General features: G+C 40.4%; 3 protein-coding genes across 5 annotated transcripts; 1 reads left to right on the forward strand and 2 right to left on the reverse strand.

The window, feature by feature from the left end:
- Nucleotides 1–38262: 38262 nt before the first annotated feature.
- hmx2 (H6 family homeobox 2) lies at nt 38263–40511 on the reverse strand. Its single transcript, XM_035607050.2, has 2 exons — nt 40028–40511; nt 38263–39291 (listed from the first exon to the last, which is right to left on the reverse strand). Exons 1-2 carry the CDS (start codon nt 40305–40307, stop codon nt 38744–38746), a joined length of 828 nt encoding a protein of 275 aa, XP_035462943.1. The 5' UTR covers nt 40308–40511; the 3' UTR covers nt 38263–38743.
- Nucleotides 40512–45667: 5156 nt separating this feature from the next.
- On the reverse strand, nt 45668–48885 carry hmx3a (H6 family homeobox 3a). Its single transcript, XM_035607003.2, has 2 exons — nt 48175–48885; nt 45668–47224 (listed from the first exon to the last, which is right to left on the reverse strand). The coding sequence occupies exons 1-2, from the start codon at nt 48461–48463 to the stop codon at nt 46602–46604; spliced, it is 912 nt and encodes a 303-aa protein (XP_035462896.1). The 5' UTR covers nt 48464–48885; the 3' UTR covers nt 45668–46601.
- A 16970-nt stretch (nt 48886–65855) lies between these two features.
- On the forward strand, nt 65856–70394 carry ikzf5 (IKAROS family zinc finger 5). 3 transcript variants are annotated; one of them, XM_047335183.1, is made up of 4 exons: nt 65856–66302; nt 66466–66650; nt 67180–67353; nt 67432–70394. In XM_047335183.1, exons 2-4 carry the CDS (start codon nt 66518–66520, stop codon nt 68394–68396), a joined length of 1272 nt encoding a protein of 423 aa, XP_047191139.1. In that variant the 5' UTR covers nt 65856–66302; nt 66466–66517; the 3' UTR covers nt 68397–70394. The 3 variants fall into 3 exon arrangements, with proteins under 3 accessions (XP_047191139.1, XP_035462371.2, XP_047191138.1); XM_035606478.2 differs by having other exon boundaries at nt 66490–66650; XM_047335182.1 differs by having other exon boundaries at nt 65856–66650.
- Nucleotides 70395–72089: the final 1695 nt, after the last annotated feature.

Genomic DNA, 72089 nt, shown 5'->3' on the forward strand with positions numbered 1-72089 from the left:
AGTAGTGTAAGTGTAAGGGGCCAACTGTTGAGTTCTGTATGTTACATGAATTGTACAGTAATCTTATTATTGCCCACTAACAACACAGAAATGTAATGTAACCCCACCGGTAATAACTAGGACTGTAGTAGTAGAGTTTAAAGAGATTAATGTTGCGGTTAATTAATACGAAAGAAGTAGGCTAACTTCAGTTAATTAATATTGATTAACATAATTAATATTAATTAGTGAATTAACTTTATTCAAGATACCTCTTTAGTAAATTATAGCAGCTACACTTACCACAAGAACAAAAATGTGTTTTTGTTCTCCGGTTGCTATGGTTGCTGTGCTTGCTGGTTACTGTGTTTAAAATTAGATTTTAAAGACATTTGACATTTGTACTCTTGAACTCATTCATAATGATCATTGTGTTTGAAACAAAACACCTTCTAAGGTATTTGCAAAAAATGGATTTACAACTAGAATGGAAAAAGCTGGCATCAGCACAGTGATCCTTTATAAGCACAAGTTACGTGGCTCTCGTTCTCCGTTAGAGCAAAGGCTGTAAAATACTGTATTATCAGCCCATATGCATTTTTGATATGACACTATTTCAATTCAATCAACAAACAAGGTTTTTGTCCAAATTACGACCAACCACAGCTTAAATATGAACTGTGTCGTGTGACTTATACTGTTCTTATGTACAATGCACAGTTAAAGCTATCTGTTCTGTGTGTGTGTGTGTGTGTGTGTATGTGTGTTTGTGCACCTGTGTGCTTGTTGCAGTCTTAACAGACTGCTTATCACATTAATGCCATGCCACCGATTGTTTATCTAAACAGATGAGTCATGACAATTGGCTGTAATGAGCTCAGTTGTTTTTAATAAACTGTTCCCGGAAAAGTGAACTAGTGGAGTGGTGGGAGGTAAAGGCTGAAGTCCAAAAAATGTGGTTAATGTTTTAATTAAAATGCTAGCACATGGAAGAGCAGCAATGCGTTTTCTCTCTTTGAATTTGCCACGATAAGATTTTACATCTTTATACATGAATTTGACAGTCTGCCATATTAATCCAGACAGAAATGTCAAAGCTACCCAGTGAAACTGGTCTGTGATGACCTTTACCGGTGTCCCTGCTGCTCTGGGCTGAGAGTGAGAGGAGCGGTGATGAGTCAGGAAGGAGGATGGAGGGATGGTGAGTGTTGCTCCTCCTCCAGACAGTCTGCCTCCACTCTGTGAACATGAAGCGGTGCGGTCGGCTAATGTGGCCGGGGAGAGAGCAGCAGAACTAAGATGTCATATCTGTCTGTTGCCTAACAATTAAATGTGGCACCTCAAGCAAATGAATTTAAGGCTTTGGGTTTTAACTCACTCTCTCACTCGCATTATTTTCGCTCTCACTCTCTGGTGCTCTTAAACGAAAAAAAACTGCTGGAGAGAGGATGACTCTCTCCAGCAGTTTTTTTATTACATTTTTTTAATTCTCCCGTTTGGCACATAAACACCTCTAATTTCCTCTGATGCCCCCCACCCTCTCATTGCTTAACCATCTTTTCCCCGTAGGTTTTCCCTGTCTTCTCATTTTATAATACATTTTATCTCTCTGCTTTTCAAAGATGACAGTCAGCTGATAAGTCAGAACTTATTTAGAATGTTCAGAATAAATTGCTCTAAAAAAGCAATAATTGGTACACGTGCCAGACAGACTCCGACTGCAGAACGAAGACGAGCGACGCTGCGGGGAAACACAACACCAGCACAAACCAGCAATATCAACGCTCCAGCCTTCTAATTAAAGCCAAGACTAATGGGCCCTAATTGCATCGCTAAAATGTACCAGTTCTCTTCTCTTCAGTGTAACTTGACTACACTTCTCCCAGTATGGATTAATGGGGACCGGAGCTGCAAACTAAAAAGCAGTTAATTTATCGGAAGATGTGTTAAGGAGGATGAAAAGAAGGGAGGGAGGAAAAACAGTGGAGGGGGTAAGGTGGGCGTGTTGGGTTCGGAAGAGAAAGAGAAGTACATTATCAGCCTCTTGTTATTGAAGATGCATTTCATATCTGTCTCCAGAGGTTTGCATTTGGATTATGCTTGTAAATGTTACTTATCAGGGACATTCTTCATACTGGCCAGAACCCAAACCAGTTTGATATTGTAAAGACAGAGACAATAACCTTCTTGTGTTTTTTTATGAAAAAAATGACAAGGTTGGTTTCTTTGAAGAGAGAAAGGGGAGAGGAGGGGGTGAATGGGGAGAAATGAATAAGGGGGGAAGAGGGGGCATCACTTTGAGCTTGTTGATTGTGTCTTCTGTAGATATGATGCAGGGCTTTACAATGTTTCCATCCTTTTTTTTCTAGGTAAAAATAAAGGCTGCAGCCATTTTCTGTGGTGAGCGAGACAAAATGGACTCAATAAGAGTACAATGTATCTGTTTAAATAACTCTTTCCCCAAAGTGGAAAACCATTAAGCTTGGTGCACCAATCTGTGTTTTTCTCTCATTCCCTCCACCATCCTCATCTTCCTTTGTTGATGGTTTACTCTTCGTAATAGCTTTTTATGAAATTTTCCTATTAATCCATTAGATGGTGATATTCGTGGGGCAATTTCAATGCACATTTCAGGCATGGTGAAAGCACTGCATGTATCTTCCACTTTCACACTCCTTTACTTATGTCAAAGCAGAGAAAGTAATAAAGAAATTGAGAGTGGTCTTTCGATTTGAAAAGTAATTTACTTGCAGCTTTACTTTCGACGGCTTCAACGAGTCTTTCCGAGGCAATGGGTTGAGCTGTGATTGATCTGGTGGCTTTTTTTGGACTGTCTTCATCAATATGCTAAAATAAACACCATTATACTCTGATCAACACATTCCACAATTCATTTCTTGATCCTGTTGGTAAGACAACATCATTTTGTCAGGGCAATCCATTTTTACCAAGGTCTGGTTATGTTTAGGCACAAACATAACCAATATGACTATTTGAATTTGCGATCAATAAACATGTCTTAAAAATTCCCCAAATCTTGTAAGAACGTTGCATTGCTGTCAACACTGCAAACCCCCGGAGACCGATCAACTCAAAAGGTTAATCATCTTGAGATACCCTCCAAAGTAATAATACCAATCCGCCCATTCATTTTTGAGTTGTGCATATTCTATATTTGTATGCACTTATTCCAAACTTTTGGGAAAAAAATTATGAAACATGGGTTTGTGTGAATAGGTTGCTGTTAACATATTTTCATGCTTTTTCAAACAACACTTCAATACCCCACCAGATTTAAGCAGGCTCTTTAAATAATTCCACACATTCAGTTACATTGCTTAATCTAATTTGGACAACAATGAAAATAAATTCACCAAGAAGTTCATTGTGACTTATTTCACAGATGTCTTGCAAGTCAAGTTAACATAAGTACCTACCTGCTACAGACAAAGCTGTATTTTGATGGAGATGGAGAAAGAAAAAATTACTTTAGACTCTATACTCTGCAGAAAATATACGTTTATTTTGTCATGGTTTGTATTGAAATGTGATTTCAAGCAAAACATAACTGTAAATTATGAAAAATGGCAATGATGTAAAATAATATCAAAAGATGCAGTTTGCATGCATTTAAACACAACAAAGAGAGAATAAGATATATCATTTCACATTATTACTTCTTTGTAAATAAAATTATATCATTTAAATTATATTATTTCAGAGATTAGTTAATCGGGGATAAACAACCTACCTGCTGCAACAAAACATACTCCAACATTGCAAATGAGTCCAGCAAAATATTAATTTGTCAATATGGTGTAACATCCTAAGCTTGACTCAGATTGAAATTCTTTTTATTCTTTTATTCTTTTTAATTTTTTTCATGGGATGTTTAGTTCCACAGTGGCTACAGAGTATCTCCAGCTGTCTAGTCAATTGACAGTTTGACTCTGGCCTTCCGCCTGACCAAACCTTTTATCTTTAATCATGCTCATATTGGACTTCCAATCAGACCAATTTTGCCTACAGCAATAGCTCAATCTGGCTAATTGGTTTGAGCATTTTTTTAAATTGTAAGGTATTGATTACACAAGGTCATCCCTGTTTCACAAATAAGAGAGTCTGCTTCGCTTTTGTTTGGAAACTTGTATAGGTCTCACTCATTCAGACTCAAGAGCGGGAAACAGTGGATCTACTCATTAGCCCACCAGCTGGGTCGTGATTTGCAGCCGCACACATACAAGACCATGAGCAATGCAAACTTACATACGCACATGATACGCTCCCTAATGCTGCATGTGCTTGGAGCAATCGTTTTTTTAATTAAACAGTCCAGTACAATGTACAACCTGGATGGGAAGAGCAGCACTTTTAACTTCCATTTATTTCAGGTCTGTGGATGTTATAGAGAGACCAAGAGAAAATAAAGGGAAAATCAATGGGGCTTCATTAAAAGCAGCAGGCAGTCTTTTGCCTGGACACAGCTTAATTACAGTTTCACTGGCGTTTGCTTTAATTGGGGGAAAGGGGAGTGAAGTGGAGTGAGTGGAGGGCATTAGCATATCTATCACTGGGAGGGGCCACAAGGTCCCATCGAACCTGCGGCTGTGCACCCCTGACCCTTCAGATCTACACACAGAACCAGACAATACGTTGTCAGTTTGTGTCTGTTTTTGTCTCTTTATCTGATATCTTACAGTAAATACATCCAGATCCCACTCACATTTACCTTATTCTGGTCTGGTGCACAAGCTCATTGGTAGGAGGTAGTGTTTCAGGAAACAGAGACAGAAACACTGCTTTTACACATTATTTACAAGCAGCCGGTACTATAAATCATAGAAATAGAAACACTTTCTTTTCCATACTTTTTTGATGTAGCCTTGATCTGTGTGAGTATATTCAGCTTGAAAAATAGAAAAGAAATGGTAGGGATACATTCACGTGACATTTTCTATGGTAAGGTGCTGTATTTCAACAAAACGGGTATATTGTTAAACATTAAAAATAAAAGTTTGAGTTTGATCAATTGCTTTACAGTAAAAACTAATTAGCTCCACTGTCAAAGTATATTGTTGCATTATATGTCATAGTTAAGCCATATCAGATGAGCATTTACCATTAAAGGTTCGCTGGGTGTAAAATGTAGATACATACTTAATTAACTTAGGACTTTTTCCACTTCTGGGGGTCAGGCTTAGGGATCAGCCGTGCCGAAGTGAGTGCTGATGATTATGAAGTCTAAGATTTATTTAACAATTTCATTTAGAGCAAAACCTCATATTATTAGATCATGAGACAGAAATGATGGAAAATGATGGGAGTAAGATGGAGAACACGCAGATGTGCAAACCAATAGAGACTCCAAGAGGTTACTGGTCCTGGCCAAGATATAATGTGCAATGCTCCACATGTACAAATGCTCCTAAAAAGGTGAATTATACATTAACCAGCTAATGAATGATAACATGGCCAGTGCTGTCTGTTTTCCAAAAGTAATACACAGCTAAAAAGTTTTTTCCTTTTTTTTGCTGGTGAACTAGAATAAAAATCAAGGATCCATGTTAATTTTGTCTAGATTTAGTTTGCCTATACTTTAACTACAAAAATGCCAAGCATCCATTTTTGTAGTAATGGATCCCTGTTATACTGTATTATACTGTCATTGATAGTGCTGTGAGGACAAAGTAGAGTGTCTTACACACTGAGGAAAAATATCAATGTGGCACTTAATTGGAGTCCAGTTGAAGCATTTTGATAATGTGTGCATTATTTGTTGATGTGGAGAAGAAAACTGTAAAATATTATTTCACCAACAATGTTCAGTGAAATAATACTTAATCAGAATTTCTTCTGTGTGCAGATGTGATTCGTCTCCATCCTACCTCTGTCTTTGACAGTGACTGATAGCAAACCGGGATCAGACTATCCTCAGCGGTGCTCTGGTGACAGGTGAGCGGAGACAGTTTGAGTCCCATTCTCTCCCTCAGCAGTTTATAACCTTTTAAAAAAGGGTCCAGGGTTAATAACACAATCATTACCTGGATAAGGCTGGGAGACAGCTGTAAGCATGTATGCAGATGGATGGCCGCCATTAATCCTTGTCAAACAAACTGAATAGGTTTGATCTGAGAGAGCACTTCAGGGTTTATTCATGCGTGACTAACAGCTGAGAGAGGTCCAGCATTTAGCTTGTTTTGAAATTAGCGGGTGTTATTTTAGCTTTTTATCTGAACAAGTCAAACCAGGATCTGTTTTTATGACACATTTCCTACCTCATTGAGACTTCAGGTAATAATGCTTTAGTACTAACTGCATGTGTTGTGTTGTGTCATGTAACAATGGACGTGACCGAATGAGCACACTGTGAGGTCCTTCATTATTGAACAGATTGATTTGTAATTTGTAATGTTCCCATCTGTCCTAGTTACACAAAATTATGGTTAAACCAGTTAGTAAACACTTTGGCCCATTGTCTGTTGTTTTGATAATCACCCATAATAGCATCCAGCATCAGTATGGTCTTTAAACCTGATTTAGGAGTTAATGGAATAAGAGGGAGAGGCAGTCAGTATATGCACTGGGCCTAATGTCATTAGAAATGTTTGCGGAGGCTAAATTAAATCAGTCGTAAATTGTGCTCTCAAGTAAGCCAGAAAAACCCTTCCTCGTCGAGAAGAGGAGGGGGCGGCGAGGATTCATATTTTAACCTTGCGTAGAAAATGCACTTAAACAGATTAAAATAAAATAGGGCTGTGTGGATGGATGGGGGTAGTAATTGCTGGTGCTTTAATGGTTTCCTGTTAGCCAAGTCGGGCTGAAGGCAGAGCTATTTTAAAGTTGGAAACGGTGATTGAGGTCATAACTTTGCAAATCTGGTGATTAAGCCAAAGGGTGCATGTCACTAAACAGCACATTGCACATCTAATGGGGACTTTTGGTGAAAACAGATGTTTGTGGAGGGATTTTCAGTGCTTTTCATGCAAGTTGCGTGGCAGAGCAGGTGTGGGTGAGAGTGGATGGCTTCTGAACAAAAAATAGAAAATGTAGAAAAAGTGAGTGTGTGTGTGTTTGTGTGCGCATGCATGTGTACTTGAATTGTATGAGAGTTCATGTACAGCTCACCCGTGTGTGTGTCTCATTCAGTTTGCTTAATGCTGTCAGTGCAGGCATACTGTTTGTCTGGTTGCATCAGGTAGCTCATCACACAAAGCAGCCCAGACAGTAATTATAGCCGTAAATACTCAGGGAATTCCCAAACTAGGATTAAATTAAGATGGTGTCTTTCCCAAAATCCGACAATAGGCTGGAAAGAAACTCAAGGTTCATATCATGCAGTATAATGTGGTTATATATCACACACGATGACATTACAATGATAACGTTCTGTGGATAAATAATGCACATTTCTGGTAACTGCTATGTGATGTCTCTCCCTTTTCTGTAACATTACCTGATAATTTCTGTCCTGATGCACTGATTTTGCGCTTTGATGTCGCACTACGCAACTCAGAAATGATAAAGACGCAGAGTTCACACACATACATGCACACATGAACACACTTCATTCCTTGAACTCTGCTTCTCAGACCTTACTGGTGTGGCTTTTCCTTTCTATCCTGGGTTCACTTGTAACTCAGCACTGTTGGCTCCAGGTGAAACTGCGGCCCCATGCATGCTCATGTTCAGCCATTGTGTAAATTAACAAGAAAAAGTCTGTGCGGATTGAATGGCAAACATGCAGGGGATGACACATGCCCGGCAAAAACAAAGTATGTGCCATTACTCAATGCCAGTTAAGCTGTCAGTCGAACAACTGTCTGTGATATTGGTCTTCAGTCCTTGCATTTCTTTCTTTCTTTTTTTCTTTCTTTCTTTCTTCCACTCACTCATACTTACACTGTAACGCTCTCGTTACATGCATAGAAAAAGAGCTATCAAGAGACACTGAAGCCATTAAAGATGAATTTGTTTTGAAAAAAAATCTTAAAGATTTCTACACCTGAAATTCTATGCACATGGGTTCAGTTTCAGGTCCTGACCTCTTATCACCGTATCTCCAGAGACCATTGTTTCGTGGACTGGTACAATTGAAACTAAATTCAGAGAAGAAGAAAGTGACGCCGCCTTGGAAATCCCCTTGAATTGTGCAACATCATTCTGTCAACTAATGGCCTTCACATTGCATAATTGCAGCAGTAACAGTTCAGGGCAATTGGAAGAATAAAAAAATAGCATCATGAATTGTACTAATCAAAGGCGGTGGAAGAGGGACTCTTTATAGAAAATGTAAAAAGACCTAATGGATGCTCACTGCCACTGTGTAATTTGAAACCTGGACTAGAGTGCCAAAGGTTGATGTCACAGAGAGAGTACAAGTGTGAAAAAAGCAGGGCAGGGGCATGTGTAGAATCACCTGTGTTGTACCCTTTGTGTTTCACGCTGTAGGGCACATAGCACAGTGGGTCAGGAGTGTGTCCGATGTCTGTGCCTTGAGGGTCCTGATCTCCTGGCAGGAGGAGATATCCAAACATACCTTTCTCTTAACATTTAATTTTAGCTCAATGTTTCTTGTGGCCAGGCTGCAATAGACTGGAGAGATTTGTGTGGAACTCTTTATTCTAAGATATTAGTTAAATTATAATTTTGGTGATATTATTTTTTTTTTCTTACTGTCAACAAATCCCATAAAAAGACCAAACCCAACAATGAACTGAATTTACTAACAATTATTCCCTGTGCAGTCAGAGCTGGTGAAGCTTATTCCTATTACTTATTCCTACACCACACAATATTTAGTCCTATTTGATGAATATTTGCTGAAAAATGTAAATTATTTTACTTGGAGAACATACACAACCCATTTGTAAAGGTTTATTTCATTAGTAGAACGAATGCTTTTTGGTCTTTCAAATGGATTTGTTCGCAGTAACAAATATATGGAATATCTCCACCCTTATCTTCTAAGTAGTAGTTAAACACAGTAGTCCATCAAACACTGTCCAGATTATGACTCATTTAGCATTTCTAGTGAGGATCACCACAGCAGAACAAAGAAAACAACAAACTTACTTATTCATCAAAAAAAATCCATTATAGACTGTAAACTGTAACTGATCTGTGGGAAATACTGTATATTCTAACAAGAAAAATGAATGTATAATCCCTAAAAATTGTCTAACCACAATTAATGAACAGAAAAAGTCTTGTAAGCAAACTGTTTTAACAAACTCAAAAAGAAGAAATCTGACTATAGTGTACATACGCCTGTCAATATCTATACTCTTGGTGATGAAGAAGCAGATGTTCCTTTCCATTAGTTGCTATTAGTTGACTGTCGCTATTGAAAGGTATTGTGCTTTCACCTTTTATACATTGTTACACTTGTGTTTATGAGTCAAAAAAAACAAAACTCTCTCAGGTGATTCATACTTCACAAACACCTTATTCAGTAACAACAGCCCGAGCTGTGATTGAAGACATGGGGAAATCCACAGGTAAGAGTAGTCAGCCATCTAGTTCGTGTCCCTTGGAACCAACCCAGACAATGTTTAGGCACACAGTCAACAACTCCTGTCCTTGCTTATCTTAAGAATGTAAACCTCTATAAGCAAGCGCTTCATCTGTAATTCTATTGTGAGTTGGCCAGTTGTCTCAAAGTGTCTGAATAATCTAATGTAATGCAAAACCAGCGTTGTCTCTGACACCGAATACTTGCGTTAACGCAGGCGTCTCAACTGTTGGCCTGCACTGTATGGAATGCGCTGGCAGACAGGATGGCTAGACCACACCAGAACCTGCCAGTTACATTCTTTGCGTGATTCAGACGTATCTCTTTCCTCCACTGGGACAGACTTGAGAGGTCTAATCAAAAGACCCATCATTTTGAGGAGTTGAGATTTGGATGTGAGGTTGGGGAAAGGAGGGACAGCCAACCGTTGGTTGTTGTGTTGTTGTCTGTTATTATTTCCATTTGTTGGGGAAAAGAGAGATGAATGGAGGGATAAATGGATGACGGGTGGGTGGTGGGGTGGAGGAAATTCCCTCGTCTGGATGGAATTGGATGGCGAGCTTGGGGATGGATGGAGGGAGGGATGGGGGCACCTGATGTAGAGGGTGCTGTCAGGCCCAAGACAGCGGGGTCTTTGTCTTCTCAATAATCACTTGCTGTACCTTTTTTTTTCCATTCCTTCTTTCCCCAGTGCCATTCTACTTTTACTTTTCCAATTCTCACTACAACTTTGGGTCATTGGTCAATTGTCTTCCGTTCACAAAAAAAAATAAAATAAATAAAAGTAATCCCAAAAAGTCATCTAAGCTTGTCTATGATACAAGCAATGTGACCTTGTATGTTACAAATTTGCAATAATAACAACATTACAACCATTTTCTCTCTATTGATTGTAGTAAAATGTATTTTTACATTTTCAAATGAGAATAAAAGCACAGCAGTTTAATAACGCATCCATTTCTAGATCTAAATGCAGCCAAACTCTCACTTAAATGTTTTAACAAAACAAAGAAAGTGTAGTAGCAAATTGTAGCTATTTGTTTATTGATATTTAAGTTCAAATTCAAATTTGGTTAATACAAACCACAATTCCCCATCCAATATTCCTTTGCATTTCAGTAGAATCATATTGTGCCATCAATATTTGGACTAATAGCTAAATTTTTGTTCCTTATAATTCGGTTTTAGTTATATTTAAGCCTGTGCTTAATCCAAAGGTATTTGCACCACTACACCGTGTAGACTCCATGTAAAGTCTCCTTTTTCCCTGCAACATTGTTGGTCAAACATGTCAAGACCAGAGTAAATACAGCTCAATGCAAAGTCATCCTATTGATATATCTTCTCCTATTATTTGCACAATATTTATTTAACTGCAAATGCAATGTGAAGTGCAATGCCGTACCTCAGAGACAAACTGCAACCTTAACCTGCTGCGACTCCTTGATACAAGCACAAGTGTTAGGTGCAAAACCCTTATTACACTTGGCCTTAAGAACAGACAATAATTGTCACTATGATATCATACTCTCAATGACAACAGTATGATGCCATTGGTAAGTAGGTTTAATGTTTACCATTTAGCAAGTTTGCACGAATACTGTATATGCTAATCAGCAATAAACACAAAGTACAACTGGGGCTGAAAGGAATGTGATTAGTTTTGCCGGTGTTTGGTTATAAACCAAAGTAGTGTACAACATGAAACTTTGGCATGATGGGGACATTATAGGGAGACATAACTGATGGTGAAAATGATTACAGTTGACTCCTAGGGGGCCTTGATGTGCTTACAGAAGTTATTCACAGTCCATCCAACAATTTTTGACACTTCTCCGACAAGGGCAATTTGCGTTGCTTGTGGCATAGCCAAAAATGCATGTGGGGATATTATCTATATATTTTTTTTATAATGACAGCCAGACCTCGTCATAGCTTCAGCTGTAGGTGTGCATGTTTCCAGGATGGGCCTGCATTTTTCCACAGGCATGTAAACTGCAGTCGGGTTTACTTTCGCGTTTTGCAGTTTGTGCAAGTTCGGTTTCTATGATTACCCTCACAGTATTCCATTTCTCATGGGGCATATTAGTTCGGATATGAAAATGCACCTGCTGGTATCCTGATTATACATTTTTAGACTTTTTTTCTAGCACCACCACAAGGTTCACATTTATAGATTTGAGGGAGAATTCATTGCTGCACTTCAAGTTCAAACTGCAGCTATGAATTCTCCCTCTAAATCTACAAATGTGAGCCTTGTGGTGGCACTAGAAAAAAAATCTGGATCATTGGAGTCAGTAGGATTCATCATCTGGCAGTCATGAATTTCTACACAAGATTTCCTCTTCTGGTTATTTTTGCATTTTATTCTCAACCACAAACTGATGGAATGAAAGATTGACACTTATACCTAGAGCCATGCTACTTGCATGGCTAAAAATGCTGCAAGTCTTAGTCCCCATCTTGGGACAATTTTAAATCAATAATACATAATGTTATTTTGGCCTTTGAAGGCAAAGACAATACATCCTGTATTAGGTCACTTTATCCAGGTGAGTTCAAAGCTGGAAGAGGTTAACTTATCCTTACTGTACTTTCCATCATAGGCACACTGTTCCACCAGACACAATATAAATGTATCTGTTCATCCACACTTGCCACAGACACAACCAAAGGATCAAAGTATTTTCATTGAATGGAGTAGAAACTACTACAGTTACATTTTGTAACAATCTATGAATGTATGTATGTGTGTGGTTGTTTTATACAAGTTAACTTATTCTGCTCATTCTCACCAAGGATTAAAGTATTTGAAAGACCAGTGAATATTCCGTGTGTCATGTAATATCACAGTGGTTTTCAAGCTATCCAGAGAAGTTGTGGTACATCTGTAGACATTTGTGGAATGTGAGTTTATTATTCCCATCATGCGGGATGCTCGGTGGACAGCATTAGTTAAAATAATCACACTGCCATTATCGCACAACCCACAGGAGCCGAGACATAATTCATAGCCCACAAGAGCCAGGGACATGAGAGGTGTGTTCCCTTCATGAATGGCAAGGAATTCTTTGGAGTTTTGCTATCCAAATAATTTAAGGGTCGCAGGGGGGGGGGGGGGGGCTATCCCAGCTGATATTTGGTGAGAGGCGGGGTACACCCTGGACTATCGGCACCTACAGAGACAAACAACCATTCACACCTACGGTTAATTTAGAGTCTCCAATTTACCTAGCCCCATTCTGCATGTCTTTGGACTGTGGGAGGAAGCCGGAGAACCCAGAGAGAACCCAGGCATACAAGGACAACATGCAAACTCAACACAGAAAGGCCCTGGTTGGGTTTAACCAGGATTTGAACCTAGAACCTTCTTGCTGTGAAGAGACAGTGCTAACCACTACACCACCATGCAGCCTATCCAAATAACATGGATTTTATTTCTGAGATTTTCCTTATGGTTAGACTTTCTTGTTAAAGCATTAATATTCATGTTAAGTGGAGGTTTTTGTAGCAGTTTTCACTTCCTAGGAGATACCTGGGACATTAAAATGCATTTTTTATTTGCTCATTGTGTCCTAGTGCTGCTTTTGACAAAGTGGCTTTTCATATATTGTCATGTAATATATTCAAAGTTTAATCTCATATGCTTATGTATATCCCATTTCTTTCTAAAAGCAACTCTTGAGATACCTCCATACCACACGACGAATGCCTCTTTCTTAAATTCACCTGACCCAATCAATTCACCTCAAACTTCTTGGAGCCAATCATAAATCATGAAAAAAAATGACTGAAAAAGTGACAACAGCGACAGTAAATAAATGTTTGTTGTTCCTTTCCTTTCCTTGTTTCCCACCCTCTTTCTTTCTCTCCTCTCCGTAATGGATGAGTGTATTGTTGGTGCTGCCTTCTGGGCAGGGAGAGTTGTTTACTTGGGTGTAAAGTCCCCCATTCACTAAGGGTCTCTTTAGGGGATGTTCCTGTAGCAGCCTCACTCCTAACCTCCCTATAGCTCCAAAAATTAATAACATGGAGGAGACGTGATTTATATCAGCTTTGACAACACCACCAACAGACTGACTTCTTTGTGCTTGTGGCCTGCTCTACCAGCTTCGTTCATCAATAAAGATCACATTTAGAATTCACTGCAAACCCAATAGATGGTGATTTAATTTCTGTAAAGTTTTTCTAAATAAAACTCACCCATGTTTAGGATGTACCCTCAGGCAATATGAGTGGATAAGCGTGGATGCCAGGTGGTTAAAATATCGATATGATGAAAACTAATTTGTGTCTTTGGCTTTTCAAAAATCATATGTGAAAGCTTCAGATGATTGAGAGGGATTATATAGATTTGTTTAACAATACAGTGAGGCATCTCAAGTGCCGATTCACACAAAAGGTCATGTTCATGTGAACTTTCACATGATGACTCTTTCACTAATATTTCGGTACAGCATTTTTTTTTTTCCCATACTCAAGTGTGTAATATTAAGTACACGTATTTGCACTTTTTTCACTACTACAACTTATGAGATAAACAAATTAGTGCATCATAAGCAGCATGATGAAGGACCTGTTCATTCATGTTTTTTGGATATCTATTATAACTCCATTGCAATTGTTCTAACATGCCTTTTAACTAGATATCTCCAGTTGAGATTACACAGTGTCTCGTACAGGAATGAAAAATGAGGATGCTTCTTGGCAGTAATAGTTTTGATATAAGGTTTTTAGAAAGAAAGATCTCAGCTCTGACACTAATCCCTGTTCTGTCGGTCTGTGGTTGCCAAATGATAGTATATCATGTCCCTGTGTGAGTGTGTGTGTGTGTTTGCATTCTTATCATTTTGGAGTACATTTTGTCACTGTAACATAAGCTTTACAATAGACACATAGCAGGGCTGCAAGACTTAATTTAACCACAACTGTTTACAGCTGTCAATATAGGGACCAAAACCACAATAAATGCATTAAATTGCATCTGGCCCTCATGTCACGGAAAATAAGGTGAGTGGACAGACTGTGTAGGTGATGCTGGCTCCCATTATTATTACATGGCTGTGTCTTAAGGGTTGTCTGGGCTCCTGTCCATTGGATTTGATCAGCCTCTATTACCTGCTACCCTTTTCACAGTTAAAATAATCACCCACAATTACTGACATAAAGGGGAGAGCTGACATGAGAGTCCGAGGCAGAGAAATCACAGACAAAGTAATCTCTCTCCACCTTGGCTGCTTACTCGGCTTTTGATGTTTTAGGGGTGTGTAATAGAAGGATTGAGGGGTGTCTGGCATGACCCCCCTCTGCTGCTGTGGGAGTAGTAAATATGGAAATGCCCTTTAACACACACTCATACACACACACACACACACACACACACACGAAAATGTACAAGATACAGATAGACAATGCATGGTGTTACATGCATGCTCATACATTCATTCACATGGTTGTGCGCACACCCTCACACACATGTACATGGCCACCATTAACTAAAAGGTGCATACAATTAATTGTATGTTCCAGATGAAAGAAAAAGTGAAAATAATTTAATAAGTGACCACCTCTAAAATCAAGAAAACAGAACCATGTGAAAATAGGCATTGTATCTACTTTAATCCTCTGCATGCTGCTGAAAAATAAGAGACACTATTAAATGTACCTTTGAAATAAATGGGTCCAATTACCGAAATTGCTATGACTCTCTAATGAAGCTTTTGTCGAGACAGACAAACATGGTGGAGGGAAACTCAAAAGGGGGTGAGGAGCAGGAGGCAGATACGGGCAGAATCTTTCAAAAATGATCTTTCATTTGAAAGTTAAATTTTACAGAAATGTTAGTGGTGGTGGAGTTGTGCTGCAGAGTCCAAAGAAAACACTAAAACAGAAATGTTCCTATTATGAAACACAGGGATTGAGTGATAGCAGTCATAGTCACACAAGAGAGGTGAGCAGAGAGTAAAAAATGACCCACACAATTAAAAAAAAAAAGCTAAATGTAGACAACATGAACATGAGCGGCAATCATTACCAAGAGGGTTGCTCATTTACATTAGCTGCAATGTGTTCAGGAAATAAGTCGTGTTAAATGGGTTTAGGAGAGTTGTTTTGATAATGGCATTTTGTTGAATCTCTCCTTTTTAATTATCAGGTCAGAAGGTAGCAGCTCAAACTCCCTCTCTTCAATCCCTCTTCACAACCGTGAGTGCTACTGACCCTTCTCACAGCGATACAGAATGCCGTACAGTGTAAAACATAGCCTCAATTACTTTTGTCGAAGCTATTTTCTGAGAGCAATTCGAACAAAGAAATGCAGTTGGAGCATGAAAAGCAGATACATTTGGTGTTACTAGTTGTGATTGCTAGTTTTGTCTGCAACAACTTGTGTTTTTGAAAACAGGTATTTATTTGAACAGAAAAAAATCTCCAAATAAGAACCAGAATGAAATTGGTTGTCTGATGATCCCTATATTCTGTTGACACAGATCTTCATTGCAAAAGATTGCTCCTTGTGTTTTATCGATCCAGGGAAGGAACAGACCTTAGACAGGGAGCTTGGGTAGTTTTGGACATAACAGCTTGTCAAAGGGTAAAGGTTAAGGCCATGAGTGTCTGCTGTGGCCCAGACAGAGGTCAGAAGGTCTCAGTCAGGGTTAGGACCCCAGGTGACCCTAAGTCTGTGCTCACAGTTGTGTTTTGCATTCATGTGTCTGTGTGCTACGCTGTCCCTGCTACTTCCCTGATGTGTTGCAGAGTAAGAACAAAGTAAGTGAGACGGGCAACTTTTAAGGGTATTGATGTTGTGTTTTTGGTCTTGGAGATCTTTAACAGCTAGAATAACTGTACCCCTTTATTATTTCTATTATTTTTTCTATTATTATATTTTAAGTATTACTTATGAACGCCATTTTTATGGGATGGTATTGACAGTTTTATACAGCAGTACAAAACCCAGAATCAAATATCCAATAAGTCTATTTGCCTTTCTGTTATTGGAGTTTTATAATAGTTTGTTCATTAAGACTTTGAACAGAGAGATCAAACTCTCTGTTATGACTGACTCCAAACATGACATATTACATAAAGAGAAAACAATGAGAATGTAAAGCCAATATGAAGAAAAACATAGAGATTAAGATAATCACATAAAAATCTCTACATTATCTTGAGAAATCACTTAAGAGTATATCTAATAGGTTAACAAATGAAATGCAAGCTGAACGCATCATCTGCAAAGCAGCCATTTCAGTCTCAGCTGGTGCGTTAAACATAACAGAGTATAATGTGTACTGCCACCCTACTGTACTATTCATTCCTTCATTATTATTTTATACATGCGTATGATTAACACTCATTGCATGGCTGAGCTCCCAATCTCTCTGTCGGAGGCCTCCACTAAAGACAGCTCAAGCTTGAGAGACTTTTTTTTTCAGTCATTTAAATTTTTACACTTCCATTTACCCGCCTTTTAATTTAGCGTATAATGATGCCATTAGAACAAAATCCATCTGGAAGTTCTGTTGGGAGCGGTTAATGTTCCATGGCTTTTTTCTGCTAATGCCATTGCGCCTGCATTGGCAACAGATGCTCTGAAAGCAACAGATACATTCTCGCCCCGGCATCATTACAATCATGCCCATGTCCAGGATAAATGTTGCTGCTTGTTCAGGACTATCATACCTGCAATGGGACTGTAAAACACAAAGGATATACAGCAGACTGTATCGCTGCCAATGAATTCCAATTTTTCATGCCATTTATTCACAAGCTCAGGGTGTAAAATGTGTTTCTTGTCCCATACAACGGCAAAGGGCAATAACACTTTATGAAGCAAAGCTGTGGTAAACGAATGGGAAAAGTTCAAGCTTAAATACTGTGTGTATACTGTACAGTGTTTTTGTCACAGCAATATGTGAACTTAGACCGTCTTGTCCCTGCTATTTCAGTAAACTCTTCCACCCACCACCAAACACCCTTGAACAGTTCAATCGGCAAAAAGCCAAAACAATTGTTTTCAGTTGCATTGTAGGTGATTAAGTACAGTGGATAATTAAGTGGAATAACAAACAATTTCCTCCATGGACGATTACTGATTAGTCGTGCTAAACCAACACTGCCATGGCCTTTTTATCCTCTTTGCTTCAATTATGTTAATGCTTACTTTCTCTCACAGAAATTATTGTGATTAATTTTCTCTTGTTTTGAATTACAATTGCACTGGCTGCTTTCACTTTAAAACATTCATTAATTCCCAATTAGATTGGTGGGCTCATTTGCTCCAGTGCTGCTTGGTTCTGTACCACTTTGTGTTTAATGTGCTAATTGGCCGAAATTTAACAACTAACCTCTTGTGAGAAGAGAAAAGTTATTCAACGGTTAAATTAACATAATTTATCCCAGGATACTTAGACTTCCACAATAATCATGACAACTGACTAACAGTTGTTATCAACATTTGGATACTAAAACGAAAGTTCAGTATTCAGTTGTAATGGATGTAGCGCACATTTGCTTTCTTCAGTTGTGAGCACCTTGTTAATGTGTTGTCTATGCTTATCTCCAATCATCCAACATGTCTAAGACAGTATTTTTTTTTCCGATTTCTGTACTTAATGTCTCTCTTGTGCTTTGTTACAGCCACTCGAATAGCATTAACAGCTCACTACTCCATTTATCGAAGACTTGGACTGTCTCTAACTCATTTACCACCATCAGAGGATCGACGCTTCAGGCAAACATGAGTGGGGTTGGATGTAAAGAAAAAAGAATGCTTTCATGTCCCGATGTGATCTTCTCAAATGGAACCTGGAACCTGGGAGTGAAATATTGTTTAGCTGTGTGTACCGCACAAGCTTTTTCATCACAAGATGAGAGATGCTGGTGTGTGTAAGCCTGGGAACTGGTCTAGAGAGGTTTGTCAAAGAACTGGGGATGTCCAGATCAAAGAAATATAAACCTTGATCATTGCATCTACCAGAGCTCCGTACAGGGTTCTCTATTTGGAGCTTTTTTCAGATACAAATGTCCTTTGATGGATACTTCCATCCCTTTCCTTTGAATTGGGAAATTATCCTCATCAAAATTCACTCCAGGGTTTTTAATTATGCAACTCAATTATGCAGGTGACTTTTTCTGTTCAAGCAAAGACCCATTCCAAACATCCAGTCATGTTTAAAATGTGCATTGCAATAACAATTTATTGATTTCTGGAGATGTCTTGGTCCAGAAGTCCTCAAAATTTGATTTCAAAATACGCCCTTTGCCATTAGTGTAGGAAATGTGCTATGTAGGAAAACACTATGTGTTTTCCTACATAGCACATTTCCACAAGTGTTTTCTGACCTGGCGTATCAGCACAATATTGTCTGTCAGTGCCTGCCACAATCAGGAAATGACTTTCAAAAGAAAATCTGTTTTATGATCTGCCATGGTAAAGGTATCGGTTTAGGCACTGAAACAATTTGACTAGAGTTTGGGAAAGATCTCGGTTTGGATTCTAAATACTACTTTGCACAGGTAAGGGGATGTTTATTGTCATGGTGAACATAATCCCGACTCTGTAAATCCCACCACCCTGAATTTCTCAATATGGGGAGTTTGTGGACTGTCCTCCCATAAAAACTGACAACATAGGTTGTTGGTGCAGGCAGCTTATTATATCCCGTAGTTATTTAAGCTACATCTAGTAGTTGTGAGACAACATCAGACTTTTTAGGACAAATCCCAAGATGGCATGTTTCTGTTCAACCCACAAAGCCAGTGGCTATAGTAATCAGGACAGGAGCAAGATGGAAGTCAGGTGAAGGTATATTGCAACACAGTCCATGTAGGAAAGAGCTCGGTGTGAATGGATGAGTTGAAGAAACATTGGACTTTGACACGGGAGACCTCTGTGCATTTCCTGTTTCCAAACAACAATCAATGTTGTTGTTTTATTCATCTAAACTGATTTTGAAGTTTATCTATGGCATATCTAAGTCTGCCATTGGGGGGTAAACCGGACACACACTTCTGTGGATTGTATGAGAGTGTTGGGACTAACAACCCCTATGGTTGTTTAGGTTGAAGGACTTGGTGGAGGGGTTAGCCTCTTCTTCGCAGAAAATTGGGTTTTGCTAATTTTAATAAATGAGAAGTTTATAGCTGCTGCATATGTGTCAGGTCGCATTAAAGGTCGCCACTGGCCACACAAATCAGGTATATAAAGTTCTTACAACGGTGCAACATGTTGAGGCCCAAAAGGAACTGGACATGGTCACTAGTGTGGGTGAGTATAATGACATCTGGTGTGAATAAGATAATCATCTCAGCTCTCATGTTGCTTTAACCTCTTTCATGTTTCAAGGGCTCAGACACTGGCAACATTTATTAGTACCCTTTTAGAATTACAATGCAGTGAATATCCTCCTATCTAGTGTTTTGTTCAGGTAATTTGCCAAGCCTTTCCAACAGTACTGAAGCATCAAGATGAAAACCATTGTGTCTTGTGGACAAATGGACACCTACTTATTTCATTGCACACTTTTCATCTATATGGAAATTAAATGATGTGCTCTAAAGCCTTGTTTGGTTGTTTGTGTCTAGCAGGGACAATGAAAAGGAAAATAAGAATTGCCTGTGTGCTGGAAACTTTTTTGTAGAGGCAGCTCTTGTTGCATTATTTCAGGGCAAGAGGATAGGAGGGCTAGATAAAAGAAATGTCCAGATGTCACAGGCAGGCTAAATTTTCATTTTGGTGAATGGCACAGAGTTTTCTGAGAGCACTGTCTGTGCTTGTATGCACATGCTGCAGTAAAGATGGAATAATTTGCCTGTAATATTTTAATCAAACATATCAGTCACACTAGGGAGACTTTGCGAGATTGAAAGATCAAACATGTCACATAGATTTGAGATGTACAAGAAGTGGCATACTTTTATACACAACATATCACGTGTTATTTTTATCATTACAAGTGGATGTTGTCGAAAGAGGAAGAGAAGCATCTTCAGACCTTTCAGCTACATCTCTTCTACTCCCATCTCCTCCATTTCCTGCCTCAAACAGGCGGGACAAAAGGACCCTTGTGTGTTGGTCATGCCCAGTGCCACTGGGAAGTCAAGGCGGGGAGAATTAGGAAGGGGCAGGAACAGGGCTCCCAACTACAAGGTAACAAGGGAAAACCAATCCCTCCTGGAATTATCCTGATACTGGAGACACCAGGGCTCACCAGACAGAGGATCAATGTGTCTCTCCGGGGAGGAGAAGGAAGGAGGAGGGGACAAGAGCAGGATATTGCACCAAAGAAAGTGTGCCACACTGTGTCCAAATTACCGCCAAAGTTGTGGGGTATCCTGTTACCCGTACAGATGTTTTAGTTTGAATGTTCACTTGCCTGTTTTGGCTGGTTGCCCATGCCACACCTATCAAGGAACCAGCTTTGGAACTAGTCTCATGGATTACTATGACAGAGAATTGTCCAATAAGCGCTGTTCTGGTCTACCTCAGAACATAAAGCACTTCAAGTCAAGCTGAGTCGAATAAAAGAAACTTCTCAGGACTCAAAGTGTTTCCAAACGAAAAAATTGAATGTTGCTATAGTCTAATAGCATTGGTTGAAATTACTGGTGTAATTGACACTTGACCACAGTTTCTTAAACAGATGGTTACATGTCAAAAAAATCACAGATCCTATCATGTGGTTGTAAACATCAGCCATAAATTTGGAAAGTATTCCTGTTTGGAAACATGTACATTGAAATTTCACATGGATGTCAAAGGCACAAAATTGTTTTGTTCATCAAAAGAAACACACCTTGGGTCATGCCCAACCGTCAGTAATATCTTCATGAAAAATCCCAGCCTTCTCATTCATTTCTGTAGACTACACAAAAGGTTGATCCATCAAAAGATTTTAACGTTGCTCAGCTTCTGCCTCAGTTAAATTCACCTCTTTTTTGTGGCTTTCATGGTCTGTGTTTAATGTCTTGCTGTAGCCCAGACAGAGGCATCCTCTGTGGTCCATCCCCGATCACTCATATTAAGTCACCAATATTCTGCTTCTAAACCCAACTCAAACACAAAAAGTTTTCTTCAGAGACTACCTGTTAACCTCCCAGGTCATGCAGATTAAAAAACGAATGAGTATCTCTTGTTTTCTTTTATCCACCGGAACACATTGCTCTTCCCTTCACCTGTTGTCTGCCTTCATGAAAGCATTAGGTATCCTCTTTGAGCCAACACACATTGGAAATGAAAGAGCAAAACACTCTTGGTCCTCGCCATCCCAGCCCCCCTACCACCATCGCATCCTTACAATGCATTCGTCTAGCACCATGTTTTGAGCGAATGTCATCATCTAACATCTATGAATGAGCGGAGCGCACCGCGTCACATATTGATCCACTTCCTTTGTGTGGCCTTCCAAGCTTGTGATAATTAGCATCGTCCATTAGAGACTTTTCTGAGCTAACGTGCCCATTAAGAGTCAAAGCCTCTTCACTTTTCTGTGCACATTAATTTGGCCTGGATTTTCTTCTATAAAGAGCATAACAAGGGAACATTAAAATTATGTTTGTGGACCGATGAAAAGTGGAAAATATAAAGTGGGTGTTTAAATGCATTAAAAAGCATGTATATTTAATTAACACCTTAGATAGCTGGCAGCTTTGTGCATGTGCTGTAAATGATCATCAAGAACAGAGCTTTTATTTTCAGTATGTTTCTGAAAGGTGCTTTGTGGAGGCCTTTTTCTTCTCACAGCCAAAAATCATCTTTCCCGTTGTTCACAATGATGGCAAAAGTAAACTATCAGAGTCCAATGCAGTACTCCAAGTATCTTTTCATCCTCGTGTTATATGTAATTTGCCTTCATATGGTGAAGAATTTGTGTGGACTTGAAGGATCTCATAAAAGTGCACATGTAACCACGAGAAAGGAGCGTTTTCTGTTGACAGTGTAATTCTTTGGCAAGAATTAAGGTGTTTGGAGATCCAGCTATGCAGAGCATGATAAAGTAGCTTCAAACTGAATATGTTGACACTTTATGCAGTTGTTCCTTTGGTGGTACAGACCTGAGTATTGATTGCAACACAAGAGGTTCACATCTACTTGTTTACTTTCTCTGTTTACTGTTTGCATTCCTCTGGCAGGCAAAGATACTATTTCTCAGTTGAGGACCCTAGAAAATCGGCCACACTGCGCTCAGTGTTCGACCCCAGCGCCCGATGAAGCGCTGCTGATATAATGAGAGACTGTGGAGAGAAACTACGGATGCCAGTTAGAAGCTCTTGGTGAGGCAGCCACAGAGCTGCCTCACCAAGAGCCAACAGTGGCTCCCGCTCTCACCCCTGCGGATGGCGTTCTGGGATGCATGCGTGTCGTGTTGACCTTACTGACCATCAGCTGGCTGAGAGGGGAAATGAGCGCAGTGTATGAGAACGAGGGAGCACCACAGTAAAGTGCTCACCCTGAGCCATTATGATTAACCATCAGCAGTTTTTGTGTAATCATTGGCAATGTGCACACAACACAATCCTGTATGGAAAGAACTGCAGAGAAAAATCAATCACATTATATTACTGTAGACATGCTTTATTGACCTCTGTTGGTGTTCACACATTTCATACTTGATTTGTATCTACTGGCGGACGTTTAGAACAATGTGGGCAATTTGGGCAATGAGGAAAAACAGAGAAGCATTTTCAAGCCCGAGGCCTGTGCTTATGGATTGAGTGCTACTTTACGAAAAAGAGCACCCTATTTAGATGCAAGTCCTGCATACATTTCATGAAATATCCAGAAGAATTGCATGGAGCTGTGCCCTCATTCGGGCCTATCAGTGAATATCTGTAGTTTTGACTGACTGTCTCGTGAAATCTGCTGTCTAGGCAGACAAAAGTAAATACGAGTTGGATGTCTCATTATCTGAACACCAAGCTGTGCCAGCTGCATTCATCCAAAATGCATTGTATCTAAAGGTTAAGAGAAGTTATGAGAAATGTAATGTATTATTAAAAAACCTTTCGGAGTGAAATAGCCTGTGATATATTTTCCTTGGTAATGAAAGAAGGATTCGGTGGAAATGTAATAATTTGGAGGCCCGTTTTTCAAGCCTTTATTCCCCCTCTCCCTCTTCAACAATTTATCCGGGGAGAGTGAAGAGCTCACAGCCAGCGAGCAGACAGTAAACAGTTTGTTATGGTCAGAACCATCTCTTATTACTGTTTTTTCATTAAAAAGAAACCCTTTCGAAGCATTCAAAGCATTTCGGCGGATGAAGATGCTTCACAATTTTCTCCCTCTCACCCTCTTTCTCTCCCCACTATACCTGAATCCTTTCTCTTTTTGATGCTGTTAAGGGAGTAATTGAGTGCAGAAAATGGCTTGGCTTATTTGGACTGAGTCTGATCCAGAAATGATTAAAGCTAAAGGGGATTGAGGTATTCAAAGAGAGAGAATAATAGAAAGAATATGGTTAATGTTTTTTTCTTCTTCTTCCATTTTGTGAAATGCAAGAGACAGGCAGGTTGTTCAGGCTGACAGGTTGGTGTTCGAGGAGACTCGGGGGGGTGAGGCGGGAGGCACAGAATAGCCCCTACTCATACCCCTATTAAAAGCATCAGGATTGTCAGAGACGGTAAAGACAGGAAATCACTGTAAGAAATGAAGCTTCTTTTACCAATTACTGAATACCGGGTGCACACCTTGGAGCTCTTTGTGCTCTGTAGCACCAGCTCCCTGTCCCTCTACGCATTTCTCTCTCTTTTTCTTTCTTCCCGCCTCTCTCTCTCTCTCTCTCTCTCTCTCTCTCGCTGGCTTACAGCCTTTGAGTCAGATGCATTAGCACCAAGGCCCAGAGAAGAGGCAACGTTTTCAAAGCCCAGTTGGACTCACTTCTAGCCTGTGGTTGTAGCTCCTTTTCAGGCTTTTATTCACAGACAGTAGGGGCAGGTCTGAAAGAGAAGCCCTCAACCTCTCCACTCAAACATTTATCTATCCCTTTTTCCCTGGCTACAGCTGAAATGATTATCGAAGGGAGCCATTTGCTGATCTGCAGTACCTTTTCATGTAGCGTGTTAAAAAATAAAAAGGGAGCACATTCAGCTCGTTGGATTAACACACACCTACACACTACCTCGTTTGAATGCGAACCCTCCAACACACACGAAGACACAATTTCAAACTGTGTACAGGCTCCGTCTGTGGTTATTGGTGACAGCTGATTTTTTTCTAAATCAAGTCTCTTTTTATCTTTTCAATAATATGAGTGTGAGCCTTTGGAAGATCTGTCAGGTCACTGAGTTTGGATAGATGGGCTCTGCTGTGCCCTCTCACCCCAGTCGTGACTCCTGGGACCTATAAACACCTTGAAGAGGCTCTCCATCCCACCTATTGACCACGTCAGTTAATTACTTCCCAGTTAAAACAATACCAGATAGCTAATGTAGTCAGTAGAGACCATTTAATGCCTGTGGTCGTGTGGGTTTGTAGCTTGTTTGTGAAAGCACAGCTGCACTCCAATATGAGTCCACGGGAGCTATCTCAACACATTTTCACATTAAGCTCTGTGAGGATTGTTGCTGGGGATGCGGTTATGGTGATAGCCACTGGTAATGGTGTCGTTAAAGAAGATATATCTGCCAAATTAGAGGTTCACAGAGCATATTTGCCAGGGCTATAGCTACCTTCAGGATCCATAACGTTGTTAGTGAGTTTTCATAGACCATGGTGACGGATTCTGTCGGCTTGGTCAGGGTTTGCTCTTATCAAGACACATGAGGATATTATTATGTAAGATTACTCATTTTGGAGGGATTTACCTCGGGGTCTGTTCCTTGGTAGCTGTTCCGCATACCCCAATCCCGCCCCGACTCCACACCAATCCCTTCACATTGTCCTCACCTCATCTGTCATCCACATCCACTAGCAGACAGCAGGGGGACAGTTTTAAAATCACCCAGTGTTTTGCCACGAGCCTTGTTGTGATGCTAATAAGATTTTCATTTATTTGGAAATATATTACTTCATTTTAGCTCCATGCTTGAGTACAGGTATTTTTAATGGTTTGATATTTTTAGATTGGTGTTAATATCAACCATCAGGAAGTTGCCAGAGTTGCCAGAGAGGGTGTGTGTGTTTGTGTGTGTGTGTGTGTGTGTGTGTGTGTGCGTGTGTGTGTGTGTGTGTGGCATGAGGCATGGCAGCCATTTGCAAGGTTAATGTTGTAGAAAACAACCTCCATCGGTCTGCTCCCACCTCTCAAAACAGTTTCATTAGTCCTGGCCTCTGACCCCTCTTCTCATAGTGTTTTCAAATGTGACATGCATCATATTATCGGTGAGTGATGCAATCAATAAAATTTCAAAGCCCATGCTGCTGCCAAGTTGCCGCGGCCTGGTGCTCACAGTGTACATATTTTAAAACACAGGGTCAAATTGGCACCGTATACGCTGCCAGGCCATTTCCTATTCATCCCAAGTTGGCTAATAAATAAGACAGGCTGAAGGCACTGACTATCAATAAAAATACTGGAGTGAGTTAAGTTTTGGACCCTGTGATGAACGAAGCCTGCATGATTTTTGTGCAGCTTTGTTTGGTGCTGACCCATCGCTGTTCATTCTGATTCAGGTTTTTACATTAGTTAAACATATTTCCAAATGAATCAAGGCTGTGGTGCTCTCGCTCTTACTCTGTGTCCTGTTTAATATGCTCCTCATACTTAATCTTTGTTGAACTAAAATAATGTATAGCCACGTGATGCTGTATTGTACTCATTCTTTGTATTTAGAAAAAAATATCTTCGCAGTTCCTCATTATAACTGGAAAATAAACTGATAATGTTGTAAAAACATCATTTGAATTAACAACATTTTGACAAAAAAAAATGCATTATAAAAGTAACAGGATAATAACAAGGTAATGAGATTACAATGAGGAAAAGATCCAATCAAGTCTAAAGAAACTGTAGCGTATGATGAAACTGACAATGGCTAAGCAAAGAAATAAACCGACTTTACAGAGGTAATCAGCTAGTGAGAAAAAACAGGCTTCATAGAGACTAGTCTGGGATTTCCTTGTTCCACTGAGGATGGTTTGCTCCCAAAAACACAATTTCGACAATGTCCATCAGATAACTATATCTATTCTTTAGGTTCGCTCTTATATAGTGTAGAATTTTCTTTTACCATCCTGTAATGTCCAAGAGTTATTGTTTTAATGAATGGAAGTTGTTGGAGCAAAAAGTTTTTTTTTTCTCAAGCAAGAAATAGTTGTTGCTGGATAAAAATACACCAGATATAAATTAGGTATCAGAGGCATTGATTAATAAAACCATTGAGAAGATTAAGAAAAATAGATGTGTGTGTACACATAGTGTAACTGGGGCCTTTAAAACAGCATCCATCTCTTGAATATCTAACTTTGGACTGATTCAGTTATGTCAAGCGGACACTGTCAAAATATTGATGCTGCTTCTATCTCTCTATGTGTGTGTGTGTGTGTGTCAAATGTATTTTTGAAATGGACAAAACAATGGAGTGAAGGTCTCATGTTTAAACAAAGTTGGAGTCTGACACATTTATGAAATGACCCGTGGGTAATCAGTAAGTAAAATAAGCTTAAGCCTGAGCCAACAGAAATGGACAAAAAAGCACTGATAAATTGCTGTGCTCATTGTGAATTCCATACTGAACTGTGGCATTTTCCAGGGTAAATTGAATTTGCCATCTGAATATGCCTGACTTTGGGGGAGTGATACATTTTATTTTCCCTCTGTTTCCCACAGATGTGGCCTGTGAAAGCCATAGTATTGCGGTGCTTTCAGTGGAAAGGCCATCTTTAGGACCTCTTGATCAATCTTTGACCTTTAAGTACACAGCCATCTCGTAAATAGGAGGGTGCGCTTACAGAGACTTCAAAAGCAAGGGGACCCGATAATTTCAAAATGGAGCTGTGTGGAGTGGCGCTGGTGGGGAGTCCATAAAAGCCTGCCTTGTTCTCCACACACCTCCTCTTTGCTCCACAACAGCCAGTTAGGGTAATAGCTCAAGGGAGAAAGGGTGAGAGAGAGAGGGAGGAGGAGGGAATGATGGAGGTAGAGAAAAACAGGTAATTACTGGTAATCATTGGTCGAGGAAGAGCTGATGATCACTACAGTATAACCGATTGTACTATTCCCGGTTCAAAAACACTAAGGAGACCGGATGCGGTGCTGTCGGCAGGTAACGACTAAGAAATTAGTTGGTAACCTTAACCCCCCCCCTCGCAATCATAGAGAAACTCTCTATGCCTTTTTCTCTCTGTCTCTGTCATTGAGAGGAGTCACAAAAATCTCAATGTTCCACTCGCTGAGTATTGTATAAGTAGGGACTATGGGTTCTTTATTATAGTACAATCTTTTTTATTTAGATTGGACATCAAGTAGAGGCAAGTAGTTGTGGTTCAACAAGGAGACAGGGTGATATAAACAGAAATATTAGAGTGAGAGGGAGAAGCACTCAGAGTTTGTACCTCAGTTTGTCTTGATTTAAAGTGTAAATATTACTAGTCATAAATGTCTGTTTAGTTAAGATTATTCAGTTTAGCTTTGATTTAAACTCGAGCGCTAGGTCAAATTCAGACTGTGTCCACTAGGCAATCTTTTTATTTTAATCCATATCCTGCAACGAGATTTCGGTGTAATTCTACTACAAATAACTTCAGTTTTCTCAGCCTGGCTGTCTACATCATTATCAATATTCAGCTTAAACCATATACGTTAAACACAGACATTCAAAATGAATTAAATGACAGTGCCTTTAGCCATTTGGTAGAATGTGCCTCAACCTTTTCTAGAAATTACTGTGCATTGATTGCAACCACATTTACTTTTTCTGTTTTTTTACCCAAACATCCAATTTTTGTTCCTTGCAGTAATAGATGAAATAATTAGACTTTCTTGAAGAGAGGCCAAGCTGCAGACATGTGACCTGTGTTTGGTGACACAAAAATAAATTTAATGCTAATGAGTGAGGAAAAAATCTAATCTAATCATGATAATTTTTAGAACAAAGCAAAAATTTCTCCTGTACTCAAATCATTTTTTCAGTAGTTAGGTTTCAAAACTTGAGCAGTTAGAATCATCAATGTGGCTTTATTGTGGCACAGAGTATCGTTTTCTTTCAATTATTTCTTACACAGCCTCTCACATTCGCAGTGATGAGCTCCGAGAAGTGTTGACTTTAGCAGAATCAGTGTCACAGGAGGACTTATTGATTTCGAGCAGTGTCTCTGTGTGACTAGGCAGTGGCGTCATAACGCTGGGAGTCTTTAGTGGATCAATTTGAAACACTTGCACCACTTGTACCTGTTTGTAACTGATAAGACAACACATAGGAGAAGTGATAATGATTAGCTGAGGATAAACACGGCAAATCAACATGCTGGTGAGAAAAATATGGATTATCCATTGTTTTTAAAACATAAAATAAAGCTGCTGCACTATTGTGTTTCACTCACCTATTCACAAATATGAATCATATTAGACTTTGTTATATTGAAGTGCAGACAACAAGATCACAATCGCCAACATAAACCTCCTGGAGCTGAACATTGCATTAAAGGGTTTTCTTGGAACTGCGTGACAAAGTCTATTAAGTGGCCTTGTTGTGTCACTTAAGACTCATGAGATCATTGCAGTTTCATCCATGTCCCATTATGGTGACATGGTGAGCACATATCCTGTCATGAGAGCATTCATTCTTGACCTAGATGCTAAAGAACCAACCGGAGATGACACTGCCAGACACAAAAGTTATATAATAAAATGGAGGCACATGAGCATTTGAATGAAGATTTTTTTTTATGAAAGAAGGGAACATAAAATACGAATGAAGTCAATGAGGGAGTGGCGTTTAACGGCAGGTGCCTCTCGTGTTCACATGTGACAGTGCTAACTGTTGTCATAGGAAGCCCGTTATTGCCGTTATTCGTCGGTGCTGCCAAACAATGCCACATCAGCGCAGGCGGAATTCTCACTCTATTTGTTTTCAAATTACTGTATCACTAGCACGTTACCCACACCCATGCAGTATCCTGTTTTTTTGAAGTCCACCTTAGCCAATGCATGTTTTTTGTCATGGCCATTCAAAAGGAATTACCAATAACACAGCTAATAATAAAAGGCTTGTAATGGATACATAGGGGGTTTGTCATCCCGCTACAGTTTAATCTGGCCTGAAGGTACTCCGGCAGTGGAGGACAGGTAACGTGAGACTCAAAGATTCGCTGCATTAGTTCTGCTTAGCTAACCGTGAATGCTAATTGCAGGAAGAACAAACTGCTACTCTCCCCTCCTTTTCCTCTCTCCTCCCCCTTTGGCTGACAGTGGAGCCCACTGGGAAGCACACAGAATGTCATACAGCTTCGCTTGGATCCGGAAACAAAGAAGGTTGTTCTGCAAGCGCGATTCAATATGTAGAGGGAAAACACAGCTGAACATACAACTGTAGATATCCTCACAGAAATCATGTGGTCCTCTCATGGGAGCTATGAAAATGTGAAGGGTGAGGGTTCACTCAGCAATATCCTAACTCCTACCCCCATCATTGGGAAAAAAAAATGTTTTTAGCTAAGGTAACTTAACAACTCAACTTCACAATGTCATGTTAAAAAAATTATGTATGTTATTGCTGTATCAGTCACCATCTTCCCCAAAGATGACGCAACTATATTGAATAAATTTGCTCAGCATTTTACTCTCAGGAATTATAATTGTGCAGATGATATTGTCAAGGAAATTAAATTGGAAATCTGCTGAGAGCTGAAAAACCATCACCTAATTTAGGGATTAGTTGAAGAAAAACTTTTCAATATCAGTATGAGAAAGCCCAAAATCATTGCCTTCTCAAAAGTTCATAGTAAAGTGCTAAAATCCCGATTCAAAAGAGTATGCACCATTCATAGGAATCCGACCGTGACACGCCTTTGTGAGAAAAACAAGACAATAAACGAAAGAGGGCAAAGAATGGTAGAGTTAAATCCAGTACTAATACTGATACTGATACTAATCTGTGGGCAAGGTCAAAGACCCGGTTACACACCAGAGGCTATAAAGGCTCAGAGTTGCTGGTCAGCCTGAGCCGCCAAAGCTGTGATCATTCTCTGAGGTTCTGACCTGGGCAAATGAGAGGCCACTACCCTACTGGCAACCACTATCTCCCATCAGTCTTCCATCCAGACATCTATAGGCTACCTGCAGGCCCTTGGGCGAGAGCTATCATATAGCCACTGTAAACAGCAGCGCTATCTTTAACTTCCAGTGGAGATTTATTGTAATTAGAAGATTCCTTTACAAAAGCTTGGGATCAGCGTTTCTTCAAGGATCCCTGTACGGTCCCATGGGGGACACCCTTTGATCCCAACCTTCGAACCCTAAGGGTTAAGCCTTCCCTTTGCAAATGAGTTTGACATGATGGACCACTTCCTAATTGGCCAATTGCTCCATGGTGTCCCTGGGTCCTGCTGGTTTAACAAGTGTATGTTTTCATATGCACTCTCCGATGTCTTGCCCCATCAGCACTGTTGGCTTTTAAGGGGGTCTTTTTTCACAGCACATACATTTATAACCATTGCTAAAGAAGTCTATGGATATGTTTAAAATGGAATAGCAATTTCAAGTAATGTAAGATACAAATACTGAACGGCGCCTTTATTATCTTATATGAAAAGAGAGTCCAACTGATCATTTGATATAACAGTTAAAAATCTGCGTTGTTTTTTTTTTTTTCTATTTGGAGTCCCAAGGTTTCCCCTTTTTCTCTTTTGTGTCATTCACTCTACCTTCTACAGTACTGTGTGTAAGTCTTATAGTGCTGAAGGCTATAGTGGCTCTTAAACCATCAGAGACATTGGAAAAGAGGACTGGTGGTGTCGAGTCCTACCCTGCAGCATGTGGCCTGTAAGTTTCAGCCCTTCCCCACCTCTATCTTTTTCCCAATCAGATTAGTTTGTCTAATAGTGAGAGGAAAGGTTGTTGCCAGTCGGCCCCGCAGGCTTGGAAGAACAGGTGGCCAAGTGCTGAAATGGTTTCTCTGCATTGATCTACCAAAATGGCCTGCATCCATTTTATACTCATATATGACAAATATCTGAAAGTTAGTGCAGCTGTACAGATCAGAGACTTTGTTTTTTTTTATAAATGAAATATTTAATTTATTCAGTTATCAGTAATCCATGCAGTAGAGTAATACATTTGGTAATTGATGAATCATCCATTCTGTTCAATTACATCTCAAATACAATGGCCTGTACCTGAGTTTTATATATGTAATTTATATATCTTTCAGATGTACCTGCAGACCGTTACTCAGATGGATTACCAAGTAACCTTTCCCGATGACCCCTGTGGGATTTTTTCACCTGCAGGACCATGGGAATCACCCCTGCCAAAGTACCTCCTCCCCACAACACGGAGAGCGTGTCTCACCAGCCGCCCAGCACCAAGACAGAGTGTTTAGGGGTGCAAAATTAGTCAGGTCAGGGAATCCTTGGCCTCAGGCCTGGCTAATTACTTTCTAATGTGACGACGATTCTTTTGAGGAGCTGTTTTCTCACTGACCAAATCTCTAGAAGCATCTTGGGGGTGCAAAGGGTACCGTGAGGGAGTGCGCTGTGGCAGGCCTCACCAGAGCCAAGGGGCTGCTCAGGTTACACACAGCCTGTCGTGATGCATTGTTGGTGGGACGCCTTGGCTCCAGTGCTCCCCCTCCTCCTCCCCCTCCTCGACCACCGGCAATTCCATCCTCCTCCTTCTCTCACCACTGTCCTCCAAGAGAGGATGCTGCAGAGCCTCGCAGAAACTCTGACACCAGTCCAGAGGATGCACTCTGCACATGAAACCTTACACTCAACTAATGGTTACAAATGTGTTTTTCAAAGAAATCCCAGGTCTCTTGGATGGACCACCATAGACTTATACTGTTGGATGTGCATAAATGTGCTCACACACTCCTTCACTGGGCACAAATTAGGAGCATTGGCAGACAAAATTTGGGACAGTTGGTGTTGCTGAACTGTGATATTCTAAGCATGAATTTTTATTAATGTCAGAATTTTTTTTTTAATTTTTTACCATCATAATGGTAGAAGATGAACAATATACTAATGTTATCTAAAAATATCAGCAAATGAAGTTGGAGTTCTCCTCAAGGAATTGTCTTTAGAAATTGAAGGTGCCTTGTGGCTTTGACTGACACTTCACATGGATTTCAGCAACCTCTTGCTTTCATTCTCTCACTCCTTCAAAGACAATGTGTTCCCTTCCAGGGGAGTGATCCCTAATTAGCTGTCAGCTGATAGTGTGCTGCTTTCATTGTGCTCCCTTCTGCTGTGCTGTAGGCTATGTGGTCAGCAGTCAGTCTCAGACTGAAGTGACAGATCATCTCTCCATACACCAGACCTCTGCAGCTGAAAGAGACCACTTGGTCTTTACAAAGAAATCCCAACTCGCCATATTAAAGAGAGCTCAATATCAAATCTCATAACAAACAGATCACTAGCCCAGCGACGACAAGAGGATCACTTGAGAATCTCTCACAAATAAAAACATAAGCAAGTGATATGTTTGTCTCCCACCAACAGATGACTGATGACTGCATTTGGATCAGAATTATTTAGTGGGCCTCTCTGTTTATCTGTTTGTTAGGTGTAAGCCATTTCAATGAGAAAAAGATCCTTCTTATATCATGTTAACACATTCACCGAAACTGACAAGAGGTGTTGGAAAATTGCAATCACATTTTACCATATATGTGCGAAAAATAACTTTTCCCTAACCCTTTCCTGTATTTCCCAATGAAAGACAAATCTTCTTACTTCACAGGATATGGCAGATGGGTCATTCCTGATACAAAAGATATGATTTCTTCCCGTCTGTCTGCTTGTTTAACTGCGGGTCCTCCAGACAGTTCCAGTATCCACCCAGGCAGCAGAGGGACCTTGTTTGAAGGTCATGTCAGCGCTGGGGCGTAAACGTTAGACCTTTTTGTGGTCAGGGTAAATGTACAAGGCCGCCCTGCGGGAGCACTCCTTCCCTCTCTTTAATCGGCGTATAACAGGCCCTTGTAGAGCCAAACTGTCTGCGACACATCAGCACTTAGAAATAAAAAACCCTCAGCCAACCCTGTGACGGCTGCGGTTGGAGTACGGCAGCTGGATCATTTCATAGGGACAACACAGACAGGTCTGCTGACGTCCGGCAAACTGAGGACGGAAATTTCATTTTAAGACTGGGATCATAGGTATTATTTTTTTCTCTCCATTGTTTTCAAATTCAAATTTTCAAATATACTATTATTATTTTTTATTTATATCCCTGAGATAAAAAAATACTGTTAATATTGTATTATTAACAGTTACTATTAAGATTATGTCGTTGATATGAAAATTAACTGCTCTAATGACAGTGGCAGTGCAGTTATAATTTATGGCACTATTGCTGCCTGGAAGCGCCACGAAAAATGCAACTCATTTGTTTTTAGTGTTCAGTTCTTTGCAAATTACTTTTGAATGTAAACTACATTGGATTACAGATATATCTTAACTTTCCAGTTTTAAGCTTTTGTGTTCAAACATGAATCGTGCAAAAACAGAAAAATATATGATTCAAGCTTAAAGAGTCGTTTTATGAATCCATGTACATTTTTGTTGCTCTCATCTGGAATACAGGACCAAATAAGTTCAAAAACTTCTCCCTTAAAAAAACTAAACTTAATGCTCCCACATTCAGCTCCGATAACATTCGCTGTATACTCAGAATATATCATTTGAAGGAACCAAGAAAGCAAACTTAACAGTTCTGATGCTCCAGCCAAGAAACTTAATTTACCAATTTGCAGGAAGAGGAGATGGCAGGAAACAAGCCAATTTGCCAAGTGTGCAGCGCACAACAAACCCCAGTCTCGCTCCCTGGCCTCATGAGAGGTAATTATCCCTAAAAAAGAATGCCATGCTGTATTAAGATGTAGCCACATCAAAATGAGGGAGACAGCCTCATTACAAGTAATTATGAGGGAATTAGAAACATCATTTAACTAAACGAGCAAATAATGTCCAGGATATTGAAGAAGCTACCTGCACTTCTGCCGACCGCTGCAAGTCCCATTATAAAAATTGTAGGTCTTTAATAGAATAATGACATGCTTTATCTTCCCTGCCTCTCTCTGGAGCAGAGGGAAGGGCTGGGGGGAAGAGGGGAGGATGTGAAAACAACTGTTGCAGAGCTCTGTTCTCCATGTGGTCTCACTCTTGAGTGAGTAGCATAAGGCCTTCAAGATAATCCCCCTATTATCCTTACAAATACAAAATGGAGAGCAGAAAATTGTATCTCACATCCATTATTGTGTCAAAGGTAATGCTAATGGACTTATCTCTAGAGTAATAGCTGAGTTCTCCACACGTACTGTAGCCTATAATAGTTTGATGCATATTGGAAAGTGAATGGGGCTTCAAATCGGGCCGTTCAAGAAATGGTTGGTAATTCAACAATGAAGCATAATGCGTTTTGCCATTAAAGCCATATTTCACATTTGTGGTTAAATATTTGTTCTTTGGGAGCTTAACTTGTAGATGCAAATTATTTCATTGTGGTTCAAATAACAGTCCTGTTTGTATTTGACCATGAATTATCAACATCTCAAAAAATGCCATGTTGATGCTGTCAGTCACCATTTAAGCAAATTTGGTTTCACGTTAACAAAATGACCAACTTAATTCCCTTTTTATTAAAAGCTTGTAATTTATCTTGAAGTATTTGCCTGTTTCCTTTACCCTTTAATTTGGATTTTAGGATCTTTAAAATTCCCCAAATAATGTCCATATTTTACTCGACAGATTTTTTTTCTGCATTTGCCATCTCCCTTAAGCTCGTACAGTAGCATATTCCTCTCCAGATAAGGAAAAAGGGTTTGGGCTGGGGGGGGGCAAACACACTTTCCCTTCAGCTCCTTCATTTCCAGTCGATATAAAACAGAATCATGAAAAATCACTTCTGGTCCAAGCTCTCCTTTTTAACCATTAACCCATAAATACAGGAGCTGGTTAAAACCAGCGGATGACAGGGCCTGCCTCAAAAACCTTGTTACACTCCCCTCAAATTCATTTAGGGAGCAAACAGGTCTTGAGAGTTGTCTGGCTTAATGCATTGCGATCGCTTTTAAAACTCTTGTCTCGAGGCAGATCCAAGGCTCTGCATCTGCTCGTGGTGTTAAACTTCATAACCTTCCACTCTAAAATGAAGCCCATATACCCTCTTTAAATCAAATGGCTGTAAATATGTTGGGAGGCAGTTGAAAAGCCCTCTACCAAATGAAGAATGAAGGGATGGAACATGTAAAAAATGAGATCTTCATGTATTAGAAGGGAGCATTTAAAAAAAAGAAAAGTAAAGGAATGGATAATGTTGTTCCAGCCTGATTAAATTTAATGGCATCTCTATTAAGTTAGTTTTGAACTTCGTCACTTTATCTCAAGATGTAAAAGAGGTGATATCCGGAGGTTTTAGTATAGTTCATTATGATCCTGTAAATATGGACTACAAAATATCCTGAAAAAATCAATTTGCCCAGTGCTCTCTGTCTTTGCCTCTCCCTCTCCACACTGTGTGTAGCCCACAGTTTCTATTACTCCCATCATAAATTATGCCACCGAGTGAATTACACTTGGTTTTCACCTTACCAGGCAGGTTTGATGAATCCTAAGGCACAACACATCATCTCAACAAATCTTCATCACCATGCCAGTCGCTGTCTCTTTGCAGTTTAAACCACTTCAAATCATTTTCATTGCCCTGCTATTAAAATTTGTAATTCACACCTGCCATTGCAGTGATACATAGTTACATCGGACTCCCTGCCCCTACCCCCCACCCACTGTGTTCCTCTTACACTTCCTCTCTTTGCCTCTTATTCTCTGCTTTGTTCATTGCTGCATCTCCACACATTTCTCTCTCTCCCGCCCTCCCTGTCTTGTAAATCAAACAAGCTCAGGTGACAGGTCATGCAGATTTCCCACAAGTCAGCAGGGTGTTAACATCCATCCAAAAGAGCGTCCCACTACTGTCACACCTGATGACATAATGACCACTTTGGAAACTAATAAACAGCTTCATTCTACCAAAGCTATTGCTCCTTTTCATAAGCGATACATTTCCCAATCCCTCTCTCTGTCTGTCTGTCTCTCTCTCTCTTTTCTCTCTCTCTCTCCTATCTGTCACAAATTCATCCTCCTGCACCTCACCTCTCCGCTGGTGCTGCCGGAGTTACCCATAAATCATCGCTGTTGTCTAACGCTATCCATTTTCCCAGAAACATAGGGCGGCTGTTGCAGAAATTGGGTCAGGCATAATCTGCAGGGCAGCAGAGCCTAGCTAGTCATGATTCCATGAGGTAATGTAGCCATTAGCACAGCGAGAGATTGGTGGGATGAGTTGAAGGGGTTGGGGTGGGAGGTGAGGGTGCTGGTGGTGGGTGTCCCTTGTAGATGATGGGACAGCCAAGAAAAAGCTGCCACATGACATGGTTTTATCGCTCCCCATCAACCACGGGAGGTTTGTGTGCGTTTGTGTGTGTGCTTGGGAGTGAGTACATGTGTCTATAGGTTTCTGTTCAGTATTTGCATTGGTTGAATTATGATGAATTAGTAAATTAAACTTTGACAATGTGAATTGCTTTGGTGTGCTGGTCCTCTTGGAAATCCAAACTGGCTTCTAAATTATCCGGACAGTTACAAGTGTATGCAGTGATGCAGTAATTCATTACGCAGATGGAAAAAAGAGAAGTGCTTTGAGTAATGACAGCAAGTCTTGAACTCTGACAATATGCCTCTTAAGATGGTTTTCTCTTACAAGGCCTGATGGTCAAGAAGAGCCACAGGAGGCAGACTTCAAAAGAGAGATGATCCCGCCCAAAGGCACGATTGGCTCGTGATACTGTGTGCCAGACTTTTCCACCCTTTATCTACTTCTCGGTTACTTCTATATGTATTATATGTAAATGTATATATGTTATAAGGCGGCTTGTTCAGATCATGCACCTCCTGATTTACAGCAGAGTGCTTGTGATGTTTTAAAAATTGAAAATCTCTCTGAAAGTATGACTTTAAAAGCCGTTGCATAATGGAAACATCTGCAGTTTTAGACCCAGCTTGATATTTTATTCAGCTCGTAGGCTCCTTTGCTTCAGAGTCCAGCTACAGTATGAGCTGTGGTGAAGGAAAACTGCTGTTTATGTCCTAATACATCCCTAAAAAACCAAAGCTTCCACAGATTAAATTAAAATGCAACTGCATGTCAAGAACCTCACAACATAATATTTTAAGTAATAATAAGAGGTGATTTAAGATGTGAGCCAACAGCAATATAAACCATAAACAGTATGATTTCATACCAGGTTTTTGTTTCCTTGCTCTAGTTCTCAATTTAAACCCCTCCAATAAAAGCTTGCGTAATAATTAAACTGCATTTCTCATATCTAAATGTATCATGATCTTTTTTGAATATGATTAGATGAGATACCTAAACAGATATGGTAAGATGATCATGGATAGTTATATAAATGCCTTTGTATGCAATAAAATGTGTTTGTATGCTCTCATAGAGGACAGGACATGTTAACACAACTGAGTCAAATTAAACATTGGCCTTGTTCCCAAAATGCAGTTTAAGATGTAGTTGTGTTAATGGTCATGTTTACAAATGTAAGTGCAAAAAAGAACAGGACAGGAAATAAAACCAAGCCAGCCCAATTTTCACTGAAATAGAAAATTTATTGAATGAGAAGGTTATTATTGAAGGTCTAAATTACAATAGAAACAAATCAGCATTATAGGTTCCTGTCCAATGAAATGAAAATGAGTGACTGGTGTTTTGCAATTTTTTTTTTTCGACAAACCAATGATGAATTAAAACGATTCAAAATGCATATCTGGTGGAATCCTTATTTCTTGACTGTGACATCAAGGCTAATCTCCTATGTTTTATCAGTCAAAGGAGAAAAAGGAAATAAAAGTAAAAAATTATTATTATTAATTATACACATGGTGTATTCTTATACATACAGGGAAGCTTGATTGCTTTCTCGTGAGACGCACAGTTGCTGTATAATAATCTCCTCAACCAATAAAGTGATACAATTAATATACAGGGGTTATGTGGAGACACTTACATGAATTTTGGATTGTTTTGTAATGCGTTGGTTTTTACGTGGATTGCAGTGGTGAGCATACAGTAGAGTCAATCAATACTCAATCTTGTTGTACAGGTTGTATAAAGGTAACGCTGGTAGGTTGCTCCCCGGGTAATACAGGGGAGTCGGAAAGGCGATAGACCGCGGCACTGGAACACGCAGTAAGGAGTTATCTCTGAAAACCAGCGGCATTCCCACGAGTGTCTGTGCGGATGCGTGGGCCATGTTGGCCGCCTCCAGCTCAGCTGAGAGCTGCCGTTTCCATTTGTTCCTCCTGTTCTGAAACCACGTCTTGACCTGAGTCTCCGTCAGCTGCAGGCTGGAGGCCAAGCAGGCCCGCTCCGAGCTGCTCAGGTAGCGCTTCATGTCGAAGGTGGACTCCAGCTGGTACACCTGACTCCGCGAGAACACCGTGCGCGTCTTCTTCTTGGCCGAATTGCCCTGCTTGTCCGCGCCGTCGGTCTGTCGCTCCTCCGACAGCGGTGACATTCGGTGGCACGGTCTCTCCTGCTCCTCCTTGTAGTCGCGCAGCAGAGGCTGCGGCAGGTGCGGCCGCCGCGCCAGCCCGTCGTTCCCAGGCAGTAGTCCTTTTGCCGGACCTGAACGCAGCATGAGAAGAGCGGGAGGCAATAAACACATCTGTATTTTAAGCATACTTTTTTATAAAGGGGCGTAAAAATGATATTGCATTGTTTTGACGTACTCCGGTTTAAGAGGTCGTCAAGTGTGAACTCTGACTCACTCAATCGACTGCTGCAAGCTGGTGGCTTTTTTTTTTTTGATAAACAATTCATCATGAGTGTAAAGTAAGCTATTAATGAAATTCTGCTCCGTGGATTTAACGCTCAATTGACGTCGTGTAGTGTAGCCATTTTGGAAACAGGTTTCATCAATTAGCGGGCTCAATTAAATTTGAAACGAGAGGGAAGACAGGGGGGCTAATTATTCGACCTTCCACTCTGCCGCTGCCGCCGCGATCACAGTCAGCATGTAAACAAGTGGAAGTGGGTGAGCCGCGTGTGAGTGTCACAAACACAAGCAGGTGAAATGTGAGCTGACGTGCGCACAAAACAATAAACAGGTTGTTTGAATCAAATTTAAAAAAGACAACTCACTGGGACTGATTTCATTCCATTTATATTGTAAATTAATAATATTGAGTATCTAAAAATGTGTCGGTGTTGAAGTGACATTTTAATTTGTTTGCATCAATTTAACAGTGTGTTTAATTTTATTCCCGTTGATAATAATGATAATTATATATCATGAAAATAATAGGAATAGGTAAAAATATATATATATATATATATATATATATAGAATAATAATCCTCACCTAAACATGAGAAGCTGTGCGCTGGGTGCTGCGTGCATGGCTCACTGTGACCCGGGTCGGAGCAGAAGCAGTCTGCTGAGTCCTCACCGCCGCTGCACTCCTCCTCGGAGGACATCGACAGTGAGCGCCTCCGCTGCAGCTGCGGCGGCGGCGGAGCCTTGGAGAGCTCCTTGCTGCCGGAGCGCGGCGCATCGGACGGCGTGCCCAAAATAGACTGGATGGTAAAGCTGGAAATCGGGCCCGACGAGCACTTGCTCCCGCTGTCTTCTGCGTTACTCATTCTCGCCTCATAACAGTATTGAAGTATTGTCTGAATCCCCTGTTATTCCGTTATTTCTTTTCTAGACGATTTTCTACACGAGTCTACAAAAATTACGAAAGCGTCTCCTGTCCCCTCTTTTTTTCTTCTTCTCCCTATCGCGTTTAATTTTGGAGTTTTAACATGGAGGTGTTTTTCTCGAGCTCAGGGAACATGAGTGTATTCCTGGTCCTCCTCCTCACGCTCTGGATCAGAGGCAGCAAGGTTGCGTCACCTCATTTGCATGTAGGTAAGCTCCTCCTGGGCCAATCGCAGCCTCCGACATAAGCCCGGAAATTTCAAACTCCTGTCAGTGTTTTGAGATGGGAAGGGGAGAACGAGGGAGCAATGAGGACCAATAGTGCTTGTTCCTACATTGAGCTGCACTTGGGACAGTAACAGTGATATTTACACTTAAGTCACTGAAAACAATTTCCTTTTTTTCTTTTAAAAACAGAAGCCTTACATTTTGACTGTGCAGAGCTGCATCAGGCAGCAACAGCTAATGTAGTTTTGAGTATATTCAAACGTAGTTATGAATTTGAAAACATTTTTGCCTTAAGTAAACATTTTAATATTTATGAGACATCTTAGTTTACAAATCGTTGCTTTTTCTTAATTGACTTGCCCTTTTGAATACTGTATGTGTCTTAAATGTGACATATTAGTTTTAATCTGAAATTATGATTATATCAGCAACATGTTACCTCTGCAACCAGAAAAACAATCAACTGAGGGTAGTCCCATGCAACAAATTGACCGGGGTGACGGTAACACGCGTATACTGCCTTGGAACTACACAGACGCCCAAACTAATTTTTCCTGAAAACAGTAAACTCGTTCCGCATCCATTATCTGCGATTAAGAATTAATTTGATCATTACTGCGCTGATCTGCCTCGTGATGACCGTGCGTTGAGTCGAGGCCGGCTAATTGATTGACTAATTGATTGGTGTGTGTGTGTGTGTGTGTGTGTGTATGTGGTTGTGTCTGTGTGCGTGCGTGCGTGCGTGTGTGTGTGTGAGTTTGAGGAGGGGGCGCACTTCCCACCACCACCGCCCTTCTCCCACCTTCACCACCCATAACTCTCTCTCTCAGTGTGTGTGTGTGTGTGTGTGTCTAGATGCGGGACAGCTGCGGGGCTTGAGCTGGCGTTGCAGGCACATTATCCCTCTTTGACTGCTTTGTGAGGGAACACCAGACACAATACAAATGGTCAGCTTTAATCATCATGTCAGCCCTCTTCTCGGTAGCCGCACAACCGGCAGTCGGTGTTGAGACAGGCCGAAGGAGGGAGAAGACGACGCTAATGGTGCTGATGATGACAGTGGTGGGAATGATGCTGACAGCAGATTCTGTTGTCGTCATCACCAGCATCATCATCATCATCATCATCATAGCAGCCAGACAGACGCATCTGGATCCGCGCGTAAATATCGTCGACATGGCAGCGGGGCCAAGCAGCTGCTAAACGATCTTAACAAAACGCCTACGCAGGGGAGGTTTTACTGAAGGGGGGGCTTTGGGGGTTGTGGGCAAATATATGGGGGGCAGTCAGTGAGGGATGCTGGATTTATGGTGGTTACACATAAGGCGTGAAATCTGCAATGACAGATAAATGGGTTTATTTTATGTGCCGCTCTTTTCAAACAAAGACCTTTGTCAGTGCACCCGCCGTCATCACTTTCAGACGACTTTTGCAAAGTGCGATTGGTTCATCGTGGAGACATAGCCTATAGTGGACATAACCGGCTGCCATTGTGCTGCAGAGAATGATTTACACACGTTTGTTTTTTATGTCAGTGTTTCGGATTAAGCGTTTTTATAGACTAGTGTCAGGCCCGGGCGGTGTTGGCCTCCCTATTAGCCACCTATGGAAATGTTCATCACTGCGTTTCGCCGAGGCCTGCATGGCGAGGCCCGACCAGCGGCCTAAGTTTGTGCTCTATCACAGTGATAGGTGGTGTATGGCCGCCCTACCGCAAAAACAGAACACCATCTGTAGCAGGTGAGAAAGGTCTGAGGGAGACAGATGAAGTTATGAGGCGCTTTGATCTGGGAATCAAGCTTCGATAAATATTAAACAAAGACCCTGTACACGTGTGTATTATGATGTATGGCGTGTCCAGGTCTAAAATAAGGAAATTACCAGAGAAAATGATATCAATAAATTTTCTAAGTATAAACGTTGATTATGTTTCGATTTTCATTCAAGAGCGCAAGGCCTCCTCTTTTCTCACGGGGCGCCTGTGTGTGAGAGAGAGCCTGAGAGAGAGACAGAGACAGAGAGGGGGAGAGAGAGAGAGAGAGAGAGAGAGAGAGAGAGAGAAAGAGAGAGTTGTAAACGCGAGCAGAGCAGCCAAGCCCTGGAGGTGTACAATTTATGTAATCTGAGTGTGGAAATGAACTGGGTAATTTATTGGAAAACACAAAGTCAGGAAGATTGGATCAGTACAGCCTATCCAAGGGCTCCTATCCATCAAGTTCCAATTAACAACCTAACCATTGAGTTTTAATGGCTTTCCAATCTACTGCCCTGATAGACTCATCAATTCCTCGGGGAGAAATTAAGAAAATCGACCGCCCCTCGGCGTTTCAGTGTCATTCTTCACAGCAACTATATGTCAAATTAAAAACACAATTAAAATTTAAACTGTTCCAATCAGACGGTGCCCTGCAACCTATGTTTCACTTAATAGAACTTTGATGAAAATCTGATGCTCGCATTCAATCAGGAAAGCAAATGGATGGGTTTAAATCAAGATTTCCTCCTCCAGAAGTGTCAAAAGAGTTGTTCCAACATTTTGGACTTTGGAGGGACACGAGGTGCTCGTATCACTTCTGTGTGGCCTCGGGTCATCAGAATTCACCAACAGATACCATCGTGCATTTGTGGAGTCATATGACCAACGTGAAAGGTGCTTTTGAGGTGATTTACTTTTGCGCACACTTCGCCCGAGGGAGTCATCAAACAGGATGTTTTTTATATGAGTTGTTATACTTGTTAAATATACTTGAAACTTAAAATGGCAGTATGTAAAATAGTATTTAAGTTTGTGTAATGCTCTCAGTGCATCAATTGAAACATCACTGGACTCACCCTTAAGGTGATGCACAGATGGAGAGGTTCTTTTGGCTTCTGCCAATATAACAAATTTTAGCACACGTGAGCCGACGCCCGCTGCTGGAGAAAGGAGGCTAGCATTACGCAAGGTGGTCGGGTCACTTGTGTGTTTCCAAAATGGCACTAAAACCATGGTGGGGGGCTTAAGTATAGCGCAGTCCCCGTTCACGTCCGTTTGCCCCCCGTCCCTGCAAATATGCTGTATCTGATTTTGGCCCCCGTCCCCTTTCTCCTTTACATAAAGATGTCGCACAAATGGGAATTATCGAGTGGTAATTTTTTCCATTTATGCGCTCAAATCAAGGTCACGAGCTGATCCGAAGCGGCGTGCGAGCGTTGCTCACAGATCGATATGCGCCAGAGCAATAATGCCATAATAATCTATTAATTTGCAGTAATGGGGCCGTGTTGAATGTGAATGTTAGGTACACGTCAATACTTGGATGATCTGAGGATATTTGGATGAACCTTTTGTCTCTCGATGAAGTCATCAGAGTTTAGATCTGACTGATTAATTTCCGATAGCTGCATTGGCCTGAAGAAGAAAACTGTAAATGGCCTTTGAGGCAAAGGTTGTTCTGACTGAGGAATATTTGAAGTTTTTGCTCTTGATCTCATTTGTTAAAATTTTGAGCACACATTCTGAAGCGCTATCTTCATCATCTTATCTTATCACATGTATTCAGCCCATATTACCGCAGGCAGGAGATGCTATCAATACGTTCTGTCTCAAAACACATTATGAATAAACTATAAAGAGCTAGTCCAGCTTTACGGAGCACTGATGTTTTATTTAAAAGGAACCATGCAGACACCCGTGGTTTCTCTGCAGATCCTGAAACCTGAAAGTGTCACCTGATGAGTCTGAAGGTGGAATTAGCCAAACCTTTGTTGAAATAAAAAGAAAAACCCCATCATAATGATTCAGAATTCATTACTGCTGTGAAAATATTTGTATTGATATATTAATATCATTACTGTGTACCGATCAATTCTATTTTATTTTGCCTGCGCCCAACTCAACAGAGACTGAGAAGCATTCTCTCCCTCCCCCTCCCCTCGGATCTGCATCGCTCTCTTGTAACCTGAGCACACCTAAGTTTCTAACTAAATAAACTAAAATGAAATTAAATGGATTAAATAAGTTCACCAACCAAAATGTAATGTAATGTAAAATGTCAGGCTCAGGTTAATTCTCAACATGATGTCTCGGCCTGGATCCTATCAAAAAGAAATACCTCAAAATGATGGGATGATGGGATGGGGCGCATGTGTGATAAGTCTTAAATGCACTTTTATTTGTTTCTAGGGATTTTTTCAAACCACGCGAAATCTTGAATCAAGTTGGTGATGGGTGCTTCCTTATTCAGGAGAAATATTAAAGCGGATATATTTGCAGGAAAACAAACAGGAATATGTCATCCTATTTTTTTATTAGAATATTTTTTTTAAAATGTATTATTGAATCAAATGAAATTTAAACGAATGCACGTCTTCAGTGAGTTGTAATCGCAGAAAGTGACCAGTGACACCTGTAGGATCGTGTGTGTTACAAAGTACCAGCTCCATGATGATCCATTCATCTAGGCCACAAAAGAACACAGGCTGTGGATGTGTGTGTGTGTGTATATATATATTCTTCTGTATAATGTAAAGGGATGTTCCTTGTACAGGTGTTTCCTTTAAAAAGTAGTGTTTAAAAAAAGTATTTAGCAAATGTGGTTAAATAAATAAAATCAAATAGGAATGAAATAAAATGAATTGACAGTAACATTGACAGCTAACTGCAATACAAACAAGTATACGGTGATGACATTTTCCTTGGGTCACCTCTCACACGCAGGCGCGCGCGAGAGAGAGACAGAGGGGGGGTTGGGTGGGGGGCACATGTTTAAAGACAGCAGCTCATTCTCAGAGGGTAATGTCCTCCTCTGAATACATTACCTATAATTTTGGCAAGATGGTGGCAATTACGCATCTAATTGACCGAGCCACTTTTTATGTAAAACGACGTTTTCAAAGCCACCTGCCAATGCAAGTGTGTCTCGCTCTTTCCGTGTCTCTCTCTTTGTGTATCTATAATCAGATTAAGCATTAATCTGTCTCATCACTATCTTTAGTAATATTTACCCTTATTGGGTTTGAAAGGTTCAGAATGTTAAATAAAAACAATAGCCCTGTTTACCCTTTTCTCAGGAGAATTTATAATCCACCAACACTGGCACCACAGAAGCAAGTCGTACAAAAATGTCTTGAAATGTAAGGAATATGTATTTTCCATTTATTTCACAAGATGGTTCAGCAATACAATATCAAAAACGTTTTTGTTTTAACTGTACAACAGAGAAGCCGCAGGTGGCAGCTCTTCTCCCGCAGCGCCTCATTAAATATATACATTTACATATTTTGTACAGCAAAAATCGACGACACCGCGACTGTACAAGTCGACATTTTTGCGCTCCTGTTCAAAACCACAGAGTAGATCAAGCAGACACTGGAGCTCACACTTGTGCTTGAAGGACGTGTCCATGGTGGAGTGAGAATCACTACAACTAAACATAGAGCTACGTGGGCATTTTACAGTGTCTTGATTGTCCCCGTCAAACGCTTCAAACAGCAAAAAAACAAAAACGAAAGGGAAATATTACAACCCAGCGTCGCAATGTGTTCCACCGAGAACAGATGGCAAAACACAACGTTCTCCCCCTGTTCAGTGGATTCATTCATTCACAGCACACCGTCAGTGTATTGCACTTCATCGAGTTATCAGTTCTGGAAATGTGAACAAAAATCATACACGTGTGTTGCTTGATTAGCAGGCCAGCGCCGGTATATTTTGTAAACATGGTGCATGGTTTGAGCAGGTGGATCCCCATTTCATATAATAATAATAATAATAATAATAATAATAATAATAATAATAATAATAATAATATAAACATGAGATTTGAATGTTCAAATCACTTGTAAACGGCACCCTTATGAAAAATGACGTAATCTATATCTACCAAAATAGGTCCACGTAGGCTTGACAATGTCAGTTGGGTTGTTTTTTTTTGGGAGGGGGTTATCGTTCTTTTAAATATGTCATTTGTACAAAAAGTTTGTTTTTTTACTGGATGTTGGAACTGTGCTGCAAATTGGAGCTTGCTTCAAACCGGTCTGAGCAGTGGCACGGATGTGACGATGGGATGAGAGTAGTAGACGCCGGGGTGCGGGAAGGTAAGCAGCGGTTGGCTCACGGGCACGTTGGCAGCGGCGCCTCCGCCCTCCGAGGACGAGTTCTCGTGATAGAGGATGGGCACGCGGACTATCCTCTGCGCCGCGGCGTGGCTCAGGTTGGCGGCCTCCAGCTCCGCCGCCAGCTGCCTTTTCCACTTGTTCCTCCGGTTCTGGAACCAGATCTTCACCTGCGTCTCCGTCAGGTGGAGGGACGCGGCCAGGCCTGCCCTCTCCGAGCTGCTCAGGTAGCGCTTCATGTCGAAGGTGGACTCCAGCTGAAACACCTGGCTCCGGGAGAAAACCGTGCGCGTCTTCTTCTTGCGGCACGGCTTCTTGTCGTCGTCCCTCTTCTTCCACTCCTCCAGCTCGTCTTTTTTGGCCTCTTCCGTTTCGCTCTCCTCCAGGATGATCTCGTCGCCGCTTTTGCTGTTGTTGTGCTCGTCGTCCTCGTCGTCGTCTTTGGCGTCGGGCTCGGATTTGAGCACCAGGTCCGGGGAGTCCCTGTCCGTGCCCGAGGTTGGAGAGGAGTCTCTGGCTCCTGGTTTCCCGGTGACTGAAATGGGGACACAGTGTGACGTGGTCATTAACACTGACGACTGATGCTCCATGTGTATAGCATTTATTAGGCTGCACTCTGTTGGTAGCTATACTGCACATTGAGGTTTGGAAAAACTTAAATGGCTATAAGTTGTGCCAGAAAATCTGACTTACTACGTAAAAATAGAGCCTTTAGTGAGAGACGTTAATGACATCGCCATGTTCAAAATATGGTCAAATTATGCTTCTATTTTTGTTCTACTAAAAATAGCCCTTTAATAGACAAAATAAGTAAAATATTCATAATCTATTGGCCCGCTTTTACTTCTTCCGCTTTGAGCAAATCATGGGTTTACAATCACTCTCCGAACAAAAAAAACCAACTTTCACAAATTCCTTTGTTTCTTTGCATGAATAATAGTGCCACTCATACCAGCGTGTTTCAAATCCCCCATGAATAAATCACGGGACCGGGCTGTCAGTGACCAAGCCTCAGGGGTAAGATGTTCATAGTGAGCGCCAATAGACAAATCAAAAGCACGCTCCGCATCGTCACCCACATCCGATGATTTCATGATGTCTGCTTCATTTTATGCACAGCGTGTCACTTTATTGATCTATTATCCCTCGTCGTGGCATAACAAAATAGGCCTTCATAGAGGACATGGCGTCACATGACTATATGGACCCTGTGGTAAAGACTATTCTTATCACCAAAAATGCACAAAATACACTTTTTTTTAATCGAGGACGTTGTTGAAGGAGGAATAACAAATCGTCACACGTATTAGGACATGGCCACGACAGGTCCTATGTTTTTATTGTTAATTTTGATAAATATGCGAAGTAAACGAAGTCTCCCCTGTCTGTTTAATGACTAACAGAAGAAGAAAAAACATCGAATTGGAAATCAAAGGTTAAAATTGTGCTTGCTCATTGGTGACACATTGCCGCCTGTAGCCTTACCGTCGGTTCTGTGTAGGTGCGCGGATGCGCCGAGGGTGTAGGGGTACCACCACGCCGAGGTGCGCTCCAAGTAGTGAGCCGGTAGACTGAACCTCTGTGCGGGCAGGTCAAAGCGTGGGAAGTGCAAGTCCCCGACCTGAGAAAGGGAAAATCCTCCTTCCAGGGCCGCCCTGGCGGCAGCCAGCGCGGGCTTGGGCTTGGACGGTTTGCTGTCACAGTTCAGCAGGTTCTTGATGAAGAAAGGCGAGTCCTTGGCCGGAGCGCAAGTTTCTGGCGTTGTCTCTGGCATCGCTGTAGTTGTGGTCTGAGCGCAGAGGAGCACGGGAACGGGGATTTGAAAAGGAAAAAGAAAAAGACAACGCTGACTTCTAGAGACGGTCGATATCCGGTCTGCGAGGAGTCCCTGTGTTTTCTTCTTTTTCTTGTGAATACTTTCTAACGCGGAAACTCGATTGGCACTCAATGGCGCGTCAAAACACGACTCCTTCTAGAAAGGTATTTGAAAAGTAAAAAATAAATAAATAAAACAGGTAAACGTGGAGCTGTCTCATTCCGGGCTCTTCCGTCAAAACAGTGTCCACCGTGTCAGTCAGTCTGGCGTCTGATGCTAATGATGAAATAAAAATGTCATCCAAGTTAAATGCGGAAAGTATTGGCGATTGGGCATGTACAATGGCAAATGGGATTAAGGGAGAGACGGCGAGGGGGGAGAGAGAGAGAGAGCATCCTCCCTCTCCGTTGCGCGTGGCCGCGGTGCGCTCGCCTGTTATTGGTCTCATATAGTCCAATTAGGCAGCAAATGAACAGAGGGCTGTTAGAACCAAAAAGGGAAGGTCTGGGATGAGCGCCTCAACACACCACTAACATAACACAACATGAGGTTACTCATAATCCAGAGTTGTTGTTTTATTCAGTGACGTATATATATATTTTTAATTCAGGCTGCAGATGTAAAATATCATCTATTTCTGAATAGATTTTAGGAGACGATAGACTGAGTTTCATTTCTAATTTCACAAAAAGATGTGCTTTTCATACGACTAAAAACATCGTCTATTATATAATCTGTGGACCTATAGCTGGCTCGGATCATCTGAGGCCTACTTGTGATGCTTTTAAATAATCCTAGTCCGTTTACGATGATTAAAGAGCAAATTACCTCAAATCAAATACACCCATGCGCGTTTGTGAGATCACGAGCTAGAATCCAGCAGCACATAACGTCGACTGGTTCAAAATAACAGTCATACCAATTTAAATAGAGGAAACATTTCAGAATCATGTGCTTTTTTTGTTTTTGTTTTGAACCAACACCCCTCCTCTCTTGTGTTAAAATTCCCATCCCGACATGACCAAACAAAATGTAAAATCAGAGGGTCACCATGTCAGCAGTCGAATGGTTAAAAAGTCAGTCTTAAAATATCTCAGAAACAGTATGTAAAAGGCCTGAGATCAAGTTGCAGCTACTCCACGTGTCGCCAACGGGCGATTAGATTCATATATCTAATTCATTGATTCTCAGCGAGGGGCACCTCCACGATGTCGGCGGGTCGCACGGTCGTTTATTCCTCCCTAATCGATTTGGTTAATTCATCCCTCAGATTGCACTCTTTGTAAATGTGCTATGTATATTCACTCATTGATATTAATTTACCTGTTTAAAAAAGAAAGCAGCCCATTGGTTGGAGGCTGGTGTATAGGAGGAAGAACGGAGAGGCAGCGTCCTCTGTGGGCCATGTGGGTGAAATGCAACTGTGTGTTTGTTTGTGTGTGTGTGTGTGTGTGTGTGTGTGCGTGTTTTTGTGCGTGTTTGTTTGTATTCGTTTGTGTGTGTGTGTGTGTGTGTGTGTGTGTGTGTGTGTGCGTGTGTGTGCATGCGTGTGTGTGTGGCTAGGTAAAGGTGAGAGTGTGTGGCAGACATGTTGTTATGGTTGAGATTAAGGAATTCATGTAAATCTGAATATTGTCCTCCAAGGGGACAACATGTTGAGTGACACCCCAACTCATGCAGCATATCTGTAACAGTTTGATCACATGTGTGACTTAACTGAGATGTATTCATTTCAGTAATGAATCATCATCCTCATCATAATCATCATCATCCTCAGTCCTGAATACAGTCATTAGCCATGTGATATGGAGCTATAATTATGAATTTCAATGACAAGGTTAAGATTGTACCGGTTACTTTTTATCCCCTACATGCACCAGCATTTTCACGCAATAACCACAAGTTGTTCATTTAGTAAGCTGCTAATGTTGAGGTATCCTGCCGCTGTGATGTTATTACTACCTTTTCTTGAACAGATATGTTCAAGGCATGCCAAGACTCAGGAGCAACATGTGTATCTTTGGATGGGAACATCCATTCATACAAAATCCAAAGATCGTAAGTGCAACATTTGTGAATATCACAAAAGAGAATATGGCAAACGCTTTAAAAACTGCAGGTTCTGAATCTAAAAAACTATTTGTGCTGCACTGTGCGCCCCGAGCTCTATTAAGGAACAGACCTACTTTCTGGCAAGTAAATAATTTGAAGCACTTGCCGGTTGAAGTTTCACCTTTGTTTATGTAGTATTTATATCATTTATACGGGCCACGACAGTACTGAACACACAGAATAAACTGCAACTAATCATCAGTTGGGATTGGATCAAAGATCTACGGTTTTTAGAAGAGCTGGACTTCCTGAAATAATCTTTGAGAGGTTACGATTAGAGATATAAATATGGATATATATGTCAATTTAAGTCACAATATATAAATACAAAAGTAAAAAAGGTGTTTCAGGTGGAGGATGCAGGAAATTAAACACAGGGAAGCTGATGGCGATGAGCTGAAATAAATTATAAATAAATAATATAAATAATAAAATTGTTCAGTGTGCAGATAGCGTTTGTCTCCTTTCTTGTATGTTAAACCTTGGATTAAAGTAACTGTTGTAGATATTTATCATACTAGCCTGGCTGTTTTCAACAGTCAAATTGCAATTGTTGAAAAGCACAGTAATATTTACGCCACAAATAATCCTTAGCTACATCCCTTTACTGATATAATGGCAGTCCAAGATGGTCAACTGGGGAGCACAATAGATGCTAACCCTGAAAATGAACAAACTAAGAACCTGTAAAAAAAAATTATAATACAGTTCATATTATGCATTGATCAGAAACATGCAGTAGACATTGCCCCTAGGCCAACTAAGCCTTCTGAATGCTCCATAAGTCTATTTTGTTGCTCCTCGGGTAGGTTACTATGACTTTTATATTATTTATTTCAAAGCGCCCAGATATTGATTATTTTACAAGAAAAAATGACAAATGGCAGGAGGGAATGACACGGTCAGCAGGTTCTATTAGAGAAATGATAGTGTTGCTCGTGGTTTGTTAAAAGGTCCAGTTTATATACTTTATAGGTTTACATCCATCATCGTCTAATGACCTATTTGATGAAAAACACGCGCTGTGGTGACAACGGTCCTGTGCAGCCAACTTCACTTTGTAATTGCTCCCACATTAAATATAGATTTTTGTTTTGATATCTTGTGAGAATTCCTTTCTGTGGGTCAAAATTGTGATAAAAGACATGGATGCAAAGGCGAAAGCTCAGAGGGAGAAAGCTGGAAGGAGAACGGGAGGGTCGGAGATGTTGATGATGGAGTTTTGGGCATTGGTGGAGGAAATACTCAAAGGTCCTGCATTGAAAAAGTTATTTCAGTAAAAGTTTCTATTTCTATTACTCAAAGAATCATAGTACTCATAATGAAAAAAAAATGCCTGTGAGGTACAGTTTGTGATACCATATATTATGACTGCTTTATCAATATATAAGTAGCATTTTGTTGCTGTAGTTGGTATTTGTAATTTTAACATTTGGTGTTCTTTGGTTGTTGACTCTACAAAAATTCATTGCATGTCATAACCTGATAATAATGTCTTTAATCTTGAAGTATCTGTAGCTATGCTGTCAGGTAAATGTAATCTGTGGTGGAGGAATAATCAGATACTTTACATAGGAGTAAAAATACTGTACTACAAGTAGAGCCGGACCGATGTGGATTATTCTAGGGCTGATGATTATATTTAAGAATAACAAATGTATAGTTTTGTAAAATTAAATATTATGAGCAAAATGTACTCGATGCTTATAAATCGTCCCCATGAGTGTTATGCCATGTTGATCACAATGGAGTACTGTTTTACATAGCATTATTATTTCATAACAGTACATCATAAGACATGAAAAATGAATATTGTGCTATGTGAAATCTTAATGTGAAAAAATTAAACATGATACCTGCCAAGTTTCATCTTCGACAATACGTTGTATTTGATAAGATTATTATTTCATCTGGAAAGTAACTTGTAACTAAGGTTGTCAGTTAAATGTGGTGGACTAAGACATAACATTTGCCTCTGAAATGTAATGGAGTAGAAGAATAATGCAGCCTGATGTGAAAATACTTCTCAGGTTGAGAGTCATTATACCTATTAAGTGATCAATGAAATAAAAGAGAAAAAACATGGATTTTTGTCAGTTTGAATTAAAATATGTATCCGATTGTGCTGTATTGCTATAGTTTGTTATGACAGACTAAACACAGTCTAGCAGTGCAACATGGCCGAGGCTTATGTAGGTAAAAATAGATGTCAGCTGATGAAAACACTATCCGTGTATGTAACCTTTCTGAACACATTGTTTTCCAGTGGTAGGAGGAATTGAAGCAGAGAGTGTGCACAGAATCCAGTTGCACAGCAGACAGATGCATTTATCACTGAAACCTGTCCGCCCTGTGTCCTTCTTGCACTTTTAAGTGGGCACTCCAGTTTGGGACGAGGCATTAAACCAATGAAGGCCACATCTAGACTGCTTGGATTTAAGTATTGCATTTAAGTATGGGAAAGGAATTGGTGGCCGTCCACTGACCCGGCAAACTTTAATTGGGATTGTGCAGGTATTGATCGCAAGTGGCTGGGCAAATCTTGAATTACAGCCTGACCAGCTTTTACTCGGCCCCTTGCACCAACCAGTCGAAGGTCTCAATGTCATTCAGGTTGGAGCACTTCTGCAGCCACTTGACTGGAGGGAATCTTATTACTTACTGTGTAAACAGGAAACAAAATGTACTTAAAATGAGGATGACAGCTCTCCACGAGGATGTGATATTCCCATAGAGTATAATCAATCACTTTTTAAAATAATTTGAAAACATGTCACTTAGCATGAACCTTATCAGTAGATATGGACACAGAGAAGATGTATTCTAATCTTTTATCTCCCCTGCTCTAATTTTATCTACATTTTATCACTCATTCTCTTCCTTTATTGTTTCTCAGCAGAGATGATGACCTCTGTATGGTTTGGACGGAAACAGTCATAGGAGCGATGTAGCCCCTTTTCTCTATTATGAGCAGCTTCATCCGAGTCCCTCAGGCACCCAGCCTCAATATCCACCTGCTGTACCTCTAAAAACTCTGCCCTGGATCGTCAGCTTTTACTCAGCCTGCCTGGATGTGTCATTACACCTCAGTAATCTGGAGAGGGCAACAGAAAAAGTTCTCATCAGTGTCAGCCTGAGATATAGACATGGGCTGGGTAACAAATGGCCAAATGCGCAGGCAGTAGAGCAGACCATCAATAAAGCAATTTCTTGTGTCATAACAGCCGCGTTTTTCCTAAAGCCAGCCTTTCAAAACTTTTCCCTCTGCAAATCGCTGCAGCCCGACCATTAGAGTCCTGCCTTGTGAATTTAATGGATTCCGTACAAATAATATTCCACCATAATGGAAAAGGTTGAAGTCACTGAAGACAGATGAAGTCATAAACACATATAATTGAGAATCAAAGACCGATAAATTTTAAACTGCTATCCATTCTCTCTTTTTTAGATGATGATCTATGTCAGTGCAGCTGAAGGAAAATGAAAGAGATTATGGGGGGAAATTATAACAATAAATTTTCTAAACATACACCTTGATTATGCTTCGATTTTTTGGAGGGGCAGAGTTTGAGGGAGGGAGTTGGAAAGAAGGCTGGAATTGCTGAAAGCTTGCTGGCTAAATGGCACCATAAAATAGGTTCCCTGCTCTTTTGCCTGCAGAGCGTAGACATGCCTGGAGGTGTGAACTCTCCCCCTCTCTCTAAATGGGGGAAATGAATTGTGTAATTTATTGCAAACGTGCACACAGTGAGATTAGATCAGCATATCCCATCAAAGGAACAACAATCAATCAGCCTCTAGTTAACAGCTTGAAACACATAAAGCAGGGCACCTAATGGCTTTCCAATTTAACAGATTGATAGACTTATCCAGTCCTAAGGGATGAATTAAGAAAACTGGGTACTTTCACACAGGCGCTGGCACTTTTGACAGGACCTTTTCCCTCCCTCTAGCTTACTTACTATCTTTACTCCCGAATACAGAGTTAAGGTTAACCTGAAAATAAAAAGAAAGTCCCCCCGTCCCCCCATCCCCCTTCTGTTTGAGAAAGCCCTCCAGAGCTGATTTGTTATTCAGATGAGGCGGGAGTCGAAGTGTGTCAGATGTGGAGAATGGGCTCATTTTAATGACCTGATTATCGCGGGTCATTTGGAACTGCAAAATCAAGGGAGCTATTCAAAGCCACTTAACAATATCTAAATGTGACCTGAGCGTCCCATTCAAGAATGTAGTTAAAAGAGGTGCTTGTTTGTTTCATATCTCATTAATTACCCCATTAATTTATGTAACTCATCAGCAAAAATATTTAAGGATTACTTGGAAATTTGATTTGGGAAATATTTTCTTTCTGGCAGAGAGTTACTCTTCAAACTTTAATGTCTGTGTAGTAGCTGGAGCTTAATTTAGCCTAAAGACTGGAAATGGGGCAATAGCTGACCTGATTCTAGTCTTGTTCTTTACATTTGGCCCTGAATGAACTTGCCCCATGCAATTTATACCATGCCCTATATAATAAAGGTGTAATCTGTGAAAACAACAATTTGAGAGAAGAAAATGTACTTACTTGATACAGCGTGTAGCATTAAAATAATTTCAACAATGTGATTCCTCAGGTCAGGGAACTTACATATTCTCTGACTCTTTGAACGGAACTGAACAAAATTTTTCAAGTCAGCAAAATGATTACTAATGTCTATCTATAGGGCAATAAATACCACCTTCCAACTGATACATTCAAATAAGGTTAATTGGCTGCACTGTCCTCTAAAGATATTGGCTACGCACCAAGAGCCTTGACCCAGAGAACTGGTGTAATGTACACTCAGTGTCACCATATTATCATGTCCATGTCCAAGGAGCCACATGATCTCTCTGTGTCACTGCATAATTGAGGAGCTGTTGGTATCAAGGATGTGATCCTGAGAGGGATGAGAAAGTGCAACCCTGGACCCCAGTGAGAAGACCAGAGGAAGCGACTCGAGGGCGACCCAAACCAACAAACAGACAGGGGACAGCAGACCGTCTCGCCACAGCACCAGGCTCTCAGACATCCTATGGAGCCAGTGGGCCATAACATATACATGTGACTGATGTGTGCGCTCCTCTGTAATGTGACAGAACTCCACATTAAAGAAGAACCAGGTCTTCTCCTCAGAATTAAGTATGTGAAGGGCTGGGGTCAATTTCGTCTTGACTTAGACACTTCAGGGAATGGATTGAGATTCAGCTCATGGGTGGGAATGAGCCAAAATTGATTACCGATGGATCAATAAATTAGACAATGAATAAAAGCCCATTACTAACCAATCAAAACTAATAGCACTTTAACTGCCTCTTTGTTTCTGCCTTTCCATCAGGTTAGCAGAAAACCTGCAGTTATCTGACATGAAGTGGGATGAATGTTCCAAAATGAAGGAGGATAACAGTGGAAATACCAAAACAGGAGCAAGACTGTTAAAACTCAACAAGCTTCGCACTTTCCAAGTCAGAGAACAAAAATTGTGTTTCCCACTTGACACTAATGGTCATCTCCTCCCCTGTGGACACAACTCCACTGACCCAATTGCTTGGCTTGTGAGTACACTTAGGAGCACACGATTACTAAGAGCGCCCAAACATGATTAACCTCCCTCCGCATGACGGACAGTAATCTGAGTTTGTTTGCCCTCTTTTCTCCCTCTCTCGTGTCGTGAGGTGGTAAAGAGTGCTATTACTGTCAGATGATTAGTGTGGCTCCTCTGCCTCTTCCAGCAGCTGTCAGGATGGCGTAATGAGAGGAAACTTGAGCGAAGACAAGTGAGGCTTGCACACAGCCGCATACACACACAGAAACTGAATTAACAAATGGATTTAGTTACAAAACGGTCAGCTCAAATCAAGCGATCTGATTGGTTCATAGCCGTGTTATAGTGACAGTATATGATGGCTCTGACGTCGAATCAGTTTGCACAGGTCCATATCACTCTGTGAGGAAGTAACAACGTAAGTAGCGACTCACTTCAGGCCGTGATAAACACATTCATTATATCACAGTTAAGGATGTGATATAATGAGCCTATACCACATCCTGTCGTGAGCTATTGCTTAAATATACAGAGAGAGTGTGAAATGGGGAAATTCATTTGATCTTCAATGTACCTATTTTTTCCCCAACTGTATATATTTAGTAGAATAACTAAAGCAACTGGAGACCCCTGTCTTCTGGAATGAAGAGAACACTTTCTTGTCTCTACATGACAATGCCCAATGACAAAGCGAGGTCTACAAGTTTTTGCTGTGAGAGAACTTGACTGACCTGTAAAAACCTCTACCTCACATTATTGAAACTGCCACATGAGTGTAGACATGTAGACAGACAAAGATATAGTGAGAAAAATATGAAAATACACATACAGTACACATTGATACATTGTATGGAACCTATGGGATATATTAAATACTCAATACACAAACATCCAATTGAATAAAAGCCATATCATCATTTTACTTATTTTTAAGTCAAAATTGGATACATATGAGGGAACAGAACAAATCCCTAATGGATCCCTCAAAATTGCTCTCTTCATACATCAAGCATTCACACCAGCCCTTGACAACTCTATCTTCATCACATCTTAACACACACCAAAGTCCTCAGGGCACCCAAGAAAATTAACAATTTAATAGCAATAAATAACAGTCTGACTGAGGGGAGCATCAAATCAGCCTTTCTCTCTCTCTCTCTCTCTCTCTCTTTCTCTCTCTCTCTCTCTCTCTCACACACACTTGCGCGCACAGACACACACAGTCAGTGGCTTCAGATAGATGGATTGTATGTTAAAATCCTTGTTTTCGTATTTACACTTATACTTGACTTGATGACTTTCATATTATGCTACTGTATACTTAGCTTTAACTACCAGTTACTTTGTAAATTAAGATTTTACTTCACACAACACGTACAGGGGATATTTACTTTACAGGGACACACTTTTGATTCTTTCAATACATTTTGCTAAAAAAATGTAAATTGTATTACTTACCACTGTTTACCTTGTGGGATTTCACAAGGTAAACACTTACCACTGTTTACCTTGTGGGGTTTCTTTGTGGGATTTCAAGAAGTATGATTCTTAGCTATTTTTGACCCACGCAGCATTGTTACATCCTTGCATCTATCTTAATGGCATTCCCATGAATACCTTTTACTTCTTTCCTTCTTTCTCTCCTTTCCCCCTCTCTGACGATGTGTATTGTTACAGGACCCTGTATTAGTCAAAATGGAGCATTGATTATTTGTAAAAACATAAGTGCAAATCAAATCAACATTGCTCAGGGACAGATGAGAGCTGCCTACCTGTGCACACACAGGAAAAGGGGCAGTTATTGACCAATTAATTTGATGTGAAAGAGAGGCATTTTTTTCCAGCAATGAAACGACCTTGACTGTAAGGCTAGCAATCACTCCACCACCTTACCTACAACTACAACTACCTCTAACACCCTAATGTGTCCTCAATCTCCACTCCAACGAGCCCAGGTATGCAACTTTTCCGTCAGCACCGTTATGTATTTGGCTTTCTATTTCACTTTAATAGGGGAGAAATTGGCAACATATTCTTTTACAGCCCCCTGGCACCATTAGAAAGCCTTCTGTCATTTGGATTATTTATGGAAAACTATTTCATGCTTACTTACATTTGCCACTTATTTTCCCCCAGTGTGACCTGCAGCAGATTTAGTTCCATTTCGAACGCCTTTAAGCCAATTCTTTATGTCTGTGGGTCAGCCTCCTCGATTGAGTCAAGATTGAAATACCAGTGTGTAGTGGGAAAGGTATGGCAAGAGGAAACCAATAGTCTTTTATTGTGTGGAAGGCTCTAGTAAGGAGAAAAGGAAGGGAAATACTGAAAAAGGAGAAACGATAGAGGGGTGAAGGCAGGGGAACAGGGGTATAAAATTGGAGACACCTGCAGAAATAAGAGGGAATGCAAAGGCGGCAACAAAAGTTGAGGAATGAGCGGGGCACAAACATCCCGCAGCTCGTGCGCAGCAAAGACAACAAGGACCGGCCAAGAACTGAGTCAGCAAATTGGCAAAAAGTAAAAAAACAAAGGACATAAAAAGAAAGTCGTCTTAAATCTGCAAGATTTTATATTTCGTCCAAAAACATGTCAAATACCTTCACTTGTGTGTTGTTTTACACTACCATGATACACGTTGCTGAAGGTTTTGTTTATAATTTTTTTTTTTTTTTTCCCTTTCCCCCTGTATTTCTAGAATTTATACTCATATTCTTGTTTGTACAAGGAAATTGACAATCTTGGCCTTTCAACACAACAAATAAATCTAAATAAATTTCCCCACTAAGGAGCTTGACGGCCCAGGACAAAACAAGCACAATCCCCTCTGGAGCATGCATCTATACTCATAATCCCATACTGTATGAGATGGGGTCTTTCACTCTCCATTGCACACACACACACACACATACACTTTTGATCTGGGTTTGGCTCGGCCTTCATACAGTGACTCTAATAAAGTGCGGCGTGGCCGGGCAGGTTTGTCAATGTCACAGATAAATGATGTAATTAATGAGTGTGTAGCAGAGTGGATGGGAACCAGGGTGTTAGCTTTTAAACACCTCTCCAGCTGACTGGGTTCAGGGAGGCCCAGCTGGACACAACCAGCGGATCAATACAGGGTCAGGGGTCAGTCAACCCTCCCATTATGGCCAAAGTTGGTTCCATCATCGTCTGGCTAACGATGCCTGCAGGAGGGCCAGAGGTAGAGCCACTGCAGTGAGAGGAAGTCACTTCTGGAGCTTCACACTGAGGCTGGTGTGATTTTTGGGGACGGAGCATCCGACAAGCTTTACCATGGTTGGAGACTCTCCATATTCTGTTCCTGAGAAATGTTGGTCAGCTCATGTGCTATAAATGCCAATAAATTCGACATTTCCAACACAGTCCACACGTCTGACTGAAAGTGTTTATTTTCCCACACATTTTGAACAGCTTAAGTCCAGCAGCACACGTAGTGCAGCCAACAGTGCAGAGCTTCACACGTGGCAGTCAGTTTTTGTTATTGCAGTATGCTCACACCTGTGAACAACATATTTTCAAAAGATCATCAAATAACCCAACAGTACAGTATGATAAAATAACCAAACAATGACAAGCCCACGCTTTCTGCAGTGATGGCCTCTATCTAGTGCCAGTATACTGTCACCGACTAGAAAAAGGACCAAAAAAAAAAAACAGCAGGGGAGCATGGGAAATGTTTTTTGTTTGAAAAACACAAATTCAATCTTAGAATAGAAAACATCTTGAGTATAAACCGTCTAACCCTCTTCCCCAGAGTTTTCTGGATTTGCTGATGTCCAAATACAGAATGGTAAAATTACCAGGACATTTGTGAAATATTACACACAGATGCTTAATGCTTACTTTATTTTGGGTTGTATTTTTTTGTGTATTTTTTCAGTGCTATGCCTCTACAAACACAAAATAATTTGATATTGTAATGGATGTAATTTATAGAAATGCCACTATATTAATTAAGGTTTTTCTTGGGGTTTTCTTGGGTTTTAATGCTGCAGTGGCTGTTTCAATTCTTTATCATGTTGTTTTCTGGTGAAATTTATCTGGATTTATTTATCGTAAAATTAGACATGTTCATTTTTCTTTACTGCAAAAAGATGTGTCGTTGTGTTTTTATGATGTCTGTGAATCCAAACATATTTTTGTGATCTTGGTATTATTAATTTCCTTTAAAAAATTACATCTTAAAACCTTTTTCTTATTTTTAATTGATTTAAAGTTATATTTCCAAGCTATTCAGTAACTTTTAATATTAATTGAAAGAAGTTGATGAGTTAAAAAGTTCATATTATTTCAACAGTGACTCATGTATGAGGCTAACCCATGTATGAGTCTTCATGAATCCAAAATTTGCCTCACATTAGCATGACTGAAGATTTCACAGTCTTCACACACAACAGCCACACCAGCAGATCCATACTCAACAGCTAATTTAAAGTGTGCCTCACATTTCTTCGACCTTTGATGTTGTTGGTTTTTTTTTATCAGAACGTTGCCCCAAAGAATACTGTGCCCAGTTTTGTTCATGATGTTGATACATTATTAATATTACAGCAGGGGAGCATGACAAATCGTTCCTGGACAGATTGGGTTTGATCAATAACCTGAATGGGAAGAAGCCTCATTAATCTAAAACTTCTCTCACATTAGCAGAACTGTCTGATTTAGACCACTCTTTACTGTGACTCAATAGCCACTCCAGCAGATCCATACAGAGATCAAAATTCAACAGCTAATTTAGAGTGCACTGGAGTTTTTCATGCTGTGAGCTCCCCAATGAAAGCTATGACTGGTTTTGTTCATGATATTGATGCATTATAAGTATGACAGGGATCTTTATTTGTAAACATGTTTTAAATTATGTTTTTTCATGAACATAAAGGGGAGGGAAACGTTTTATTACCTTTAGAGGTCTTTAATTCTAAAATTCTAAATCATGAACAATACCAATTTTCACAGGACTTAAGTGCTTTCACCAAAATGTTTGTGTAATAATTAACGTGAGATATGTTTATTCGTACACAATAGCACATTCAACAACGTGACTCAAACTGCTTTACATGAGACACAAATAGGTACTGAGACAAGATATTTAATAAATACAAAGCGCAAAGGATCACTTTATTGAGATTTTTAAAATGAAGACAAAATAAAAAACTAAAATGGAATTATCTGTGATTTTACCTAATTCAGGAATTTCTCTTACATTGATGCTCATATTAGAGGTACAACCAGCAAAGTTAAAAGACATTAATAAAAAAGAGTAGAGCTGAAATGGTTATTTGATTAATCGATTAGCAAATTGACAATTTCAAAATTCATAATATATAATAAAATTATAATATTTTTTTTTTAAGTGCCACACGTGTGGGATTTGCTATTATTATTATTACCTGTCCGATCAAATAGTACCTTAAATATCTTTGGATTTGGGACTGTTGGTTGGAAAAAAAACAGCCAATTAAAATCCTGTGATTGTAATGTAAACTATTTCTTTATATATTGACCACCAACCAAATCATTAATAGTTTGACTGACTTAGTCATAAAAACAATTGCTTCAGCAAAAAAAAAGAGATCTTTGTTTAGTTTCAGTCAGCTACAGTAAGATCATACTAAATGATTGCAGTGCGGCAGACATGCTGAGAGTTGATCCTCTACAAGTGACCCAATTTTTGAGGATGTGCCGGTGGATGCACTATGTTATCTTCCTATTGACAGGCTAATCCATTGCCAGCCTTCTTGCAGCAAGAGTGAAATGCTCGTATAAGGGCAACTGTGCGTTCAGAGGCATCATTCAGGACAATGAGCTATAGCCAGAGAGTGACCAGGTAGAAAAATGTCCCCACTTTTCAGGCTGTACAAATGACGTTTGGCCACGATAACTCACAACTGGACACTTCATTTCAAGTCAGGAGCTAGCTGACCAGTCAAAAGCTATTATACCATCTTCTTTATTTGTGAACCATGGTTTTGGTTGTGGGACCATCAAATAAATACTTCTAAAATGCCACTTCAGTCAAAAACATTGGCCAATTCTTTCTCTGCCTTGACTGGGTCCGGATGGCAAGCTGTTTCTGACGGTATAAACCTTTTAAAGTCAGGTGGTCGGGCAGTTGGCATCATCAGGCCCAACAGCACCGTGAGTTAGTGTTGGATATGTATGCAAGTGAATAAGAGTGACCAATGCTGCCAATTCCTCACAGCCATTCTCAAAGCATAACAGTCAAATGAATTGATTACCAATTCATCACTGGAGAATTGCTTGCTTTGAGGAATAATCACTCACCGATAAAGAAGAAATGGCTATGAATACATTTCAAGGATGACAATCTTTGAGGAGTAATAGTATAATTTGTCAATTGTGACAGTCGGTTTGATTGTTCTCGATATTTCAGCCTGGTGGAACATTGGACAGAATCACGCCACTTTGTCAGAGCCAGGCTGCGATGTGTGTGTGAATTCGTCGATTTGTGCTTTAATACGGTAATAAGGCAGTCAGAAGAACACTTAGACTTCCTGAGGTGACAGCAGTTTTATCGCGCATTGCCTCATAAACTACCATCATATCTGTTCGCCACTATTATGAAATGGGTGTTTAGCGTGCTTCAGTGTGTGTGTGTGTGTGTGTGTTTGTATATGCATGTGAAAACAGATCAGCAAAAAAGTGATTTGATCTTGGTTGAGGGCTGACATACTGTAGATTTTGAGCATTAAAAAAAAATGAAAATAAGCCAATCCTCCCACATTAAATGTAGCATTTCTCTTTTCCTTTTAATCTCTCTTGAAATCCAGGCAGCTGTGGTCAAACTTAGGTCAATAAAATGCCCCTCTGTCCATTGAGCTGCAGCGCCTATCAAAAGATGAAAGTTTGTCTTTAAAGGAGAGATAGAATTCAGTGGGGAGAGAGTGGGGCCTTTCTGTGAGGCATGCAGGAAATTAATCAAGGAAATGGGGTTTTTGGTGTGCCTATATCACATCTAATCTATCCTTTGTCCACATGTAGCCGGCTCCAAGACTCACCAATCAAGAGCGACACACTGGCTTTATGAAAAGCCACTTGTTCCCTGCATAATTGGGGGGTCTCATTGCTGAATTAAATGGGAGGTGGAGGTGGAAAGAGGGACAGTCTTGTTTGCCCATGTAAAGTGTGATCCAGATAATAGCATTCTCATCAAAGGCGGCAATTACATTCATTACAACGGGGCAAGGCGCGCCTGCAAGGAAATTAAGTGGTGAGAGGAAAGAAAAGCTTAATATATACCTCCTTTATCCTATCCCCCACCTCTTAGTTCTTTTTCAAATGCTCCACGTGGAGCGGGAGACCTCAAGAAAGAAGCAGTCTCAGCAGAAAAAGAATAAATCTCGTCAAAGTCCTCCTTCACCTTTCTGCCTCCAAGAGGCTCCTGTGCACCGTTACTATGGCTGCACTTGTCTAGGATTAAAAAGCTTTTCCAGGAGGGTATTCTCTAATGCAGCTCTTACACAAGCCCAACAAATGACACAAAGTCTTATAAAACTGCTTAAGACCTTTTTTAAATTAAATTCCCATTTCTTTCAGTAAAGGAGGTGCAAATTAATTGTCTTGTGTGGCATTAAACCACAAACAGCCTGTAAATCAAGCAGTTAAGAGGAGGAGGGAACCTTTCCATTCAGGCCTTTTAAATGTGAATCAGAGCAAGTGGATAACACTGCAACCTTCTCAAAGACAGGTGTTGTCCCCGGGCCCATTCTACATGGGTCACTGTGTATATTCAAACTTGCTCATATGATTTTGATTAGTCTTGTGTGGATTTTGAGTTTACGTCAGACCTTTACAAAATGTGAAGTATATTGTTTTTCAGTCATTGTATCAAAATAGGGGAACATTTTGGATTTGGGTGTTTGATTTATAACAAATTTGATATCATGTAATTGTATCATGGCTGAAGGTAACCCATTCAACATTAAAACACAGTTTTTCTACAAAATTAAGGTAAACCATAGAGAGTTATTTCTATACAAGTTTCCACTAATGTGACCACAGCATTACAGTATTATGTGTAAATGCAAGCCCCACTTATCCCTGAGTATTACCTGTTCTCAGTCTCATTAATACATGCTCAATGCCCTTTAACAGAATAGCGTAATATATTGTGCAATGGACATGTCATTAATGCAAAATTAAGTATGACCAATTATTCCCATTAATTATTTTTAGGCTTAATAAATCTATTCCTTTACACCAAATGCTGCATTGGTTCTAACTGAAGGACATGCTTAGTGGGAAATACAACATAAGATTATTGTTTCTATGATTTATATGAAAGGAATTAAAAACAAAACGAGAAATGAGAGCACCGAGAAGTGTGCACTTTGTCTTCTCGAGCCGACAAATCATTGTGGCTGTGTGTAAATTATTCAACAGGATCTAGCCCCGGTGGAAACCTGAGAGTAATTAAATTGCAATAAAATAACATTAGTGTGTTCAGGCTGTTAGGAGGGGATGTAATTGGCTCCTCTGGTGGACATGGGGGGGGGTATACTGTCTGAACAGTGACAGTGTAACAGTGTAATCCTGATGAGCTAAACCTTTTTCCGCTAGATTAAGATGTGTGAACGATACTATAGTCTACATATCTTAGCTTTGTCTCTTGTGTTACTGTAAGTACTTGTGCTTCAAAACAATGTGTGGTAGAATGAGAAGTCCCTGCTTCACCACTGAGACATGTCCGCCATCTAGTGTCCAGATGATGAACTGTGTGTGCTCACGTTGACGCAGCAGGTGTACAAAGAGGGACCAAATGGACCTGGGAAATGTTGAAATAAATATGTTAAAATACTCACAAGCCATATTTACTATAGACAATTCAGTATAGATGGGTAGATAAACTCTAAACACCAAACAAGTGACTCATGTTACAAAGTGAAGAGTTCCCTGCTGGCAGGTTTACATTACTGCTTTAACACTATTGCTCTGACAGAGGCAGTTGTAATGCGGTAAAAGGATACAGCAGCCTCACTCTACTTGGTCGTTTATCATCTTCTCCTCAGTGGTTTTCCTACAACTTTGACACAAATGGGGCAACGTGATCTTCACCAAGCCCTCACTGGTAAATTATTGATTGTGATAAAACATGAATGAGTCAATAGTTTTTGAAAGTAATTGTTGTGGCTCATTTGCCACTTGCGCATAATTGGAAGCTGTACATATGAAAGTGTGTCATGTCAGGGACGTGAACGGATGTGCTATCTGTTAATTTCATTTGCTGGTGGCAAGACACGGGTGTTTTGAATTCATATATCTGTTTTAAAAAAATTTAAATTATATATATAAAGTGACAAAGTGGGTTTTTGAAAGTAGGTTTCAATACTGTTGCAACTTCTAATAATTATGAAATAATGACAGTATCCTTTCTGAATTACTAATTACCCGGCCCAGATGATAAAAAACAAGTTAATTCATGTCCTGTATAAGAGTTAAATGCTACTCCAGCACATTTATAAGGGATCAACATAAGGACTGGGGCTGTCATAAGATGGGGTTTTAAGGATGAGTAAATAATACATAGTTTCATAAAGGTGGACGACTGTGTGACTTTGTATTTTAAGCAAAGGTAGAGCTTTGTGGTGGGAACCTTCCTCTGCGGGGCGCTGAGCTGGTGGCAGGACGGTTTTCGCCGGTGCACACACATTGAACTTTCACCCCTAGAACAGGTTTATTGTTTTGATTTCGCAGGTTTTCTTCCCGTTAGAATTGTGGCTAGCGTGTCGATGTAACTGATGTTATGAAACTTGTGGTAGTCAAGAGTGTTTTATCTCACGCTTACCTACGATGCGAACAGTTAACAGAGTCGTTGTTGATAAAGATGCTTTCTCCGAGATCTCCGAGCTAGCTTTAGCTGTGCGGCTAACGGAGCGTACGTAGCTTTGGTTACAACATGACTGTGATGAGCAGCGGTGTGTAGCAGCGACCGTGCCCACATTGGATCGGACCGATATCCTGCTTGTCAGTTGCCGTTTTTCCAGACTGCCCCGAGACTGTTTTTGTATAACTACAAAACGGCTTTTCTGAGCCAGTAAGATAAACTGTTTGCATTCAGTCGGCAAGTTAGCTTCAAAGAGGTATGTGTGCAGACTGAACTAGCTACATTATTGACACTGATACTTTGACCTTTAAAAAAGAACAACCAAAAACAACGTGGTTGTTGCATGTGTTTAATAGTATTTGATTTCCCTGGCCTCATGTCAATTCTTCTCCGCTGTTGCGTAATTGTGGTCGCCGCAGCAAAATGTAATTCCATCGTTTCAGTGTTGGATACTCGCATCGCTTTCTTTCAATGGGTGAGGAAAAGCCGGACACGCTGGACTTCGTGAAGGATTTCCAGGAGTATCTGAGCCAGCAGACTCAGCACGTCAACATGATATCCGGCTCCGTCAGTGGCGTCAAGGAGGCGGACGAGCTGCCAGCAGGTAAATGAGCTAGGTGTCATTTAACCTCTGTTTACAGCTCTTACATTTAAATTCAGCAAATTTAATACCTCAGCTTTTTTTTATATATATATCTGGGACTTAGCACGATTTGTAGTTTCATGAATGTTACCATTAACTACTGGAATAATCAGAAATTGTCATTGTTATTCACATTTCAATGGTCTGCTATAAATCACTTTGAGGCCATTCTGTTATTACAACATGAATGCCAGCTGTTTAACTTAATTAACACTTTGGTCTCCATGACTATAACACATTACTGTTTCCCAGTATATATTTGTTAAGTATAATCTGAGTTTACATGGTATATCTAATATTTTTGTCAAGTATAAAGTTTGAGTTCTGCCAATTTCCACAAGAATCAGAACCAGTTTTATTGCCAGGTAGGTAACAGGTTACATACAATAATTTTTTTTTTGGTGTCATTAAGGTGCATGTAGCAGTCAACATATATACACAAATAGAAAAAGAATATAGAATAAAATGTGTGTATGTATCATGTATGCAGTGTATAGTCAGAACGGGCTGGATCACTCCTCAGTGGACATGTCACTGGAGGACAGTTCAGGGATCCTGGTGGATGGTTTTGAGAGGACCTATGATGGCAAGCTCAAGTGCCGCTACTGCAACTATGCCACCAGGGGCACGGCACGACTCATTGAGCATATCCGGATTCACACAGGTCAGTGTTAACAGTAAATTTTCAAAGGACATCGCTGGCAAAGTTCTGTTATGGAGCCTGTTCTTCGCAATTCAACAGGAGAGAAGCCGCACCGCTGCCACCTCTGCCCATTCGCCTCAGCCTACGAGCGTCACCTGGAGGCCCACATGCGATCGCACACAGGCGAGAAGCCCTACAAGTGTGAGCTGTGTTCCTTCCGCTGCAGTGATCGTAGCAACTTGTCGCACCATCGCCGCAGACGCCACAAACTCCTGCCAATGAAAGGCGCTCGCTCACTTTCCCACAAGAAGATGCTGAGTGTCTTACAGAAGAAGGCCAGCTCTTTGGGCTATGGCCGCCGGCTCCTCATCAACTTTAGCCCCCCTTCTATGGTGGTGCACAAGGCTGACAATGTCAATGACTTCTCCCATGAGTTGCCCCACTTACGTCAGGAGACCTATGATAATCAGAGTGGGGCAGTCGAGGATAGGCTCTCCACTAATCAAAATCATCATCACCATGATATGGTTATGGATAACCCCCTGAACCAGCTGTCCACACTGGCTGGCCAGTTGGCCAGCCTCCCTTCAGAGTCGCAGGCCCAGACTCAACCTCCAATGTCTCCAGGAGCAGAATCTATTGTCGATGAGAAGCCCTTCCTCATCAAGCAGCCCCACCCTGCTGCAGCTCCTGAGGCTGTCACAGCCAGCATGGCTCATGCTGCCTCCTCTTCCCCAATTACCCCAGAGCCCAGGGCTCCTCCCCACAGCAATTGCAGCCCTGGAGGAGGACCCTGCAGTGAGCACAGCGGCCGCACCAGTACCCCTAGTATCTCCAACAGCCAACCCAGTACACCAGTTCCAGGCCTGTCCGCCCCACTGCAGGACCACCACATGCTGCATCACTGCCAGCACTGTGACATCTACTTCCCTGACAACATCCTCTACACAATCCACATGGGCTGCCATGGCTATGAGAACCCATTCCAGTGCAACATCTGCGGCCACAAGTGCCAGAGCAAGTATGACTTTGCCTGCCACTTTGCCCGCGGGCAGCACAAGTAATGGATGAATTTGGACTGAAGAATTTTGAACAAACGGACAGCTTTATTTTTATTTTTTCCATAGTATTTTTATTTATTGGTCTCTTACTTGGCCTTGATGTAGCCTAGCCTTTGACGGTTGTACAAGAACATGTCAACTTTTAGATGGTTCCATTTTGTATGATTAAGGGTGCCCACTCAAGTGTATTATAAAGTGATGATCAGTGTTTCTGAGAGGTTGACAATTTATTTGTAATGGTAGAGACAGTCACATTCATGTGCTGTTAAAAAAAAACTTCCAAAGGCCAAACTAGTTAACCTTATTTAATGAACCAAATTCACAATATTCGTTGAACTTTGTTGTTGTTGTTGTTAAAACAATGCTGTTCAAATGCTGCAGCTTCCTGTCAGTACATGAGCGTAACTGTTAAGCAAATTTTTGAAATATGTCTTTCAAATGAGACACCATGCAACACAAAGGTAACATAGTGAGGTCACTAAAGTGGCTTTCATTGTACCCCTTCACAGCAAATACAGATGCCTACAGTTTTCTACAGATTATTTGGCCTCATATCAGACTGAGGTGAATCAAAATCAGGGGCTGCTGGAAGGCATTGATTCACAAATATAAAAATATAACTTGTGAATGCCCTAGAAAATTTAACGTTGCATAAATGCGATTTGAAATCGGATCGTCCAAAAGCAAGAAATTCCTTTAAATATATGCTAAGGGCTATCCTTTTTTGTAGTTGCTAGATGTAAGGTTTTTGTTGACTGAAAAACCCTATAACATCCCCTCATGGAGGGAAAAGTCCATGACTGTAGGTCACTTGTGCCTGTAAAGAGAGCAAGGAGGAGAAATCTGACTGGGACACTCAAATAAATTCTCAACACTCCTGGTCCTATAACTAATTATTTATGACAGGAGTCAAACTGTTGGCCAGGAGTGATCTGACTTAAGCCTTGTTGAAATTATTTCAGTGCTTGGTGCATTACTACTATTTATTGGCAGTGCCTGACAGTCACCTTTCTTTTGTGTCTTTGGATAAAAACAATGGTTACTTTGAAGAATTGTCACAATAACCTCTTCTTACTGTAACTAATAGGCCCAGAACCTTAGAAAAAAGTTTGAACTTTTAAGGTTTCTATGGCAGCCATGATTTTTGTTTCTTTTTTTTGCCAAAATTCTGCTCAATAAATGCTGCTAAGAAAACCAATGCCAGCTGTACTTTATGGATGGTATCCACATTACAACCTGGTCAAAGAGTGATTTTGGTCAGCCACCTAAGTTGTTCAACTAAATTTAAGGGAAGTCGTGATGTTTTGAAGTTTTGAAGTTCCTCCACTCCATGCATATCCTTTTATTTACATTGTGTCACGTTCAGATCTTTTGATATTGTATGAAGTCACTTTGATATTCAATATCTCCATGTTTAGGACATAATCACCAAGTCTTGTGTCTCATGTGATCACTTTTTTCAGAATGGCCACGTAGCACTGGGACCACCATGTTATAGCCTTTGCAAGAACACAATAAGATTATCCATTGATCATATGGGTCCTAGTGCTTTTCGGAATTTTTATTGTATTGAGTGGTTGGATAGATGTTCATTGTCAAAAAAAAAGAAAGCAAAATCATGTTGCAGTAACACTGCTACTTTCGAAAGATTGTTCTTTGTCTCGGGTACAGTTGTCTGTTGCTTGGCAACATGCATGGAGAAAGTAGTTACTGTTTTTAGGACCTCCTCTTTGTCACCATGCTTACCAGTAATAAGAGCATCCAGTAATGACTGCCTTATGTTCTCTCAGTGTGTTGTAGGTTCATAGGTAATGGTGGATGTTGAAGCCTCTTGGCGATCGCTCTCTCCCTCTGGGATGGCAAATCATTTTATTGTGAGATAGATTAATCAAACTAATTTATAAGTAAAGTGTTTTCTAACTGAGCCGTGCTCTGTCTTTTGATTTTCCTTTGTCTCCACTGTCTTTGTGCTCAAGAAAAATAAACAAAGGTGATACTTGTCGTGGAATTTTCGTCTATCCTACCGTCAGAAACTCTTGCTTCTCAGGCACCAAGCAAGGTCATCATATCTATGGCAAGCCGAAACAATCAGAGAGCAGCTGAAGTCTCTCACGAGGTGTCATAGTCGCGGGGAGATGATGACGTTACTCAAAGCTAAATACACTACAGAGACTGGAGATAGGCAGCCTGTCATGGGACGCCATATGCTGTGAACCTGTTGATCTGTGTAGCGAACCGGAAGTCTCCTCAATATTGAGCTCTTATAATAAATACTTCTGCTTAAGACATCCACGGTTTCCGTCTTCCTGAATCAGCATCCACTCCATCAATTATTCCATTTCAGCTGGCGTCACGAACAGGATTCCAATATAACAAGACTGGTAAGTTCAAATTTAAAGTTTTATTCTTTAATGCCTTGCCTAGTCTGTGTTTGACGGAATCATGAATTACCTTTGGAAAAATAAAATGGCTTAAGTTTAAGCAAGTCTGATTGACCTGTGACAAAACAAATTAAGAGGCATTTGTGAGGATGCCTGCAATGTATATATTCCCCTCTGTGAGGGCTTAGTTTTTCGGGTTCAGCTTATGCTGTGCTCAGTGTAGACCGAGACCCACTCTGTGCGGTTGTACCCTAGAGAGGGAGATGTCCGGGGGTATTTGAAAAAGGGCACCGGTGAGGCGCTATGCCCGTCGGAAAATGTTCGGCTCCGTATTTTGATTTATTTTGTTCTTTTCGTTAAGATTCTAAACGGAGGCCCAGGATTAGATGTGCCAGCGGCGCCTTCAATCCACCCACAGGAGACAATTTGTTAGGGAAACTTACAGCAGCACTATTTATTATGGAGAAATTTATGTTGCTTTTCACTGCATGAAAAGTGCTCTATAAATGAAATTTATTATTATTATTATTATTATTTTAAATGTGCATGCAGTGAATGTGTACGTATGAGAAATCAGTCCACAGAATAGATAAATAGTAAACCACAAAGAAACACAGATAAGAAGCGTGACCTCAGAATGATTCAAATGCAATGCAAAAGTATACACGTATAGATGGAGAGGATGACCTTATGATCCATTCTCACCTAGAAACGTGAGATTGCAGTTTCAAATGTGATGTGAAAGACAAAGATAAAAGTGCTAAATGTGCTAAAGCATTCATGTTAGAAAGCTTTAAATTAGAAGCAATGGTTTTTACAAGCAAGAAGTAGTTGCATTCCTTTAAATGCCCGGAAACAAAACTGGCAGTTGCAGATGTCTTTCAACCTTGTGAGTCAGACACTAACATACGGAAGCTCACTACAGACACACACAGAAGCACCGCACATACAACACACACATACACACGCACACAAAGAGTCAGCAGTGGGAAAGACAGGGAATGCAAGGATTTAGATGAACTTTCTAAATTATAAGCAGTTAAAAGTGAACTTTTAAATGATCATTAAGAAGACCCAACATTACTGTTGAAGTTAATAGATTATATTTAACCATTCCTTATGACAGATATTAAAGAATAAAAGAGATTACATTTTTAAATCTGTTGATGACTGTATTCTGCAATAGACATGACTTTCATCTTTGTGATCATCCATTCAGCATACAGCCAATATTTCACACATGGGCACCTGAGGTGTCTGAGGAGGCAGTTTTTGTTTTTTGAAAACATTGCAGCAGTTGATTTTTACAAATATT

Source organism: Scophthalmus maximus, chromosome 10 (assembly GCF_022379125.1).
Source record: "Scophthalmus maximus strain ysfricsl-2021 chromosome 10, ASM2237912v1, whole genome shotgun sequence".
In the NCBI taxonomy this organism is placed as follows: domain Eukaryota; kingdom Metazoa; phylum Chordata; class Actinopteri; order Pleuronectiformes; family Scophthalmidae; genus Scophthalmus; species Scophthalmus maximus.

What these genes read in the sequence shown, in the direction of transcription:
- ikzf5 (XM_047335182.1), top strand. Translation starts at nt 66,518, where the DNA reads ATGGGTGAGGAAAAGCCGGACACGCTGGACTTCGTGAAGGATTTCCAG. An exon ending in GGCGGACGAGCTGCCAGCAG is followed by an intron (nt 66,651 to 67,179) that starts GTAAATGAGCTA and finishes TCATGTATGCAG; the next exon opens with TGTATAGTCAGAACGGGCTG. An exon ending in GCATATCCGGATTCACACAG is followed by an intron (nt 67,354 to 67,431) that starts GTCAGTGTTAAC and finishes GCAATTCAACAG; the next exon opens with GAGAGAAGCCGCACCGCTGC.
- hmx2 (XM_035607050.2), bottom strand. Translation starts at nt 40,307, where the DNA reads ATGAGTAACGCAGAAGACAGCGGGAGCAAGTGCTCGTCGGGCCCGATT. An exon ending in GCACAGCTTCTCATGTTTAG is followed by an intron (nt 39,292 to 40,027) that starts GTGAGGATTATT and finishes TGCTGCGTTCAG; the next exon opens with GTCCGGCAAAAGGACTACTG.
- hmx3a (XM_035607003.2), bottom strand. Translation starts at nt 48,463, where the DNA reads ATGCCAGAGACAACGCCAGAAACTTGCGCTCCGGCCAAGGACTCGCCT. An exon ending in GCACCTACACAGAACCGACG is followed by an intron (nt 47,225 to 48,174) that starts GTAAGGCTACAG and finishes TCCCCATTTCAG; the next exon opens with TCACCGGGAAACCAGGAGCC.